General features: G+C 39.2%; 1 long non-coding RNA gene across 2 annotated transcripts; it reads left to right on the forward strand.

Moving 5' to 3' along the window:
• The first annotated feature begins 1,092 nt into the window (after positions 1-1,092).
• Positions 1,093-56,954, forward strand: LOC306643910. 2 transcript variants are annotated; one of them, XR_013759112.1, is made up of 4 exons: positions 1,093-4,018; positions 4,568-13,187; positions 37,634-37,749; positions 55,806-56,954. It is a non-coding gene; the product is annotated as an uncharacterized lncRNA (long non-coding RNA). The 2 variants fall into 2 exon arrangements; XR_013759113.1 differs by lacking the exon at positions 55,806-56,954 and adding an exon at positions 48,600-48,674.
• The last annotated feature ends 15,135 nt before the right edge of the window (positions 56,955-72,089 follow it).

Genomic DNA, 72,089 nt, shown 5'->3' on the forward strand with positions numbered 1-72,089 from the left:
ATCTCAACTCTGTTGCTACAGAGAGATTAAGTAATTGCTCTGTTTTTGTGCCTCTCTAAGATGAGGGGGAATAATAGTGCCTATTTCATAGGATTGTTGTGGAGATTAAGTTTATGTTTGTAAGCCAGATATTCCTCTTAATAGAATATAAAAACTATTAATCATTATTCTCTGCCTGATTTGGTGGGCTAGAAATGGTCTTTTATATATTAATATAAGTTGTTGGTATTTTTATAGGCTGCTAATGGAATTTGGGGTACTTTTTCACAGTGCTAGGGATAAAACCCAGGGCCTCACAGTGTTAGCTGGGCACATGCCCTATCACTGAGTTACATTCCAGGCCCTAGTGATTGGTATTTTAAAAGCACAAGCCTAATTTGATTGTTTTAACAAGATTACTATTAAGTAGACTGACAGAGATTAAAACAAAACAAAAAAGCACCTGATAGTAGGTGAAAAGACCTGATAGTGGGCTTTTGTCAGAATTAGGGTAAGAGATGATAACTTGGATAAGGTGGTAACAGTAGAGATGGTAAGGAGTCTGCACATCAACATCTAAATAATCTGTCCATTCCCTCTTTGTGGTACCCATGTTTACAACAAACGAAGTGCCTTTGTGTGTGTATGTGTGTGTGTGTGTTTCTTTGAGCTCTGTTATATTCGTTTTATCTTTGTGTTTGTTCTTTGGTGAGCACTGCATTATTTTTAATAAGGCTCTGTGATACATGTTAACATCTGAAAGAGTAGGTCCTCAGTTTTTGCTCTTCATTTTCAAGGTTAACTTGGGTATTGATGTTCTTTTATTCTGCCATATATCTTTGGGAGTAAATGTATGGTTCCTCAAATCAGAAGTTTTATTTGGAATTATACTAAGCTTAGAAATTAAATTGGAGAGAATTGTCATCTTTGCTATCACTTCTATGCATTCATATCATTTTCTTTATGTCCTATAATTAAAGTTTAAAAATATTCTCCATAAAAGTCTTATGTGTTCTTCCTTAGGTTGAATATGTTATTCTGTACTTGATTATGGCTGGAATAAATGAATATTAGTTTCTTAAAATTGATCCTTTGTCCAGAAAATTTGTTGCAGTTTCTTTTTAGAGCTCATAAGTTTATCTCTTAATTTTTTTGAGTTTTTATATTTTCTGTAATTGATTATAGTTTGGAACTGAAATTCATATTTCTTTGCCTCAAAATTGAAATTCCTATTTTAGTAAAAATGAAAAACTCAAGATCCCTACTTTTTTGTAAGGATAAACAAAACCTATAATTGCAGGAACTTAGCAAAATCACAACTAGAAACAATAAAAAAAATTTTATTCAATTAAAATCACACCAACCACACTCTCAAACACAGGGTCTTTCTTACTGGTAACAACAGTAACAATAAAAGTATTAATCTTTCAATTCACATAAATTCTTAGCATAGTAATTCAGAAATGTATATGGAGATCTCAATTACTTTATTTTTCAGTTTATTATACTGCAGGTAAATATTATTTTAATTTTTTTGTTCATAATATATACCCATCTTATTCATGTTATGTGTTTTCCATTTTGCTCATACATCACATTTATCAATTTAACACATGGCAGGAATTAGAAATACATATCAATTGTAAAATCCACCAGCTATTTCAATATTTAAGCAAAAGACTGTAAAAGGAATCTATTTTCAAGTTTGTTTATTTGCATATTCTCTTACATAAAAGGATGCAAGAATTCATCCATTTTCAGCCAATCCAGAATTATAGTTTTTCAGATTGTCAGCTACTCCAAATTAGTATATGTAGTCACATTACATTTTAGTGAGTATGAATATTCAAACTGGATAGTAATTTTAAAAATTTCTAATAGCAGGCACTATTTTTCAGATTTATAAAATACCAAGGAATATCTTTCCTTGTTGGGAATAGTCCTGTGGAAACACTGGCACACTTGTTTCTAGACTGTACATAGGATCACACAAATTCATAGTCTGTGACGGGATAGTCTTTCCTTTAGGAGTTTGAAATGTTCCAAGTGAAGGAATAAATTGTATGTCCCTTGAAAAATTAGAAGGAACATAAATGGTCAAAGCTAAGGAAATAACTACGTGCATTATGGAATGTTTACTTGATGGAATATTAGCAACCATCGAAATTTGAAAACTATACAATAAAGGAAAAAGTATCTAAGCTGTTACAGAGAAAAATCTCTATAAATACAAAGATCTTGGCTAGATCTTTTCTTTTTCTTTCTTTTTTTTTTTTTCTAAAAAACCCTTTATTTTATTTATTTATTTTTCTGTGGTGCTGAGGATCAAACCCAGTGCCTCACATATGAGAAGCAAGCACTCTACCACTGAGCTACAACCCCAACCACTCTTTGCTAGATCTTGTTCTTGGTCAAGTAAGAAAACAAATTAATAGTTACTAGGGTGGTGAGATCATGGGAAATCCTTCATCCTCCAAATTTCCTGTGGTGGTAATAGTAACAGCTGCAACAACTTCTCAAGTATCTGCTTTGTGTCAGGCATCACACACTTCATACACATTTTCTTTCTTTCCTTCTCCCCCACTCCTTTTTTTCTTTTGGTACTGGGAATTGAGCCCAGGGGTACTTTACCACTGAGCTATGTCCCCAGCCCTTTTTATTTTTTTGAGACTGAATCTCACTAAGTTGCTGAGGCTGGCCTCATCCTTGCTGTCTTCCTGCCTCAGCCTCTGGAGTAAATGGAATTACAGGCATGTGCTACTAGGCTTGGCTATACACATAATTTCTAATCTTGGGAAAAAAATCTGTATCAGTGCTTCTCAAGCTTTAGTAATACCATGAGGATTTGCTCTAAAACAGATTGCAGGGTCCTGCCTTCAGATATTCTGCTCCAGTAGGTCTGGGGTGGGATTGAGAATTATATCTAATGAATTCCTAGAGATGTCAATGGTGCTGGTCCAGGATCTACACTTTAGAACCACTAACTTACACTGTATATAATTCCTTCATTGTAAATGAGAAAATCAGAAGTCAGAGGTTAAATAACAAAGCTATTAAGTTGTAGGACCAGCATTTAACCTCAAGTTGATCTGACTCCATGGTCTGTCCTTCTATACTTCATTTGCCCATGGAGTACCCTATCACTCAACCATGAAGTGTCTTGGCAATCTGTCAGGCCTATCCCCGCAAGCTGCACCAAGGATGACCGGTCAAGAGGAGACATGTGTTTGGCACCTTAGACTCCAAAATTCAGAAATTGAGGTCTCATTGGTATTCCTGAGTTGAACTGAACTTAGGGGAGATTCCTGACATGAGCAAAGCTCGCAACCAGCTGGTAGATGAAGTCAGGATACCAACTTACGTGAGAAATAAAATTTTCATGAAAGCCAGACACGCTTATTTGACTTGACCGGGAATATGATCCCTGGAGATATGTTCTGTGCCTGAGAAACCCAATTATCAGAAGACTGCTTGGTGATCATGGAATCAAGACTAAGGGATTTAATGAAATGATTCTAAATGTCACCAGGCTCTGCTAGTCCTGCCATACTTTGCATGCCTTTACCTTCCATACCTAGTGTATACATTTCCAGAAAAGAGACTGCCATATCAGGCAATTGTTATGGGAGCTGACTAACCAAGTGCTTCACTGATCCCTGAATGAAGTTCAAAGGGACCTGACACTCCTGGATCCCAGATGCGCCCTCTCTCCTCTGTTTCTAAAATCAATCATTCCTCCTTTCTGACTGCATTTTGAGTGTCTTAATACCTTTAATCTGATAAAAGTCACAATTTGTAGGTCTGGGAACCATTTTTCTCTTCAAGGTGACCTTGCATATGTCTATGCTGTTCTATTTTAAATGTGTAATTATAGTTTAACTCTCAGTGGGCAATCATTTCTATCTGCAATGGCTTGCTTCTCGGTTTGTATTATTAAATTCATGGAGGTACTGGTTTTCTTGGCTTTATGGATGTGAGCCTGAAAGTACAGAGAAAGGGTAAAGATTATAGTCAACCTCTGGAGGAAGGGCAGGGAGCAGTCAGTCGATGTGAGGGCCCCAGAGGTAGGGAATGATCAGTTGGGCTGAGGGATCCTGGAGATGGGGCTCAGTCAGTCCCGCCAGCTGGCTGTTGTCTCAAAATGGCGGCAGCCACATGTAATCAAACCTGCAGATACTGTGACAGTGAACTTCCAGGCAACAGCAGGCAGCTGGTGCTCCACTGGCTGTCAGCGATCAGTTTGCTGACTATTGTCAGATGATTGGGAGGTGAACTTGTGTGTTGCGTGATGGATAGGTGTAAGGCAGGCGATGGACCGGCCAGAGGCAGGTAAATGGTGGGCAGGTAAATGGTGGATGATAGGCGCCTGACAGTGAGCAATCTGCACTCAAAAAAGGCGTTGATATGCTGGCAGACTGCAGGTCATCACAGCAGACAAATGGGGTAAACACCAGGGAATCGATATGCAGCAAAAACTGCCTCACCAAGAAACAGATATCCTCTGCTTGGAACTGGAGTTACAGAGCGACAAGGAAGGCAGCCTCCCTCTAGTCCGCCATCTTGGATCCTGGAGGAAGGGCAGAGAGAGCTCTCCTATGGTTGACTGGGCAAGATGTGGAAGAGAGACATAAGTGATGCTCATGAATAAAAACAGATTCAAATGAACACATTCAGTCTGTGGACACAAGTAGATGTTTGCCCTCATGGGGTTCCTGGCCAGAGTAGGCCATTCACAGTCTCCTTGTACTTTCTCTAGATGAGCAGTTCTCTAAGTCTGGCTCCCTCCAGCAGCAACCGCCACTGCTGGGAGATTGTTAGAAATGCAAATTCAAGGGCCCCCAACCCAGAACCATTGAATGGGAAACCGTGGCAGTGGGGCTCAGCAATCTGAGTTTTAGCAAGTCTTCTAGGTGATTCTGATGCTTACTACGGTTTGAGAACCACTGCCTTGCACCTTATGTCTAAGTTATTTGGAGAAGGAGCTTCATGTGTTCTAATATACTCCATGTGCCGACACACATGGACATTAATATTACATTGTCTGAATAATCCTTTCCCAACAAGATACATACATTTACATTAGTAGTCCCGTTGAAAGGTAACTAGAGCCTGTCTATGATGCTCAGGACAAAGAGCGTTATTAGGCAGATCACTCACATGGGGAGTGCCATGGGTCCAAGAACCTGAACAGTTTGCATTCAAATCACTTATGGGCTGTGTGACTTAGGGAAGTTATTAGTCTCTCTGTGCCCAGTGTCCTTATTTGTAAAATAGGGATAATAATAGTATCATCCAATAGGCCTGTGTAGAGAAATAAAGTACTCAGAATCCTGCTTGACGCATGAGTGCTATATAAGTGCATATTAATTGAAAAATAAACATTTAGAAGACTTCATAAGTCAAAGGAAAGTTTGACAGATGGTTTCAAGAGCAGCTGGGGAGTCTGGGTGGGCTGTGGAGGATCTCCTGGAGCTCATCCATGAAAGTGTTTATGCCTTTTCCACTCCATCACCTCCTAAGGCTGGCTTGCTTGCAACAGCTGATGGTCAGTGCCTACCTAGAAGTGCCCTACTGGTGAGAACCCCCCCAAAACCAACAGTGCAAAACTGTCACTTACCATTGTTTTCTATCCACATGTGTCTGTTGACCATGGGTAAGAGCCACAGATCATCATAGAATATGGTTTCTTGGTTATATAGGATCAACAAAAGCATTTGTCTCTAGGGTAGGGCATAACTGCAAGATTTTTATCTACCAATTTATAGAAATTTGTGTACATCCTACCTGTCTTTGTGCATTAAGCAGTAGTTTCCAGGGCTTATTTCTTACAGTTTCTTACAAGTATTTTTTTTTCTTTCAATGAAATCTTGCAGTATTTTCAATAACTATTTCATTAAAAGAGAACAGACATTTAGTTTGTGAGTACCTAAAGAGTGAACTTATGTCAAATTATACTCAAGTTCTTTAGGTGAAAATGTGTTTTGAATAACAAAATAGAGGATTTTCACAGAAAGAGAAAAAAGCTGCATGTCTTTAATTCAGATTTGGAGTATAAAGATTTGATTTGAGATCTAGGTCCATGCTGGTCAACCTACTGATTGAAACAGATTAGTATTTCTAAAGTCTATTTGTTTCTTTACAGATGTGAACAGAACACTTTGTACAACTTCTGCTCTTACCAACCATCCTTTAAAAGACAAATATGTATTGGGCTGGGGATGTAGCTCAATGGCATAATGTGCACCGAGCATGCTCAAGGCCCTGGATTTGATCCCCGGCACAGCAGAAACAAAGAACAACCAAAAGACAAACGTTTATCAAACACTCATGCTTCACCCAGGATTGTATTTGCTCTTGTGAGGGACACAGGCCTTTCAAGGCATGCTTTGTAATCTGAAGAAACTTTAAAAATTGAGATAAAAGGACAGGACTACCATGCTTGCAGAAATTTCAAGTACAACTATATATTAGAGGAAAATGTATGTTCCCTACCTCTGGCTTTGTTGAGAAAGAAATCTACTGAGCCCACTCCACGCTTCTCTCCCGTTTTTTCAATCCCTCCTCAAGGAAGGGGAGAGTGACCCATGTGATAGATAGAAGATTCTCCATTCTTCTTCCTTTGCTAATGACCCAACTTGTCCAACACAGCATGAAGTCTCTTCAATGTGTCTCATCTGGGCATGCGTCTTCCTCTTGCCCTGGGTCAAGGCTGCCTGAAATTGGGGGTAAATCTATCTAAATAGATGAGGGTGGGTCTTAGCATACCCTCTTGGTAATAGATTGGATATTTTCACCCCCCTATTTATTCTGTTTTAACTCTCAGTTTTTACAGCAACCAGGTTAGAAAGAGACCTGAATAGTATATGATACTAACGTTAACATCCATGGTGCACCCAGGTGGATGGTGAACGGTGGTGGAAGAACTTGTGAGGATTCACTGGGGTTGAATTTTAAAGAATGAAAATAGAAAGGAGAGGCAGTTTTTCAGTCTGGTTTGCAAATCTCTTTACCTTTTAGGCTAATGAAATGTGGAGAAACAGCACAACTATTTTCCTATGTCAGATGGCCTCATGGGAGTTGAAAAAGGATTTTCATGAATATCACAAAGGAAAAGAAGTCAAGAGGAGAATTCCAGGTTTTCATAAATTGTCAGGTTTGTGGAATAAAGCAAGATTATATTCATGAATGGTCTAATTGTGAAAAATTCTCTAAAAAAGTGTTAGTTGCCCAAACTCAGTAGTCAATCTCATCCTAGGTCCTTGGAGAAATGAAGTGAGTTGGCCAGGGGACAATGGTGTCTTCCCATCTGGCTAAGGGTAATAGAATCAGATATCAAACATGGAACGCAGCCTCTGATGACAGGTTTGAAGGCAGCTCTTCCCCACACAGCGTGACTGTAGGCAAATCATCCCCAGTGCTCTGGGGCCTACTTCGCATCTGTCAGAAGGTGGGAGGAAGTGGATGTTTCTGAAGGCCACTGACAGCTCTCAATTTCTCTTAGAAAATTTGTGTTCACTAACCTGGGAGCTCTATAAAACCATGTGGATTTGAACACACACAAAAGAATAGAAAATGTCTATTATCTCCAAATTAACCTTCCTACTGTGTTTTCAAATAGATCTCAAACCCCCATTTACATGCTGCAATGGTAAAAAGCCTCTCGAAGGTTATTTGAAATCTGAACTGATAACAAAAAGAATTGATTTTCAGCAAATGTGACAAAATGACCAAAAGGGATTCAGGACAGAGTCTTACACACTGCACTGTGATGTTTAGTAAAAGGTCATTGACTCTAGATGAGTTTAAGGCATCTTTAGCATATCACAAGCATTCCTGTGTCTTCCTCTTTCCTGTCTCTTCTTCCATATTACAAACATTCCCTAAATCTATGCTCAAACAAATTACCAAACGTTAGAAGAGGACAGTTGGGATCCTGCTGTGTTTATTTTGCTTTATTTGTTCTGGATTTGGAGGCTAACCTTCCAGTAGATGAACTATATCAAGGTTTTTTCATTTCATATTATGAAATGGGTTGTTATGCACCATTCATTCTATGAAAAACACAAAATGAGTTTAACCTAAATTAAAATGCATAGTGTGGATCCCTCATAGGGGGCTTTTGAAACCCCCAGGCACAAAATGTTGCATAGATTTCTTGCTAACTAGAAAATTATTTTAGCAAGCACCCCTTCCTGAGGCCTTGTGTAGGAGCTGGGTCGTGGTGAGCCTCCCAAGCCGTAAGGTAGGTGCTTGATATTACATGCATTTATCTCAGTTGCCAGCAACACCATATTGCCATCTGTCTCAAGCTTTGCCAGAAGCTACCTGTGGTTTAAAGGCCAGATAGGTCTGGACAACAGGGGGGCTTAGGGAAATAATGTGGAAATAAAATATTGCAATTTTTTTGGGTTAACTTTCTGCTTGACACACCGTATGGGGTATTCAACTCTTTCTCAGGTTTCATGCTGTGAGGATACTTTCATGATGTTATTTAAAAAAGACAAAACCAACTTCCTATGGTGGACCCAGTCATAACATGGTGTCCAGAAATACAATTATCAGCCCTTACATTTGAGCTACTTGCTAGAGCTCTGGATGAAGACGTGAACTGCTGGGTGAAGTGCTTTCCTTCTGGACAGGCTGAATGTTCACTGAAGTTCGGACCCTCTATAGTGAAAGGAAATGACTAAAGTAAAGCAGTGGTCAAGAAGAGGTCAGAAGAATTCTCTTTCAGGCTGCATTTCCAGTAATTGTCTCAGTGCATTGGAGTTAATACTGACATCTGTCTCTTCTGCCTTCTGCACCTGTATTCTGGAAATCAGATTTTAAAACTGTGGCTATTCAATGAACTGTAGACCATGAAGGTATGAGGAGGGGAAATGGAAGTTGTCTAGGTAAATGAAAATGTCATAGTAAATATGTTGTAGTTTTTACTTCGGGCTCAAAAATCAAAGCCTAACTCATGCAATATGAATTTGAAAAAAATAAGTAGGTGAGTCTAAATGATAATTAGCCAGCAACTCTGAAGGATAAAGCAGCTACCTCATTACTTGCTTTGTTCCTTTGACCAAGGTCAAGTAATTATCTTGTGTCCTTTATCAGTAATTGCTTGTAAAGCATCCAGTTAGTTAGGAGTAGAGTTGGCTTTAGGATCTTTGGAAGAGCTGGGCACTAGAAAATGGGGAGATGAGGTTATGAGGAGCCTGTCTATCTTTGGCCTGCTCTGCTTCCTTGGGCAGCCTCAAGTCAGTAAATTAGTGTTAAAAGTACTTTTCTTTCTTTCTTTGTTCTTAAAAGTACTTTTCAAGGATAAACATCTCTTCCTCCTCCTTTTGTATTTTTCTTCTGGCTGATGATGGAGACAGAACGAGTCCAGGTCCTTGAAGGGCTTTCGGCTTTCAGCTTGGTGAAAGAATAGTCCATAAGTCCTCAACAGGCAACTGCATGAGTCAGAGGTCTCAGTGTTACCAGTGTCCTAGGTCAGAGGTCTGACTATAGGGTGTTCCAACAAACCAGGTCTGGCCACTCACAGCAGGAACCAAATAGAGAAGGTAACAGTGAAAAACAGGAAAGCAACTTTAACCAATATGGCCATATTGGAAAGGTAAAGTGAGATCCAGCATCTCAGCCCTGTCTTTGGGGTGAATCAGGCTTAAATAGAGGAAGAATTGGGATCGGGGCAGAAGGTATGCGTAAATAAACAGACTTGTTCAGACTGTGGTCTGGTTCATCTTTATCTCAATTCTGGTTCTGTAAGCTGGCTCTGGAAAAGTCCTGATCACTCGAGGGGGCAATCTCCATTTGCTGCTCAGGAAGTTGGTCTATCAGAGCTGTGATCCTGGAAGGGGAAACTCAGTTTCCATGAGTGATTGCTCCTACAGAGAGGGGAAATTTCATCCTAGGGTGATCTCTGCCAGGCTCCATTGTTACTGGAAGGCGGAGGGCAATGACTAAGAACCTCATACACCTCTCCAGGGGTCTGAAATAGGATGCTGTAATGACCTGGCAAATCTGGCTTCAGTATTAATGGGGGAATGAGATAGATTAGGTACATTTAAGGCTTATAAACCTGTATTACCTGCTTTTAGATGTATATTCCTTAAATGATTAAGGTGCTCTGTCAGAGGTTAGCAGGTTACAAAGTTTAAGGAGATAGATACAAAATGAAGGCAGAGATACTAAGTTTTATCCTGCTTTCAGGTACCCATTGGGCACCTGCCAACCTAAGAGGTAAAGACAGCCTCTCTAAGTCCCTGTTATACCAGGGCCCATTATGGTGGATCATGAATGAAGGTAGCCTAAGAAGAGCAGAAAGTGTAGAGAACACGGTCGTCCTTTGTTCTAAACTCTTCTAATCATATTTACATTCAAACTCATAAAAATGGCATCTGTAGCTGGATTCAATCTCAAATTGCCAGTTGACAGACTCTAGTGTGGGCAGCAGGTGGAACTCAGGTAAGCTGAGAGAGGTGCTTACTGGTGTCCTCTAGATGTTCTTTTCAGGGTTAGGGGTTGGGCCCCAATATGAATTGTAGCTTTTTTTTTTTTTTCCCCTTTTTTGAAAAGCTTCAGCCTCATTAGAGCATATCCTGGAAAATCAGCAGAATTTTAACTGCCTCAATTTCTTTGAGTCAGCAATGGATACTGATGTGCTCTCAGTCACACCTTTGGTTTGTTTTGCAATTCAGAATTTGGTTTCCCTGCTGTGGCGGATGCCTTTGGCTTTGGTTATAGTGCAATAAATTCAAATAAACATTTATGAGGGTAAGTAATCATATTTTATGCAAACAAATTATTCTTCCTTAAAAAGTCACTTTTTAAAAATGCATGCTATTTCTTTTCTCAGTCAGCACATCAAGCTAATAAAAGTCATTGTACCATCAAAATTTCCTTCGTGACTGTTGATTGTTTCATTTATGTTAAATTTAGAAGGTTGGTCTCTATTTTGTCTCTCCCCTCCCCCTACTAAAATTTTAATGCCCTTATTACTAATACAAGAAATCATGATTGTTTTACATATTGCATAATTATGGCAAAAATAAATTAGAGGTGGTTACTCCTGAGAGAGGACAATGTTTATTAAAAAATGTGTATGGGTTCCAAAGCCAAGGAAACCCACAGATTACTGATTACTAGCTCATTAGCACTTGAGACTTGTAATGCAAAGTGTCTTCTTGGCCAAAGTATTACACTCTTCTGCCCATGTTAGGTATACAATTTGCTTCCTTATCAAAGAGTGCCTGGGCTGCTGCTGACGTTATGCAGGATGTGATGGAGAGAACCATCCTCCACTCTCTCTCTTGAGAGTGAAGAATGCAGTGAAACAGATGGGTTCCCCTCATGCACTCATTGGAGCATGTGCACTGGGATGCAGGAAGGTGCCTCTAGGGAAGAGAGTGGGAAATGCTTTCAATGCTAAAGGAAATGATGGGAAGGAGGGATTATGGAAATGATGTGGGTCATTGTCAGGTGCAACCCTTCTATAGCATCCTGTTGGAAAAGACCCAGGCAAACAGCATTTGTTAACTGTCTTTAGTGGGTGGCCCACTCTATGCTACATACAAAAGTCTCTTAGGAGCTTGCAGTCTGCTGGGGCAGGAGGACATCTCAAATCATCTGAATTCATGGGCTAAACCAGGTTTTTTTTTTTTTTTTTTTTCTCTCTCTCTCCAAAAAGAAGCCCTCTGAAACTTGCATGGGTTTATGTTACATTCTGTGTGAGTACACTACCTGGTTACTTCTTAGCATGATAGCACAACTCTCTAGTAGTCTTTGCTTCTGCATTCTCTGGCGGATTCTAAAGATGACAACATTTGAATGGACAAAGCCAGAATGAGCACTTGCAAGTCATCCCTCTAAAACGAGAGGAGAAAATGTGGAAACAGAATTAATACACACCCGTTCTAGCACAGCCAGGTCTCAAAACTGGTTTGGCCACTTACTGTGTGTTTTTGGAGAAATTACTTGATCTTTCTGCTATAGTTTGGATCTTGAATGTCCCCCAAAGGTCCATGTGCTCTTGGAATTTTTGGACCAGGGTGGTGCTATTGGGAGGGGGTGAAACCTTTGAGTTGGGGCCTTTTAGGGGTCTTGAGGTCATTGGGGATGTACCCTCAAAGGGGATTGTGGGAACTTTGCCTTTTTTTCTGGCTTCCTGGCCAAGAGGTGACTAGTTTTGCTCTACCATGCTGTGCTGCTTCACCAGAGGCCCAAAGCAACAGACCAATTGATCAAGGACTGGAACCTCTAAAACCACAGTCAAGATAAACCTTTTCTCTTTATAAGCTGATTATCTCAGGTATTTGATGGAAGCTGATCAACAGTTTTCTCATCTACACAATAGGGTTAATAGTTGCTACTTCTTGGGATTATTGTGAGCATTAAGTAAGAGAACACATATAAAATATCCATCATAGTGCTTGGAATAAAATAGGTACTCAAAAAAATAGTAGCTTTATTATTTTTATTATGGTGATTTCCCTCCATAGTAACTCTAACATAAAACAGTTAAGCTGATTTGCATGTACTACTTAGAAATGCAGTTCACTCTGGTTATTTAAATCCATTTTTATTTCATATTCAGTTTGAAGTATAGTTCATGTCATGAATATTACTTCCAGTCTTTAAATGAGAAACACTCAGAAAACTATTGCTGGCAATGTATAATAATTATAATATTTTTGACATCATTAAAAAAACAGTCATACTTATAAATATCTAAGTATAATATTTTCTTTTCAACTGAAGGGAAGTATTTTTCATTTGTTGCAGTTCTACCTCTGAAAATAAACACCACAGCATAAACATACCAGCAAGGCTGTCTTGAGCTTAAAAATCAGTGAAAATAAATTTAACTTCAGGGAATGAATGCACACTTACCTCTATTTGAGAAGATGAATGAAATAGGGGAAAAGGTGCTGAAAAGTTACTAGCCCAAATGGGGTGCTGCCTCAAATTCTGGCTAAAAACATTGTTATCATCATCTTTATCCTCATCATCAAGCTTACCTGACTTATCTGACTTAATGAATTATAAATTTGTTGTTGATTTCCATAGAAATAAGGTTCCACCCTGCAAAAATATTATGGGGTCTTCAATTCACAAGTGGATGTTCTGGCTCAAGGGACAGCTGCTGTTTGGTTGAGAGGTGCCTCAATACCTGTAAGAAGATGCATCCCTTACCTGGAGAACCCACAGTCTGGTACCGGGTAAGTACCACTTTATCTGTATGGTTTCTACCTCTTTCCTCCCCAGCCGATTTCAGTTTTGGGGCCCCTCTTCTGGTGGTGACTTCCATCAACCTCCTGTCCTTCTCTGTGTCGCCATCTGCCTCCAAGAATGACCCTCTTTATGATGGCAGCCTCATTCATATGTCTATGTCTTCGTGTTGCCTGACTGCACTTTCCCATCTTGCAGTTCTCTGTCCCTCCCAGGCCACTGTGTTCCTTGCATCCATTCCCAGAGGCCACTGTGGTCACATTCTGTGCTGCCTGTCCTCTGGGCCTTGGCTTGCTATGTCTTGGGCTGGGTTTTTAGTGAGTCTTTTTACCTGAAAGTAACTCCTGCAGATCAGCTGGTCCCCATATGAACTGATGCTCTATTTTGAGCCTCACCACAGCTGAGTGAGTCCAAGCTGCTCATTGAAACCTGTGAAAAAGGTGGCAGCATTTATTTTTTTCCTCTCTCTCTTTCTTGAATTTCTCATTAGATTCAGAAACCTGCCTGGTGGGTCAGATGACATCTCAGGGTGTGTGTGTGTGTGTGTGTGTGTGTGTGTGTGTGTGTGTGTGTGTGTGAGAGAGAGAGAGAGAGAGAGAGAGAGAGAGAGAGAGAGAGAATGTGTAAGATCAATCTCTCTACCTATAGTGGGAATAAGATTTTGTCATTTTAAATGCTGGTTGCTTTAAGAGTGTGTGCATGAGCTACAGTTTGAGATCCATTAGTGGGTCTTTAAATCAATGTAGTAATAAGTTGCAGCCAGTTGGATTTTTTTCTTTAAAAAATTAAGCAGAATAAAAACAATCGGAGCATTTTAGTAAGGGTAATTCATCTCTATTTCTCTATTTACTTATCTGCTATCATGGTTGGATATGTGTATATTCTGGGTTTGTAATATAAATGCATTTCTTACTGTACTCGGAAAGTTTGAAAGCACCATCCTAGCAGAATTAGAGTAGAATTCCACCCAGCAAGTACATTTTTCTCTTGTTTAAAAAAATTCAAATACTTCCTAGGAGTGGTTTTAAATGCATTGCTATTCCCTGCTATTTGTACAGGATCTGCTTAGGGTAGGGTGCTCGAAAGAAAAAAAAAAATGACTTGCATAATAGAGTTATCATCATCACTACCAGTATCCATCCTCCTTTCTGCAGGCCAGAAAGCCCAGCGTATGGGGCTCAGGAAGTAACCAAGAGAAAAACATGGAAAAGGTTGCTGGAGGTTAGAGTTTGGGAGTTCAGAGGACAGAGGTATAGATGGATAGAAAGACAGACAAACACATAAACAAAGCTGGAACCCAGATGGTGGAAAATTCTTTAAGAGGTGGAGGATGGAGAGGAGGGTGGCAGCAGAGGGGAGGCGTGAGGGAGTCCTTGAGAACCGTTGGCACGTGGATGTATAGTACTTTTAAATTATTTGTTCTATGCTGTACTCCAAAATTTCCAAATCCTCACACAAATACTTATTTTACTCACAACACCATGTTTATGGTTCTAGGACTTTGAAGGTGGGTCTGAGAGAACTGGTTGGGATCTAGAGATTAGCTATGAAGCAAGACTGACACCGGCATTGAAATTAGAGAGATCTCTTTCCCTAAAATATGACAGGGGACGCAACACTGGAAAAAATAGGAAGAATAAATTCTGGTATTTGTGGTGTCAATGTCCTCTAGCCAAAGACCACCAGGAACACACATGTGGCTGAAAAGGTTGGGCAGTTTTACGGAGGGTGAACTTCAGGGCTTCTCAGGGAGAGGGTATGGAAAGGACGTATAAGGATGTATCTTGGATGATTTTGGAGGGTTTTAAGAAAGCAAAGCTCGGTTCCGATTGGATGCTATCAGGCAGTAGGGGTAATGCTATGATTGAATATCTTAACAATCTTATCTGGAGGGAGGGCCCTTTACAGCAAGACGGAAGCTGTAGTTGGTCACGAAGCAGCAATTCCCCACATATACCAGGAGAGGGCGATGTTTCCTACTTTGTGGGTTGAACAACCGTTCATGTTTTGTTTATGCTCACACATAGAATGGTCTTGTTTTTGTCTTGATTCATCATGGCTACCCAGCAGCCTTGACTGATGTTGATGTTTCATAAAGATGTTTATGTTCTAGAGAAAAGTATCAAGGCCTTGCTGTGTGTGTCAGGCCCACTTCTTACCACTTCTGGTAAGTCCTGGCTGATAGTCCCTGGCCAGCTCTCAGGTATTCAGGGGCTGCTTGTTTCTTAGCAGTATGATGTTCTGAATCATTATACTTGAATATTAAAAGACAAGATGAACCTAGGGAAATATGAGACTGGGGACATCAAGGTAACAAAACCCATTTGTATGATTACATATATGATACAGTTTATGTGTCCATAAAAATTGTTTAGAGAGTTACTTAATAATATATAGTGACATATATGTTTTAAGTTCCCTCTTTAAATTAATTGATGGAACTTTCACAATCTCTCTTGTGAATTCCAGTTATTACCCTCAACCTTGCAAATTAACAAATTAAGAAACTGGGAACCTGAGTTAAAATTTTGTAGTATCATTTGAGTAACAAGGTAAGATGTCTTTAGTAAGGATGGAACTGATTACCTCTATAACTTCAGATGGCATCTTGTGGGTATGGAGTTGCAACCTACCTTCTTTGTGTGCTAAAAATCAGAAGCTCTGTGGGATGGTCTGAAACAGGTGGTTCCTGTGAGGTAGCTGGCAGGGCTGAGGAATGATGTTGGCAAAATAACATTTGTGTGGCTAAATTTTCCTAAGCTCTATTTGAAAGACGGCCAGCTGGGCTTCAAAGGAAAGCTTAAGAACTATATGAATCATTGCACATCAGAGTGGGTTAATATCATATCACTAAGAAATCATTTACAACAATGGTGAATCATACAACACAACAATATGCAGACTTTAATTCCAGTGCCATATGGCCTTGGGTTTACTTTTATGCCTTTGGGTGTTGGGTTGGGGTAGTTTTTGACTTTTTGCATAGAGAGTATTATAAAAACATAATACTACTTTATTAGAAGAATAGGAATCTCAGTAAAATAGAAACCTAGGACTGAAAATGGAGATGGAAGGGGATATAACAAATGTAGAATAGCTTTTAGTGTGTATTCAGTGAGAGCTGTGGGGTATTTATGACTTCTTTTTGTGTCTCTTGAGGCAATAGGTGACTTCAAATGCTCCGCCTCTGCTCCGGGGCTGAAGCATTCAGTGCAAACCTATTTCTGGGTATTTGGATTAGGGTTGGCATGGATTGCTTAAATCTGAGTCGATAAACTGGTTAGGTCAAAGACTGAGTTGAGTGGTGATCTTTCTAGTAATATATTTTTAAGCACTTGTGTGTCAGGTTCCAGGGTAAGGATGATCAGATATTATCTGAATTAATCCTTACAACAAACTGTGAAGTAGATACCACTAACACTCCCATGTTATGAGTGGGTACACTGAAGCTTCACGAAGTTAAGTCACTTGTCCAAGAAAACACAGCCACTAAATACAAGCCTTAGATGGATGTATATTAGTGTTTGGAATACCCAAAATGTGTCGTAGGAGGAACATCCGTTTAGATTTCTAAGTATAATTAAGGCAGCAAGTACTCACTGAGCACTCACCTTGTAAGGCACAATGCCATGCACTGGATCTGCACTCTCCTGTGAACAAGTCACTTACACAAGTGACAGCACAGAGGGCCCTGGAGGGGTGGCCCATGACATGGAAGGACATGGAGGTGTGTCACAGTAGTGATTGCTATGGGGAAAATGAACCTGTAGAACACAGAGCATTTCTTTTACATGCATCTTATCATTTCAGATGCTGCTGGCACATCCCTGTGAAGAAGGTTGTTTCTCACTTTTCAGAAAAGAACTCTAAGGCAGAGAGGCCTCACTTGACTTCCTTAAAGTACACAGGGGTAAAAGTTGTGTCTTCTCAGTGTGGAACTCATTGCATATGGCCTCTGGGCAGCTGTCACTGCATACAGAGAAGCAATTTTACCAGAATCTTTCTTCCCTAGTTTAGTCAAATGTTCACACAGGTGTCACCTGTGAACCCTGGGCTGGCCAGGTTCTAGGATTGATGCCCCTAAAAGTCCTGCAGTTGGCAAGACTACACAGTCAGGTACCAGGCTAGTGACTCTGCTAGATTCTTGGCCTGAGAGGTCCTTGTTCTTGCTGTCTACCTTCCTGAGCTCAGGTCTGTGCTACCCTCTGACCTGGACACCTGTGCATGCATTTAACCCTGCCTGCCTCCTGGCCCCAGATCCTGTTCTTCATTCTCAGATGCTCCATCCCATCTTGAATTTGCCACACATACAGGACCCTGTGATTTTTTATGCCTTTTAGCTCTGTAGATCTGAGCGACTCTGTTAGTAGTTCATAATATAAATATGACTTTTTATTATTTAGATACAAACATTAAAATGTTGAATATGCTTTTTTTAAAAAGGGGTTTTCCTGCCATAGATCTTGAGACACCCTTGATAATTTCTCAGACATGCTTCTCTGAGATTTTACTTTGGAATTATTATTATCCTCTAGCATACTGATTCTGAACCCTGAACACCCATTAGAATTCCCTGGGGAGTTTTAAAGAATGTCTGGGCCCCACTCCAGAGATTGATTTAGTTCTCTAAAGGGTGGGCCCAGGCAATCACAAGTAACCCTAGTATGTAGACAGGATTAGGAACCACTGAACTGCACCATCAGCATTTTAAATGTTAGGTGAGGCATTAAGATTTGCCTTTAAGTCGGGCTGCCAGATTTAGCAAATAAAAATGCAAGAGGCTAAATTGAATTTGAATTTCAAATAAACAACGAATAATTTTTTTAGTATAAGTATTTCCCATGCAATATTCAGGACATATATTTAGTAAAATTCATTTGTTGCTTATCTGAAATTCAAATTTAACTGGGAATTTTATACTTTATTTGGCAAACTTGCTTCTAGGGAGAATCCCTATACTTTAGAGAATATTGTTTTTTACTTGTGCCTGTGTTTTTAACTGGCTTATGAATACTTGAATGATATTGTTCTTTGTGCTCATACTTCATAGAAAAAGAACCTGAAATTAGGTTTGTGTGCTTAAACACCACCCCCACCTCAAAATTGTGGTGGAGAAAGCATCATATGTCCAAAGAAGTAAATGTTTCAGCTACCTCTGGGTTTCTAACTGGCAAATTCCTTATTTTTGAATGGTCTGTTTTGCGGTTTATCAAGGCAAATTTATAATCATATCATTGTGTTACTTTCTTCTTTTAAATAAGTTGGCCTATAAGGCACTCTTCATGGTCTAGAACAAGAGAAGCTTCCAAGTAGCTCTTTGCAAGAAACCTGGGAGGCTCATGGTCAAAGCATCCTCACATAAGGTAGAGGAGCTTATCCTGGGATGCAGAGAAAGCATGCTATGTTGACTTTGTTAAATGGGAGCAAAGTGATAAGGAACCAAAATTTCATCAATAATGCATTATTATTTTAAAGACATTAGAGGTAACTAAGCATTTACAAGGTTTATGACAGTTCTGACATTTTAATGGGCCCTTAAAGGGAGTGAATTATTAAAAAGCATACTTCAGATGAGGTCATGGACTCTTTGAGTTTAGGGATCAATAGAAATAGCCTGTGTGTGCCAGTGTGGAGAAAGCTATGCCAGTAATGTGTGCTGTTGGGTTATTATATTAACATGGGCAATGAGAACCAGCCTTCTCCTCCCTATTGCTCATCTCCCTCAACAAACATCAGGAAAAACAGATACAGAGCATGGATGCAATCTCATCTTTTCCAGTTTTCAAGTGGAAAATATACATAAATGTTGATCATTCATTAATTATTATGCTAAAAATAACAAGAAGAGAAAAGAAGGTATAGTATCTTCTGTCTTCTTTGACTTTCCCTTAATGATCTCATTATTTTGCCTCAATTTTTGTGTTGGAAATTTTATTTATTTATCTGACTGCAAACATCTGGATGACTCAAAACACTAAGAGAGTCAACTTCAAACTTAAAAAAAATATTTCCTTCAAATCGGATATTCTGTGCAGACAAATGCAGAAATTTTCTTTTGAATAGGGGGCTAGAACCTAATTTTACATGGTCAATATCACCCACCTTTACTTGAAGTATTTCTGTAGAACTCTTACAATTCTGTGGAACTCATGTTGAAAAATCACTGTGGTAGACCAATCATCTGATGTATTTGTACTTTTCATTTAGCCTTAAGTTGTTATAAAATTTGTAATTGTTATTGAGATGGTTGTTATGAGGGCCAGCCCTTGTTCCTCTGTGCAATCTGTTGAACGTGCAGCTTAGGACCCTTGCTATCAAAAATCTTGTTAGCAGAGTGTTCAGTTTTCACTGCATTCTTGCCAGTAAGGAGGCCATCTAGAGAACTGCATTTAATGGCAGTGGAAAATGGTGCTACCATTCACTGCAACTCGTCCTCCTGAGAGTTGTAGATTCTAAGTACTGGGGTAGCTGTGTGTTGTAACGGAACAAGAAGGCCAAGAGTCCTGAGCACAAAGGCAATTGAAATGTGGGAGAAACACAGAATTTGCAAGAGTCTTGAGGGCAGTAAAATCTAGTCTCCTGCTAACAGCAGGGTTCATAGAATACAGGCTCTGGGTTTTGACCTCTTGCAAATTAGGAACCAGGGGCTAACCCTATATTATAATTTCACAATGATGAGAGAAATTAATGAGCAATGGGACAAATATCAAAGGAATTTTAAAATTTAGGATACAGAAAAAGATATTTAAAAAGGCTTAGGTCTGGGGGTATAGCTAAGTGGTAGAGCACTGGCCTGGGTGAGGCCTGTTAGAGGTTGATCACCAGCAGTGCAAAACAAAACAAAACAAAACAAAACAAAACAAAACAAAACAAAACAACAGAATGGCTTAATAATAGGGAACCTAATTTTACATGGTCAATATGTATATATATATATATATATACACATACACACAGAAAAATACACACACATTTTTCTCCACCCAGAAATGTTCTAAGGGTAATTCAAGAGTTGGTTTGTTATGGTTTGAATATAAAGTGTCTGCTCAAAACTCCTGTGTTAATGCAGTAATGTTCAGAGACAAAATGATTTGATTGTGAGAGAGTGGTAACCTAATCCGTCCATCCTAGTTTGAAGGAACTAACTGGGTGGTGACTATAGGCAGGCGGAGTTTCACTAGACGAGGTGGGTCACTGGGAGCATGTCCTGGAAGGGTTCATCTTCCCTGGGACCCCCTCCTCTTTCCCTGTCTTTGCTTCCTGGCTGTCATGAGGTGAGCAGTTTTCTTCTTCTATGCCCTTCTATTATGATGTTCAGCCTCATCTTGGGCCTTGTGATCAATGAATTGATCTATGGACTGAGACTTCTGAACCATGGACCAAAGTAAACTTTTCCTCCTCTAAGTTGTTCTTGCTGGATATTTTTGTCATGGCAACGAAAAGCTGACAAAACCACAGTTAATGCTGTAGCTCAATAGCATCATCTAGAATCCAAGTCTTGGTCTTTTGCTCCACCATATTTGGCATTTGTGCTCTGATTTGTTGGTTTAGTTTTAAGGTGCCAGGCATGTTCCAGGTATCACATGCAGGTGGCAATTTGGCTGGAAGAGAGATCTTTCTTTATGCAGGTATCCTTCTGTTCAGGGAGAAAAAAATATCCCCAGAGGTCCCTCCCTAGCACTTTCCCCCTCATGTAGTGTGGGCCACCCTGGTGAGAAAAATCCAAACTTAAACCAATCATAGAAAAAGGAAGTGTTTGGCTTGAGGAAACCCTAATTCACCCTTTAGGGCTTAGAGAGGACTATAGTCTCCTAGAACTATTAATTTCTTCTGTTAGTATGAAAAAATTAGGGAAGAAGTCTCAATTTATAGTATTTACCATGGTCTCAGATATGTCCTTTGCCATTGTTTTGGTGACACTTCTGTTATCTCTAGTAAGCCCTAGAAATATTGTAATAATTTAAAATTCAAATTCCTATGAACTATTTTTTAATAAAAATGAACAAGCTAAAGAACGCTTTTGAATAAAAGTCTTTAGTTTACAACACACACCAAAATAAGCTTCAGAAGTGTTCAAGTTAAATATAAATGAAAAATAACTCCTCATATATTCTAGAAAAGCTGGGAGAATAAAGTAGTTTTTATCAGAGGAAGAATGTGAACTGTTAGCAGCAATAGAAAAAAAAGCAGTGGAAATAGTAACATAAAAGTATTGATTTATATGAACATAAAAATGAATTTTTGTATAATGAAAAAAAGAAACTAATATAAATGGACACTGACTGGAAAACAGTTTAATCAAAGGTTAATATTTCTAATCTGTGATTTTACATTCAAATTTGTAAGATAAATTACACCTTTAAACTTGGGTATTCCAAACAATGAGACATAATTCACAAACATGGAAACAAATTAAAAAAACATACAACCTCACTTGGAATCAAAGAAATTCAGGTTAAAGCAAACTTGACTTGCAACTTTGTACCTTCTATCACAATTTAAGAGATTATAATTATTGTGGGGTATAACTGGTGCACTTCTTCATTGATAAAGATCCATTATCTTTTTAAAAGTAAATATGACTAAATATGAGAGCCACAAAAATGTTGGAAGTCAAATATACAAAGTTTACCCTAGCCAAATAAATCAAGAGAAGTAAAAAGCCATATATTCAAAGATATTTACTGTTGTAAACACTTTGGTAGAGAAAAACCAAGAATCACTGTTTTATATTGTGGAAATGGTTCAGAAAACCTGGGGTATATCCACTTGATCAAATATTGTTTGACCATTAAAAATTATTAACTCTGAAGGCATAACAACAAGGGAAATGCTTATGATAAGAAAAATGACAGAAATGAGAGTTGCACTTATGATAACAGTTGCATAAAACATTTCCAGATAGAATATGCAAAAATGGAAACCTTAGTAGGATGATGGGTTATTAGTGATATCTTCATTGTATAAATATTTCTTTTATGTAACTGATGTAGTTATCTATTTGTGGGTAACAAATTATCCTCAAACTTAGCAGTTTGTGTGCATTAGAAATTTGGGAGCAGCCTAGTCAGAGGGTACTGGTTCAAAGTCCCCCATTAGGTTGTAGTCAGTCATCTGAGACTTGACTGAGGCACAAGCTGCTGCTTCAGAGTTCACCTTCATGACTTGGCAGGAGGCCTCAGTTTCTTATATTATGTGAGTCTCTCTACAGACGTTTTGAATGTTCTTGTGACATGACAGCTAGCTTCTCCCAGAACAAGTGATGAGGGGTGGGGTGGAGAGTTCACAGCATCTTTTATGAGCCAATCTCCCCATCACACACCATCTTCAACATTTCATTCTATTTGTCATGAGTTAGTAAGTTTAGCCCACATTTAAAAGGAAAGGAATCAGGCTTCATCTTTTCAAAGAAATCTACCAAAGCATTGTGAACATATTTAAAACCACCACAGTAGCACAAATTTCTTTTCATGAAAAATATGCTGGAATAGGCTGGGTGTGGTGGTGCACGTCTATAATCCTGAGGCAGGAGGATCTCAAGTTCGAGGCCAGGGAGACCCTGTCTCAAAATTAAAAATACAAAGGGCTGGGAGTGTAGCTTAGTGGTAGAGTGCCCCTGGGTTCAATCCCTGTGCCACACACACACAAAAGTGCTGAAACAGAAAAGTGAATAATCCATTTAATATGTATGAGCTTTGACTCTTGATTGAGGGAAGTATGAAAACAAGAACAACAACCACAGTGAGACAAAGTGGTCTATAGTGACCAAATTAAAATTCCTCCTCCTGAAACAAAACAAAACAACAAAAAACTTAGATGGTATTCCCAGGTGATGGTAATTATCTCTGTCATTCTGATGGCTAGCGCATTGGTACTGATGGCTTGCCCTTCACGTGGGTCCAGAGGGAAGAGTGGCATCTTGCTGGCAGATGGCAAGAAATTTCCTCTTTCTAACAACACTGCACAGGCTGAGCATAACATTTTCTCAGCTATCTCTGAGGGGCCCTACCTGCTTGAAAGGTCTGGTTGTTAGATGTACATTTCGTCTGAATGAACAATTACCTTTGAGCCACTGCAATACATTTGGAACTCAATTTTAAAAAGTACTTACAGAACATGAGCTGTGGTCTGTGGTCTGTAAATACTAAGCAGGTCTTGAAAAATAAAAAGCAAATGCCAGCTGGTACTAGAACTACAAGCAGGTGTACCAGAACACCTTGTTTGAACTAGGAAATATTTTCCTTAGTTATATTTAGCTTTTGGTTTCCCTTGGTGGGTGTGGACTGGTCACCCAGTTTGGCTGTTCTTCATGTTCTTTTGTCCTTGTTCCTACATTTTGGTTACTTTAAATGTTTCAGGTCCTTTATTAGAGGGCAAGTGAGAAATGTCATAATGACGATGAGGATGACAACAGTAAAACTGCCATTTCTCTGAGGTGGGAGGCTGGAGAGTTTCCTGTGGATGAAAAGTAATGTTTTGTTCCCTGTCATCCACATCCATATTACATAGGGAACTGAGCATGGACTTTGGAATTGGAAAGACCTGAATTTCTTTCTTTCTTTCTTTGGTGGTGCTGTAGATTGAACCCAGGACCTTGTGCATGTGAGGCAAGCACTCTACCAACTGACCTATATCCCAAGCCCAAGACCTGAATTTGGTTTCTTGCTTTATCACTTCACTTATTCAGTAAATGCTTCTTATACCAAACACTGTGATAGATGCCTAGTGCACAGGGATGAAGAATGCATGCATCACCTTCCCAAAGTTTGGTTCAGTTTGGGGAATATAGACCAAAAAAAAAAAAAAAAAATGCAGGTGAGTCTAAGATGCTGAAAGAACCAATAGAAGGGTGCTTATCTGCTCCTGTTGGCAGGAAGTATGTGAGTCTGGAAAGATATCAAAGAAGCAGAAATATTGCATTGAGTTAAAGCGAGAAGAAGGAAGAACCTGTGCAAGGATCTGGAAATAAGAGCAAGCATTGCCATTTTATGGATGTGACCTTGGCTCCGGATGGACGAGTGATAGACAGTGCTGACTGGAAGGGTTTCCATCTTCTTTTTCCTTCCCCACCTTCCATCACAGAGGCTTCTCCTGCAGCTAATGACAGTCATGTGACACAGTTCCGGACCATGAGATATGAGCATGGTTTGGAAGAGGGATTCTGGGAAAGTTTTTGTTTTAATGACTAAGGAAGTGACTGTTGAGTACCAGGTACCATGTTAGGTCAGGACAGAATCGACGTTTGCCCTCATGAATTTAACCTTCTAGTGGAAGGAGACAAAAACTAGCAAAGAAATGGGGAAATTAGAGAATTTCAGCTGTGATTGACTTGGTGTTTAGGTTCTGTGATACGTTGGTAATAGTCACTTCTTGGAAGTGGATCTCTCAGAGGCAGGGAGAAGAGTTCCCAATGAACTCTTCCAAAAGTTCCAAAAATACCAAGGAAAGTGCAAGTGGTAAAATGAATGTTATTTGATGATATAGAGTGTAGTTGGGGAAGAGGGAAGGATGTAGAGGGAGAAAAGGAGACCGTGAGCAGCTCTCTCATTGGATTTTTTAAAGTCCCATAGTGAGGTTCCTTTCTGTCCTGAATACAGACCATGGCCCATTGGCAATTCTGGGCTAAAGAGTTCAGTGGTACATTAACCTGCAGGAAGCAGCCTAGATGAGCTCAAGCACTTCGTAGGAAAACAGGGATAGTTTTAAGGGAGTAGAGTATGAGGTCTGGAAGCAGATTACCTAAGTTCAAATGGACACCCACTCCTTTATAGCTGTGTAACCTTTGGAAATACTACCCCCCACCCCCACCAAGTCCTGTTGTATTGTTTAGCAGTGGATTGCCCAACATGCAACATAATTACACATATTTGGTTGTGCAAAACAGGAGTTAGTGCTCACTTACCGACCCTTTTGTTTCAACTAAATATTCAGATACAACTTAGATCCTTAAAGCATCCGGATTCTAGGTCTGCATAGCAGAGTCACCCAACCATGGACTCACAATGATGTAATAATTTCCATAATTCAGTGCACGGAATGGTGTGCCAATGGTTGGACATACTTACCGTGAGTTCCTTTTCTAGAGCATTCTCCAGGCCTCTGTAGAGGTATGATCTGGTCAGGACAAAGATGATTGGAATTTCTTGAGGGTCAAGGGTCTGGAACAGTTAAGTATTCTACATGATTCTCTTGGTTCTCAACCTTAGGAAATACTTAACCCTGCTGTCTAAATTTCCTAAGTGGTACAATTTGGAACAGTAATAGTAATATGACTGAGGTCCTTTTGAGGACTGAGTAAACTAATCCATGTAAAGTGCCAATGCATAATAGCTGCTCAAAAATATCAGTCACATTTGTTGTTGTCAATATCCTTAGTGGTAGAATCTTAACTGTCATCTCACTTATCAGACTCAACTATTGCTTTTAGAAATTTCACAATCTCTTTTTCTCTCTTTTTAGAAGAATATGAATGATTTTTAAAAGGAACATTTAATTTAATTTTTGTAGTACTGGGAATTGAACCCAGGGTATCCTACATGCTGGGCAAGTACTGTACCACTGAGCTACACCCCCAGACCAATTTTTAACATGAATGATTTTGTCCACTTGGATCTTATGAGGAATTTCTATAACTGGCAGTGGCTTGGTGCTCTCAAAAGAAATTTTCCTAAGTATGCTGGGATGTAAGTCATTTAATCCAGGAAGTCTGGATTTATAAAACAAGTAGGCTTCCATTGGTTCATCAGAACCCAAGTTATTATGATATGTGTGAACAGTCATTTCCATTTGCCCATGTTTCTTCTGTATAAGCTGAAATGTGACTGATGTCACATTGCAAAAGCCAGGGCCTTCCTGTCCCTTCAAATTCAGGAAGTGTGCATTCACTGAACCCCTATTTACCAAGCACCCACTATTTGCTGGTGATATGTTTTTCAGAACACATGGCACTTAACTTCTAGTACCTCTCTCAGAGAGGCTGTAGGGTGTATGTGGCCACTTGATAGTTGGCACTTTTCTACAGTTGATATAAAGACTAACTATAACTAGATGAATGGCTTGTTTGGTAACAATGAGCGATCCTGGGTCCTGGGTGGTTGACCAGCTGAATTTTGCCAATCACTGCCTTTAATTTTGGTAGGCAAACTTTTCTTCCCTTTGTAGGTGAATAACTCCTGTACAAAGTTTCCCTCTGTGACATGATGCTTTTAAGATCTTCCTTTTCCTCATTGGCCATTCTGTTCATCTTTGCTTTAATTGAGAATAACTGACAGTTCTGGGAAGTGAGGGTAAAACACGCTTACCATCTCTTTAGAGGTTGGTCCTTTACTAGAACATGTTTTGGTCAACCTGTTATAAATTCAAACTTTAAAGTTGAGAAGATAATGAATTATAAATGAAATTCCAAATAATCCCAAATTATAAATGGGATTTAAAGGGAACCCCAAATAATAAATCTCAAATAAGTTATCAAGACATTTCAGTATTGGTGTTCCTCAAGAGAAATTTCACTATTCTGTACTCTTTTTTTAAAGACATAGATGATAAACAAATATTTTAATCCAGGAATGATTTGTACTATGAATCATGGAAAACCGGTTATAGGTTTATTTTTCTCATGTAACAAGCTGACATTATTAGGTCAGTGGCTCAATGATATTGGACCTGGCAGGCATCTCTAAGATTCTCTTGACTTTTTTTTTTTCCCCTCATAGTAGCCAAATGTCCCAGTTGACATCACATAGGTGTTCAAGGTAGGAAGAAATGGGGAAGAAAGGATAGAGCCAAAAATGTCTCCTGTATTTATTAGGAAAGTAAAACTTTCCTTGAAGCTCCCTGTCTGACTTCCCTTGACAGGTCATTACCAGAACTGGGTCTCATGGTGTGTTAGTCAACTTTCTGTCACTGCAACAATTACCTGAGGTAAATCAACTTATAAAGAGAAAAGGTTTGTTTTGGCTTGCGGTTTCAGAGATTTCAGTTGATGGTTGGTGGGGCCCATTGTTTCTGGGTTTATGGTGAGTCGGAACATCATGGTGGGAGTGTTTGTCAGAGAAAGTGCATTTCCCTCATGGCCAGAAGTAAAGGAGAAAGATAAAGAGAGTGTTGTCCTGTTAGCTCCTTCAACGGCACATTTCCAATAACCTAAAACCTTCCACTAGGCTCCCTGTCTCAAAGGTTCCACCACCTCCCTGGGGCACATAGGTCTTTGGGGGACATTCAAGATCTGAACTGTAGCACAATGTTAACCCTCAACAGAAAAATGTCTGCAAAAGGGGTCAACAGGGTGGTCATGATTGGTAAAGACCATCAAAACTCATTCCCTGGGATGGGTCCTATTTTTCCCTGAATCAAAATTAAGATTTTATTAGCAAAATAAAGAAGAAGAGGTATTATTTAAGTCAACTAACAACTACCATAGTTTATTCTCCCTGTCATTTTTGCTGCTGGGAACCTAATGGAATGGGCTCCTCCCTGAAGGCACTGGAGAAGATCACTGTTTTTAACTGGATTCCCACTGTGATCAGAGTTCAGCAGACACCAGACACCCACGTGGTCAGTGGGGGAAAGTTCTCATATTGTGGTCTGTCCTTTCAAGGTCACTGCCTCCTCCTCCACTCACTTATCCCCCCTTTTTTATTGGTGCATTATAATCATACATATTGATGGGATTTTTTGTTACGTATTTGTACATGCATACAATACAACAATATAATTTCGCCAATATAACTCCCTGCCTCTACTCACTTCTTAAGGTTGTTGCAGACCAACGAACTTAATCTTATTCCCCAACCTCCCTCTGAGCTCCCTTCTCAAACCTTTTGGTACCTGCAGAGTGAATAGCTGAACTTTTCTGCTGGTCACAGATACACACACACACACACACACACACACACACACACCATAAATTTTTGGGCTGAAACTAGAGGAAACAGTGGAGTGTTGGTTATAGGTGACTATTTTAGCCAATAGGGACTCTTTGTGTTTAAAATTAAAAAAAGAAGTCTCTAAACCCTAAACATGATAGATCCAGAGATAACGCATGATGAAAAAATTTAAAGTTGGTATCACAGCTCTACTCAATAAAAAGGAGATGCAGTTTTTATCCATTTGTGGCAGATATAGTCTATGCATTGTCTTTTTATTCCAGCCTTGTCTTATATTAATGTCCTTTTGCCCCATAGTGTTTCCTTCCTACTCCACTAGTAGTAGGTTAGATTAGTAGTTCTATTTCGGGGCACGGATGTCAGAGGTAGTTGGGATGAGGGTAGGGTTAGACAGAGAAAAGCCTATCAAAGACACATTTTGTCACTGTGTCCTTTGGAGGGGGTCCTCTTCACTGTACCTTGCCTACATCAGTGCAGCAGAGAGTACCCATCTGCTGAGTGCTACACATTGTTGCTGTTTGACAGTGTGAAGCTTGTTGAGTTAGTGTCTGCATTACCTTCCCAGAGCAGAGGTGGGCCAACCGTTCAGTATTAAGAGAAGCCTTCTCAGGATTAAGGAAGGACTGCTAATTTTGACACTTCCCATATTGGGATTTTTCCCTCTTCCTTTGAGAACAGGTGTGTTGGACTCAACTTGAAGGAGTTCTGTGTAAGAAGGTCCTCCCTTTATTTTTCTATCTAGGGGATAAAGAATTTTATTGGCCTTTAAACGAAAGTTTGCAATTATGTTCCAGATCCTGAAGTGACTACATTACTGATGTTGTCCTTTGAGGAGGACAGACAGTTTGATTGTGCTGCTTTCCCTAGAGTCAACTGGGGGGCCAATTGTTCAGAATTAGTGGGAAACATTAGATAAAGCCGAGGCAGGACACTTCTTTTGGGATAGAGGCACATTCATCTAAATTGAAATCTAAGGTGAGCCTTATACTCAACGACAAAGACCCAGACCCTAGAATTAAATCACAAACAAATGAAGGATTTGGGAAAACCCCTCAGACTCTTGCTACTGGTTCATTCTTGTGTGTAAACGTATAAAGGAAGTTGGACTAGCAGTGTAGTTCGGTGGTGGGGCACTTGTCTTGCATTTTGTTGCCTGGGTTCGATCCACACAATACACACACACACACACACACACACACACACACAGCATGAGGAAGTTTTCTTTAACCAACTCACACGCAAGTGAGTGAAAATGCAAACTCAGAGTTTTTAGTAAGGAAGCTTTGATTATCATTATATCCTTTATGCATTTAATAGAAAACATTAAGAAACATAGGACTTATGCATTGCTTTTGGCTGCAGGTAATTTTAAATGAAAAATGAAGCCGGTGCTGTTTCCTTCCTTTCTTCATAATACGCTTATAGGTTTAAGAGTTTTCAATTTACAGTGTGGAAAATAATTGAAACAAAATATTTTAAGTGATTTGAGCCAATAGTTCTGTATTGATTCAGCTTATTTTAGAGGCTGGAGGAAAGGAAGAGATAGAGTAACTTTGGACGGTTAAAATTTGGCAAGCATTGTTTGCAGAGTATGCACTTTTTTTGTAAGTGAAACGAGAATCTGTAACTAGAAGAAGACTGTTCACTTCTAAATCATTATCATGGATTTATAAAACAAGTAGGCTTCCATTGGTTCATCAGAACCCAACTTATCATGATATGTGTGAACAGTCATTTCCATTTGCCCATGTTTCTTCTGTATAAGCTGAAATATGACCGATGTCACATTGCAGAAATCCAGGGCCTTTCTGTCCCTTCAAATTCAGGAAGTGTGCATTCGCTAAACCCTTATTTACCAAGCACCCACTATTTGCTGGTGATATGTTTTTCAGAACCCAGGACACGGGACATACCCATGTACAGTTCTTGTGAGGCTAGTGAGTGCTCTTTAAATTTTTAAAAATCAAGTTTTAAATATTAAAAAAATTTTTTTTTTCAAAAACTTGGAAAGTCTTAGAGTTTTCCATAAATTCTAAAGATGGCACAGTAAAATCACACATGGCCTTCATCCAGCTCCCCTGGTGTTGATCCTCTAATGCACATCTGTCAAACACCCACAAGTTAACCCTGGACCTTTCAGCATCTCTGTGCTCAGACGGCTTCTCCACAGAGGTGGAGTGCCATTTCACCCTGTCATGTCGGGGTACAATCCGTCAGCATGACCTAACACTGGTGATACCTCTCAGAGAGACCTTTCCAAGCTACCCTCATCCAAGGAGGTGCTTCCAGTTATTTTCATTTCAGTGCTTTTGTTTTTTCTGCAGAGTTCTTATCACAGGTGGTGATGATTGTGTTTGACTGTAACTAAACTGGAGGCGCTGAGACTGAAGAAGCGTGTCTGTCTTGTTCACCTCCGTGTTCCAGCACCTAGCACAGTGCCTGGCACTCAAAAATGTTTCCTTCATAAAGAATACACTATTGTTTTCTTAGTAAACATGTAAGCATTCTTGTGAAGTTCAAGAGTACTTATTTCTCCATCTGTCATCTGGTGGATTCTGAGAACTATGTCCTCATCTCACTTTTCTTTTCCTTCAGACTTTGCCCACAGCACTTGAATAACTGAAATACAAAATCAAGAAGCAGACAATTAACAATTCTGGAATCTTCTTGACTTTCATTTCCCACAATCCCTTTGGCTCAGTTTTTCCATATCTGCCTTACAGGTGAAAGCTGTAGAATGGGAAAAGGGAGAAATCCTCTTTCTATAGGGGAAGTAAGTGCTTTCAGCCCTGATGGAACTGATTTGTTTTCCGTGAGCCTCTGTGTTCCTGGTTCTGGTGGGGAGAGTTTATCTCCCTAATGTGCTGCTAGAACTGCCTCAGGGAGCCCAGGCCTGCTCAGATGTCACGGGAAAATCCGCTAGGGGCTTTGCGGGGAAGGATGTTGTGGGTGGAAGTTGTCAGTTTTAACCTTTCTAGACTCAATTATCTTATTTCTATTGTATGTTATTTCCTGAAATGAGCTTTTACAAGTGTGGTTTCCAGAATCATTTTAACATGACCTTTTCATGGATAATCAGGTTCTCAGGAACCAGCTATGGGAAGTCCTTTAGCTGTAGTGTGGTTATGTCTGTCCTTATGGAATCCCAATCCCAGTTCACAGGTGAAGAAATGGAGGCGGTCCTTGTGAGGGGATTTATCCAGGATGTAAGAGTTTGTGCGTGATGAGACTTGTTGTATGTTTTAGTCAGTTTTTTCACTGCTGGGACTAAAAGATTTGACCAGAACAATTTTAGGGGAGGAAAAGTTTACTAGAGGACTTGTGGTTTCAGAGGTCTCAGTCCATAGACAGCTGGCTCCATTTCTTGGGGCTCAAGGTGAGGCAGGACATCATGGTAGAAGAGTGTGTGCTAGAGGGCAGCAGCTCACATGGTGATCAGGAAGCAGAGAGAGATCCCCACTTGCCAGATACAAAATACATATCCAAAGTCATGCCCCCAATGTCCCACCTCCTCCAGCCATACCCTACCAGCCTTCAGTTACCACTCAGTTAATCCCATCAGGGATTAATTCACTGATTAGGTTAAGGCTATATCACAATCATTTCTCCTCCAAACCTTCTTGCCTTGTCTCACATGTGAGCTTTTGGGGGACACCACATCTAAACCATAACACCATCCATGTCTCTTGTGCTTCATGTTGTTAGCACTGTGCCTGATGTGGCCATGAATAATACTATTTTGCTGGGGATCTTTTTATTACCCTGATTTAGGAGAAATATAAAAAAAAATTTTTTTTCTTTCATCCTATAAAGTAGGGATATTGTTACTGTTGGGGAAATGTAAGAAAAAACAAAATCAACCCCAAATTCCTCTCTACAAAGGAGGTAGAGAAAGTCTTCTCACTGAATAAGCATTAAACCAGAACGTGATATACATCACAGGCCATCCGCGATGAGATTGCAAAACAGAATCTCACCCTTTTCTGTAACCAAGCAGTACAGCCCATTACAGAGAGGTTTTCAAGATAAACGATAACTAGCAGTGGAGTAAGAGGGCTCCACAGCATCATTAGACATGCGAAGTCGTCCTGACTTTACCTGGTAACTGGGATTTCCACCTGTGTTAGCTTACTGGCTGTAACCAGAACAAACAGCTTTCATATCTTAAAAAACGGGAGATAGTTTTTTAACCTGGAGCCCAGCCCTCACTGAGGTTAGGATCCTTCTTTCCCACAAACCAGGCAACAGGGGTCCTGCATCCCTGAAGCTTGCATTTTAAGACACCGGCTCCTCGCTGTTTGAAAAAGACATTCTCAAGTCATAAAGCGGACGAAAAGCCTATATGCTTTTCAAAAGAATTTAGATGAATTTCAAAGAGAGGAGAAAGCAGTTACAATGATAAGTTTTCTAAAGTAAATGTTCTAAGTAAAAGGAGGCGGGAGAAATCTCTTATTTTTAGCAGGCAGATTTAAACTGCTTATTTTAAATTTTTATTTGTCCTTACATTACTGCTGGCTCCAGTGAAACATCCCAGCAGGCACTAACCATGGGACAGCCTCTACCAGAAGAGGCCATGCTTTCTAAGCTTTAGTATACAGAAGAATTGTTGGAGAAACTTATTTCAACTGCAGATTCCCGACTCTCACCCCCAGCACCAACCCTAGAGATTTTAATTCATTCAGTCTGTAAAAGGACTCAGGAATCTGAGTTTTTAGCAATAATTAAAGTGAGTTTAATACCGATGGTTCTGTGGCAAGGTAGCCTGAGCTCTGGAATCAGATCCATGTAGCTTTGGGTCATTTTGAACTTCTGGGTCTTAGGAAAGTGACTTTTCATAGCATTAAGTCCCATTTACTTGTCAGGGCTGGGTGACAATGACAAAAACAGATATAAACATTTGCAAATAGTGCAAGTGGCATTTACTCAATAAATAGTAGCTGCCATTCTGATTATCATTGTGCAAGCCATCAACCATGATTATATAAATGCTTCCTACTGGATCTCCAGTGTAAAGTTGAAAGGTTACAAGACCGAGGTATCTGTATGATTTAAAGGGTGAATCTGACCTCATGAATGCATTAGATCACACTTTTTAAAGAATTGCAAATAATAGAAATGAACTTGAGCTAGTATAAACAAGACAGAAGAAAATGAGACACATTTATTATGAGGACACTGGGTGGCCAGGAATGCATATTTGGGAGCTTGGGAGGCTGAGCACCTGTCCTGTGTGTTCTTCCTTTTGTCTCAGCATGTCTCTGAGAAGCTGCTTTATTTTCTTTCCTCTCTGCAGACAACATCCTGCCTTGAATGTGAACTTGAGGCTGGGGATGGGGTGGACAGCCTGCCACCTCTTGTTGACAACCATGAAGTGACAAGAATAAAAGCCTAGGAACTAAGGGTAGAGGAGGGATCCTGCCTACCTGGTGGCATCGAGGAGACCCCCCCACCCCATCAGCCTGGACTGTCCCGCTGGACTTCCAGTTATTCGGGGCAAATGAACCTCTCTGTTTTTAAGCCACTAAAGTCCACTTTTCTGCTACTTAAGGCTGAGCACTTTCCTTACTGGAGTGGGAACCTGGGGAGCTACAGCCAGGTGGCAGTCATTCTACAACTGCACAGGGGATGTTTGTCTGTCTGTTCCTCTGGCTGCATGTCTGGGGAGATCGTGCCAATTCTGACTTGATCTGCTTGTATGGTTTGAACCTCCCCTCCTCGGGCAGTGTGCAGTCTGACCTGTTCAGTGAGCGTGGGTGGGGGACAGTCTACCTCCCTGAGACCCCTGCCTTGTCTAGTTTTGGTGAGGAGTGATACCCCTTGGGGAACCATGTCTGTCATGTACTGCTGTTTTCTTCTGTTTTGTACTCTGGTGGCACATGTGTCAAGCCAAGGACACCTATGTTCGTATCCTGTATGGAAGATGTCCTGGGGAGATTGTAGCAGGTTCAGCTACCCCACTGTTCTGTTTGTACCGCTGGCTAAACACACATTATTTCCACCCCAGCTTGATGTTTTGCAGGGCAGTTTTTTGAATAGACAACTGCACTTACCTACTCACTGATGTTCGTGTCACCAGCTGTCCTCTTTCGAAGCCATCTTTTTCACACTGTAACTAGGGTTTTCTTTCTGAAGGTCTCTGGCAGAGGAGCGTGCAAGCTCCCAGACATGAATTGATGCACCTTATAAATATGCAGGACCATGTCTCCTCTGTCCTGTGTCATGTCTCAGGTGATGAGCTGAGTCAGAGCCTGCCTTCCCAGTCCAGGCTCTGCCCCTTGTGCTCCCTCTTCTTCTGAGCTACTCTGCAGGACTGTCATTATCCTTAGCACCTGCTCAGCTGACAGAGGCCCGGAGAGGTCCAGCCTGTGTTAAGCCTAAACTGTGTACTTCAATCAGTTTAATAAAGAGCCCTGCAATGAATGGGATGAGGGGCACAAACCCAACACATCATCCAAAAACAGACCACACTTTCCATCTTCTTCTGTCCCACAGTTTGTCTCTCTACAGAACATCACAGGGAAGAGACTCCAACACAGGATTCATATATCTTGAATCCTCTCATCTAACAGCACTTTATACTCCAAAGCCCTCAAACCCATTAAAATGTTGTCATCTTGTTTTAGCCTCGGTTCTCTTTGTCTAGAACAGTGTCTATGTATTCATGCTTCCAATCTTTGTAAGTCTGGCAGGTATTAACATATAAGCAAAGTAGGCTGTGAGTAATCCCAGGTCCCTTGACCATCCCTTGCATTCTCATCTGTGATAGAGACATGGTTACAGAGAAACATTTCTCTCTACTACACGGAAAACAAGGTCAAGCCAGATGGGTCTAGTGGAAGACTGTAGGGAATGGTGGAGACTGTGGCAAGCTAGAGAGTGCACAACCTGTGTGAGGAAGGCAGCTGCTGCTCAGACCTTGCTGATGAAGTCCAGGCAGGAGTATAGACCCAATGCTGCTGGAAAGTCCCGAGATGGGGGGAGACTCCTGAGATTTAAATAGTAGTTTAATTTTTAAAACAAACAACACCGTGGGTCACTTAAAACGCCTAGGAGTCATTTAATGACAACCTTTGGCTCAAAGGATGAAGTTGGAGCTCCTTAGCTCAACATAAACTCCTTCACGATTCCACCATCACTGCCCGGTGTCTTGTTTCTCACTTCTCTTCAAACACTGCATAGCTGCTGAACTTTGAACTTCTCGATGTACCTCCCATGACTCTCTGCTCTTGCACATGCTCTTCCTTTCCGGATGATTAAACTTTGTAAGTAATTCATTCTTAAAAGTTCATACTACAGTTGTCTCCTATTTCAAGATGTTCACAACCCCTCTCTCACCTTCCGATTGGTGGAAATATAGTGTCTCAATTTCCTGGTCATTTTGAGCAAGGTGCCCAAAATGCAGAACTCATTGGAGTCTGTGGTACTCACTGGATGCATGCCCATCTCCTCAGCTCATCCTGAGGTTGCCTACAGCTCCCAGCACTAAGCGCAGTGTTTGCTCTTGAGTCCAGGCTCAGTAACTAATGTTTAAATAAATAAATAAAATTCACTATGTGTTGCACACATTAAATTTAGTTTTCTTGCACGATTCCTTCGTGTCTGTTGTGGATAAAATATTTGGGTAAGGGTGACATTAGGCATCGCTTATGGTGGTACACCTGAAACATAACTATGCAGTGTCTGATGCATGTACATGTTGCTGATCTCTCAGGACAATACCATTCTTTTCCAGAGAAGGTCATCTGAAGCAACACCCTTCCTCCTAAGAGCATTAACATTTAATGCTCTTGGTTCTGAGCCTTGTTGAGGGCTTATCTAATCAGGCAGGGGTAAGAAAGGGGAGGGGGAATTATATGGAACTTACTTTGTACCATTCTTTTCCAGTGCTATAGCAGGATTAATAGGGGCATTAAAACAAGGATGAACACATACGCTGTTTCCATTGGCAAAGAGGTAAAGGGTAGTTAGCTGTGAAATTTCATTTGTATTTAAGTTTACTATTCTAAGTACACTTTCAACCCCTCCCTCTGGCCACCCATGCCACTTGACATTTTTCTCATCTGACAGCGTGGAGAAGGGAATTTTGTAAATGTCTCTCTTGGGGTTAGTTTTAAAAGAAAAGGAAAGTGTGCTAAGTGCAACGGCTAAATTATAAATTTAGACCAACCTATAATTTAAATAAATCCCTAATAATAACAGACTGAGAGCTTGTCAGGCTGTGTTGGGTCTGGTTTGTTTTACATGGATTATGACAATGGAACGGGAAGCCTAGCCCTTTAAGTGCTTTTATCCATTAGCTTCATCAAGTAATTGCAGGCTTGGAGGCATCAATAACAACAAAGGTTGACACCTTGGGAAGGAGAAGTGAATCTTTCCCTTTACAGTTCTGGCAGGAAAGAAAAGTGCCTTGATGAATGTTCTGTGGGCGTATGGATGTTCAGAGCCCAGAGAAAGGAAGCAAGAAGGGTGCCCGCAGAGTCTCTTTGATTTGCTTAAATGAATGCGCCCTTTCATTTCTACTTGTTCCTCTTGGCTCGTTCAGTGTACAATGGTATCTCTGTGGGCTCAATGCTGTCATCTCAGCATGCATATTCTTCAGAAAATGCTATTTCTCAAAAATGTAAATTTTAAAAAAGTAGTAATGAGCATGCGGAAGCAAATAACAAGAAATATCTTCCTAACTGTAGTGCAAACATGAAGCAGTGAGCAAGCACAGGAGAAAAAAATCTCACTTACCTGAAACCGGAAATTCTTTCCCCCAAATCATTAATTGTGAAAAAGTTTGCATTCTTGGTTGGCATTCATCTTAGAAAGGTCACAGCTTCCTTGGGTTGGAAATATCTATTTGGGTCTCTGGAATGAACAACAAGGAAATCTGTTGCTGAAAGACCAGTTTCAGGTCACTTCAAACAGTTAAATATGTGTCTAGATTGATTTCACATTTCAAAAAAATGAGGACTTCAGAGATTAAATCACCAGATACTGTTTTCCTTAGGTGAAACAAATTGTTAGGCGCTTTCTCAGTGTTTTAAAAAATGTACATTTTTGCTGTCAGTTCAAAAGTCACTTAGGAAACTCACAAGAGTTTGAGTCACATCTTAAAATCAGACTGTTTTGGAGGGCTCACATTTTGGAGAAGAGGCCATAGTTAAATCTGTTTTTAATAGTTCTTCTTACCTTAGCTACACGTATTATCCCTCAAGGTTGTGAAGGTTCTGCACTGGCTGCCTATGAGAATTACCTGGGGGGCTCTAACACATCTTGATGCTCAGGTTTCCCCCAGACACTAAAACTTAACTTACAGTGGTGGAATGGAAGAGGCATTGTTTTTTGTTTTTATTTTTAATATTTCCTCAAGTGATTATAATGTGTATTCAGATTTAAGCATTATTGGAATCATGAAGATGGAGTGACTTGGGTTGTGTCCTCTCAAGAGATATGTTTAAGCCGAAATCCAATTTACCTATTTGTCTTACTAGTGTGTTTGGGCTGCTATAACAAAGTGCCATATACTGGGTGACTTTCTAACGACAGAAATGTGTTTCTTACAGCTCTGGAAGTTGGAAGTTCCAAAGGAGGTTGCCAACGTGTTGGAGCTCTGGTGAAGGCTGTCTTCTGGGTTGCAGACTGTCAGCTTCTCATTGTATCTTCACATGACTGACGGAAGGTAAGAGAGCTCCTTGGGGTCCCTTTCACAAGGGCACTAGTTCCATTCATGAGGACTCTACCCTTATAATCCTTCCAAAGCCCTTGCTTTCTAGTAAAACCCATTACATTACGGATTAGGATTTCAAAATACAAATTTCAGGAGGACATTTGTCACACATGGTTCATCCTAATATTACCTGGTGATTGGGGTTTCCATCTGCTTATAAGAAGAGGAAAGTCACAGAGAGATACAGACACATAAGGAAGAAGCCATGTAAAGATGGAGGGAGGATTAGAGTAAGGCTGGGATACCAAGGGTTGCTGGTAACCACCAGCAGTTACAAGAGGCAAAAAGAATTATCCTCATGAGACTTTGGAGGGAATATGACCCTGCTGAGACCTTGACTTCCAATCTTGCCTCCACAAATGTGTGTGGACACATTTCTGTATTTTTAAACCATTCAGTTTGTGGTAATTTGTTACGATGGTCATACAAATAAATATACCTGCTGTTCTTCATCATTTAGAAGTATGGTTTGAACTCTTAAGAAATAATAAAAGAAGATTCATCTAATAAGATTCATTAGCTCATGAAAGAGTTTCCAGAGAGATTTTAGACTCTTGCTAACTATTAAAATAGTGTGGCCAAACACACCGGTGTGGCCAAACACACCGGTGTGCCCAGGACGGATTAGGTTCTGGAGATCAGTTGTGTTATACTTGAGTTTCCTTGTGTCTCTTCACCATGGCAAAGCTTGTAAGAATGTACTAGATTGGAACTCTGATTCTTCTTTTTTTTTTTTTCCATTTTTTTATTAAAAATCATAAATTCACATAGGGCAATGTTGTTTGATTCATTGTTATTTTTTCCCTTCCCCCCACCCCTCCCACCCCTCTGTTCCCTCTATACAGTCCTTCCTTCCTCCATTCTTACCACCCTCCTTATCTCTAACCCTAAACCTAACCCTAGCCCTAACGCCCTCCTACCCCCCATTATATGTCCTCATCTGCTTATCAGCGAGATCATTCGTCCTTTAGTTTTTTGAGATTGGCTTATCTCACTTAGCATGATATTCTCCAATTTCATCCATTTGCCTGCAAATGCCATAATTTTATCATTCTTCATGGCGCAGTAATATTCCATTGTATGTATATGCCACAGTTTCTTTATTCATTCATCAACTGAAGGGCGTCTAGGTTGGTTCCACAATCTGGCTATTGTGAATTGAGCAGCTATGAACATTGATGTGGCTGTATCTCTGTAGTATGCTGATTTTAAGTCCTTTGGGTATAGGCCAAGGAGTGGGGTAGCTGGGTCAAATGGTGGTTCCATTCCAAGCTTTCTGAGGAATCTCCATACTGCTTTCCAGAGTGGCTGCACTAATTTGCAGCCCCACCAGCAATGTATGAGTGTACCTTTTTCCCCACATCCTCGCCAACACCTATTATTGCTTATGTTCTTGATAATCGCTATTCTAATTGGGGTGAGATGAAATCTTAGGGTAGTTTTGATTTGCATTTCTCTTATTACTAGAGATGTTGAACATTTTTTCATATATCTGTTGATTGCTTGTACATCTTCTTCTGTGAAGTGTCTGTTCATTTCCTTAGCCCATTTGTTGATTGGATTATTTTTGTTCTTGGTGTAGAGTTTTTTGAGTTCTTTATATATTCTGGAAATTAGTGCTCTATCTGAAGTATGAGTGGCAAAGATATTCTCCCACTCTGTAGGCTCTCTCTTCACATTACTGATAGTTTTCTTTGCTGAGAGAAAGCTTTTTAGTTTGAATCTATCCCAGTTGTTGATTCTTGCTTTTATTTCTTGTGCTATGGGAGTCCTGTTAAGGAAGTGTGCTCCTAAGCCAACAAGTTGAAGGTTTGGACCTACTTTTTCTTCTATAATCTGCAGGGTCTCTGGTCTGATTCCGAGGTCCTTGATCCATTGTGAGTTGAGTTTTGTGCAGGGTGAGAGATAGGGGTTTAATTTCATTCTGTTGCATATGGTTTTCCAGTTTTCCCAGCACCATTTGTTGAAGAGGCTATCTTTTCTCCATTGCATATTTTTGGCACCTTTGTCTAGTATGAGAAAATTGTATTTATTTGGGTTTGTGTCCGTGTCCTCTATTCTGTACCATTGTTCTACCTGTCTATTTTGGTATCAATACCATGCCGTATTTGTTACTATTGCTTTGTAATAGAGTTGAAGATCTGGTATTGCGATACCCCCTGCTTCGCTCTTTCTACTGAGGATTGCATTAGCTATTCTGGGTTTCTTATTCTTCCAGATGAATTTCACAATTGCTTGCTCTATTTCTGTAAGGTACGTCATTGGGATTTTAATTGGAATTGCATTGAATCTATATAGCACTTTTGGTAGTATGGCCATTTTGACAATATTAATTCTGCCTATCCAAGAACATGGGAGATCTTTCCATCTTCTAAGGTTTTCTTTAATTTCTTTCTTTAGTGTTCTGTAGTTCTCATTGTAGAGGTCTTTTACCTCTTTTGTGAGATTGATTCCCAAGTATTTTATTTTTTTTGATGCTATTGTGAATGGGGTAGTTTTCCTAATTTCTCTTTCTGAAGATTCATCACTTATGTATAAAAATGCATTGGATTTATGAGCATTGATCTTGTAACCTGCTACTTTACTGAATTCACTTATGAGTTCTAATAGTTTTCTGGTGGAATTTCCAGGTTCCTCTAAATATATAATCATGTCATCAGCAAACAGGGATAGTTTGAGTTCCTCTTTTCCAATTCATATCCCTTTAATTTCTTTGGTCTGTCTAATTGCTCTGGCTAGAGTCTCAAGAATGATGTTGAATAGAAGTGGTGAAAGAGGGCATCCCTGCCTTGTTCCAGTTTTTAGGGGGAATGCTTTCAGTTTTTCACCATTTAGAATGATATTGGCCATGGGCTTAATGTAGATGGCCTTCACAATGTTAAGGAATGATCCCACTACCCCAATTTTTTCTAGTGTTTTGAGCATGAAGGGATGCTGTATTTTATCGAATGCTTTTTCTGCATCTATTGAAATAATCATGTGATTTTTAACTTTTAGTCTGTTGATATGGTGAATGACATTTATTGATTTCTGGATGTTGAACCAACCTTGCATCCCTGGGATAAAACCCACTTGATCATGGTGCACTATCTTTTTAATATGTTTTTGTATGTGATTTGCTAAAATTTTGTTGAGAATTTTTGCGTCGATGTTCATTAAGGATATTGGTCTGAAATTTTCTTTCCTTGATGTGTCTCTGTCTGGTTTAGGTATCAGTGTGATATTGGCTTCATAGAATGAGTTTGGGAGGGTTCCCTCCTCTTCTATTTTATGGAATACTTTGAGAAGTACTGGAATGAGCTCTTCTTTAAAGGTTTTGTAGAACTCGGCTGAGAACCCATCTGGTCCCGGACTTTTCTTTGTTGGTAGGCTTTTGATGACCTCTTCTATTTCATTGCTTGAAATTGATTTATTTAAGTTGTGTATGTCCTCCTCGTTCAGTTTAGGCAATTCATATGTCTCTAGAAACTTGTTGATGTCTTCACGGTTTTCTGTTTTGTTGGACTATAGGTTTTCAAAATAGCTTCTAATTATGTTTTGTATTTCACTCGTGTCTGTTGTGATATTTCCTTGTTCATTCCGAATTTTAGTAATTTGAGTTTTCTCCCTCTTTCTCTTTGTTAGTGTGGCTAAGGGTTTATCAATTTTGTTTATTTTCTCAAAGAACCAACTATTTATTTTGTTAATTTTTCCGATTGTTTCTTTTGTTTCAATTTCGTTGATTTGGGCTCTGATGTTAACTATTTCCTGTCTTCTACTACTTTTGGTGTTGGTCTGCTCTCCTTTTTCTAGGGCTTTGAGCTGTAATGTCAAGTCATTTATTTGTTGATTTCTACTTCTTTTGTTGAATGCGCCTCATGAAATAAATCTTCCTTTAAGTACTGCTTTCATAGTGTCCCAGAAGTTTTGATATGATGTGTCTTTGTTCTCATTTACTTGTAAGAATTTTTTAATTTCCCTCCTGATGTCTTCTGTTATTCATTCATCATATAATAGTGTATTATTTAATCTCCAAGTATTGGAGAAGTTTTTTTTTTTTTTTCTGTCATTTATTTCTAATTTCTGTCCATTATGATCTGATAGAGTACAAGGTAGTATCTCTATCTTCTTGTATTTGCTAACATTAGCTTTGTGGCATAAAACATGGTCTATTTTAGAGAAGGATCCATGTGCTGCTGAGAAGAAAGTGTATTCGTTCTTTGTTGGATGGTATATTCTATATAAGTCGTTTAAGTCTAAATTGTTGATTGTGTTATTGAGACCTATGGTTTCTTTATTCAATTTTTGTTTGGATGATCTATCCAGCGGTGAGAGAGGTGTGTTAAAATCGCCTTGTATTATTGTGTTATGGTCTATTTGATTTCTGGAATTGAGAAGGATTTGTTTGACGTACATGAGCCAATGTTCGGGGCATAGATATTTATGATTGTTATGTCTTGCTGATTTTTGCTTCCCTTAAGCAGTATGTAATGTCCTTCTTTATCCCTTCTGACTAGTTTTGGCTTGAAGTCCACATTATCTGAAATGAGGATGGATACTCCAGTTTTTTTGCTGTGTCCATGTGCATGGTATGTTTTTTCCCATCATTTCACCTTTAGTCTACAGTGTTGGGGGCTGTGCCATGTTGGTGGTGCCAGGATGGCGCCTGATCACATCGGCAGCGAGGAGGTTAATTGACATAAGCACACTCAGGTGATTTTCTCGTCCACGCACACAATGTATGCGCATGTGTTCTCGAGCACTAATTGCCTGCTAGAGCGTCTCGCCTAATCTTTGCGTAAGAGGCGTGGCCCTGCTCTCTGCCTCCTGGAGGTGATATAAGCGTAGGCGGAGTGAGACAGAGAGGCAGCAGCCATTACCAGAAAAGCTAGTAGAAGAAGACACACGCGGGGCAGCAGCCAGAGGGGAAAACACGGATAGCAGTCCTTAGAAGCAGCCAGAGGAAGAGACACGCGGCGCAGCAGTAGCCAGAGAAGAAGACACGCCACACCAGCCATTAGAAGCAGCCAGAGGGAAAACACAGCAGCGAGTAGGGGCAGCTGCGGAAGGCAGATTGCGGAACGGAGAACTGAGACGCATCACTAGGGCACCTTTGGTAGACACACCCTTAGTTCACAGGATGCAGGACTTTAAGGCGTGGCAGGCCTCTCTCCTTCTAACCTCTAAGAAAAGCCTGTCTTTCAAAGTTTCTCTCTTAAGCAAAGTTTGTTTCTCTCTGATAAGCGGGGTCTCTCTCTCTCTCCTCTCAAAGCAAGTAAACCTCATTTCCTCTATCCTCTATAAATGAACAAACAAGAAAGAAAGTCTCTCTCTCTCTCCTCTCAAAGCAAGTAAACCCCATTTCCTCTATCCTCTATGAACAAGCAAGAAAGCAGTGCACTAAAGAGAAAGATAGAAGTGCCTCAGTTTCCACTCCACCACCCATAAGACCCGTGCAAGTTGTTGCTGCAGGTGGTGACAAATATCCACGGATTTTGGAACCACAAAGAGCCAGCGACACTATGGGTATCTCTTTCTATGAGATGAGTCCCTTTCAGGCAGCATATTGTTGGATTTTTCTTTTTAATCCAATCTGCCAGTCTATGTCTTTTGATTGATGAGTTCAGGCCATTAACAATCATGGTTATTATTGTGATATGATTTGTATTCTAGTCATTGGACTCATTTTTGTTTTTTGACATGATTTGGTTTCTCCTTTATTTGGCTATTCCTTTAGGCTAGTTCCTCCTGTTGCTGGTTTACATCGTTGTTTTTCTTCTCTTCCTCATGGAATATTTTGCTGAGAATGTTTTGTAATGCCGGCTTTCTTTTTGTAAATTCCTTTAGCTTTTGTTTATCATGGAAGGATCTTATCTCATCGTCAAATCTGAAAGTAAGTTTTGCTGGGTATAAAATTCTTGGTTGGCATCCATTTTCTTTCAGGACTTGGTAAATGTTGTTCCAGGCCCTTCTAGCTTTTATGGTCTGGTTTGAAAAATCTGCTGATATCCTTATTGGTTTCCCCCCTGAATGTAATCTGATTCTTTTCTCTCGCGGCCTTTAAAATTCTGTCTTTATTTTGTATGTTAGGTTTTTTCATAATAATGTGCCTTGGTGTAGGTCTGTTGTAATTTTGTGTATTTGGAGTCCTATAAGCCTCTTGTACATGGATTTCCATTTCATTCTTCAGATTTGGGAAATTTTCGGATATTATTTCATTGAATAGATTGTTCATTCCTTTGGTTTGTTTCTCTAAGCCTTCCTCAATCCCAATAATTCTTATATTTGGCCTTTTCATGATATCCCATAATTCTTGTAGATTCTGTTCATGATTTCTTACTATTTTCTCTGTTTGGTCAACTTTGTTTTCAAGATTAAATATTTTATCTTCAATATCTGAGGTTCTGTCTTCCAGGTGATCTATCCTATTGGTTATGCTTTCTATGGAGTTTTTAACATGGTTTATTGTTTCCTTCATTTCAAGGATTTCTGGTTTTTTTTTTTTTTCAGTATCTCTAAGTCTTTATTGAAATGATCTTTTGCTTGCTGTATTTGCTCTTTTAACTGTTGATTGGTGCGATCATTTAATGCCTGCATTTGCTCTTTCATCTCCTCGTTTGCTTCCCTGATTGTTTTAATTATGTACATTCTGAACTCCCTTTCTGACATTTCTTCTGCTGTGCTGTCATTGGGTTTTATTGATATAGTATCTAGGTTTGTTTGGGACATTTTCTTCCCTTGTTTTCTCATATTGGTCAGATGTCAATGGGACTCTGTGATATTGTAGATTTCCTCTATTTGCTTATAGTGTCCCTGTAGATTTCCAGTGTATCATCTACCAGCCTTCAGTAGCCTGAAGTCTTGGATTAACTTGATAATGTAGTGCTTCTAAAGAACGCTGCCCTTAGCCTGCTACGGGTTCCAGGGAGAGAGACCTGGAGAGGTCTCTAGCTGCCCAGCCCTGGTCCCAGAGGCTGCTTGCAGGTCGGAGGTCTCCGCTGACTTGGGGACTTGTGGCTGGTTCTGCGTCGAAAGGCTCTCACTGGGCGGTCTGCCCCGAGAAGCTAGCCTAGAAAGGTGCTTCCCGCCGGAGGGGGGCTGGGCTGCTTGGGGAAGTCCCTGGCTGCCCTGTGCTGGTCTCTGAAGCAACCTGCAGGGCGGGCCGGAGCTGGCAGCGGGCGGGCCGGAGCTGGCCGCGCGCTGCTTCTGTGCAGAAAGGCTCTCACTGGGGGACCTGCTCCACGAGGCTGGAGAGTCTGGCCCTGTGGGAGGAGCCCACCGCCAGAGTGCTCAGAGCTGCCTGGGGGAGACTGTATCTGCCCTGTCCTACTCTAATAAGCCGCTTGAATCCGGGCCTGCCCCCCAGCTGAGCTTCACTGGGTGGGGGAGACTCACTCCGTGGTTCTATTTTAGTCCGAGTCTCTCAATGCCTCCCCTTCTTGAATCATGGGTTCTGGAGCGACTGGAGATGCAGTCACCCTCTAGTCCGCCATCTTGGATCTGGAACTCTGATTCTTGAAAGAAAACAAATATGTTTGTGTTATCTGTGGGGGAAAAGAATACTGCTTCGAAACAATAGGCCATTCATTCTCTTTGATAGAAAGTTCAGTTTTCTTTAGTTGGAAATTATTTCTAATAGCAAGAGACCCATGTATTCAGGAAGAATTTCTAGTTAAATATCTAGTCCACCTGCATTATTACCAAGAGGTAATAACAAGATTAACTATGTAGCAGTTGTAGGAATAACTGGGGGTGGGGTGCCAGGAAGCACAAAATCCATATTATTTAATGTCCCACATTCTCTGGGGTTTTTTTTGATCTAAAATGATACTTATTTGATTATATCATCTTGTAGAGCTATCATAGGACATTACACAAAGTCTTTTTAGAAACACATTCTTTTTTATTGTTAAAAATGCTAAATTTGATGTGAACTGGGGGCAGTTATTCTGGATGGCCAATAGGTATCTTTATTCTCTTTATGTCCTTTCTGCAGCTGTCCCTTCCCCTCCTCAAATAGAACAAGAGCAATCACATTGACTCAGGTTCTGGGGAATATTCTGTAGACTAACTGGTAGTCATAGAGCACTTTTCAAATGAAAAACAAAAAGCGTTATTAGTGCAGAATACTATCATGAACTGGTAGCTCATAACTTCGAGGCACTAAGTCATATCTACCTCATTTAATAGATGAGACTCTTATTGCCCTTAAATTGGGTTAGAAGCTGCACTGATTTGTGTCCACTGTTCCCATTTTGTAACACATGATTCTAGATTACCTCTGATTCTTCTCATGAAAAGATATCTCTTAGTTTTTGGCTGTAGTGGTAAATAGGGGAGGGGTAGACTGATCATAGCCTCATGGGCAGCATTCATTATTCTCTATACCATCACAGACGTCTATTTCTTAGGATACTGACGCTATGTCAAAAGGTCATGTGATGTTCTTCGAACCCTTTTGTGGGCATGGGAGGGGACAATATTCATATATCCAATCTCTCTGATTTCTCTTATAGCCAAAGCTTCCAAAGTTACTAAGTTTTAGATTCCATCTGAACTTGGCTTTGTGCAATGCAAAAACACTCCACGTTTAAAAACTACTGCCACAAAGTAATAGATAAGTCCAAGGTAGATAATCCTCCCCTAGCACACAACTTAATAAATAAGCCATGCAACTCTCTGAATACTCATACTGATTTTTCCTAAGAAATCTATTCTATTCAGTCTTTTAATTTCCCCAGTGTTCACAGCTATGCTGGCATTTTCAAGAGATAAGCCCACACACTTTTTCCTTAGGAAAAAAAAAAAAAAAGCTTTGACTAAAGCAGAATGTGTTCTGTGGTAAAGCATTATTTTCATGCAGTACCTTTTGCTTCCTTGTTTTTCATATTATCAAAGGGATGAATCTTAATCCTGTAAAGAACATGGCTGCTGATCACACCAAAATTGGAGTCATCTCAAGTGAACAACTGTCCTCCTCCTAAGGCCAGTGCCAGCTATTGAATGATACCCAAGGGGATTTCGAAAATCCTAAGTCTCCAAAGCAGAAACAAAGGGAAAGACTTGTCCAAGATTACATTAGTAACAAGCACTTAATTATAATATCAATTTGCATAATGACTTCTCTTTTAGCAGTGATTTCACTGCTAAAATCAAATGGTATTATGAAAAAAAAAAGAAGTTTCCAGCTGCCTAAGCTCAGATGGTATCCCAGGAATTGAAGCTCTTGCAAGAAGGAGTTGACATTTCTTTATAGGCAGAGCCTCTGCAGGCCTGTCTGGAAAGTTAACACTTCTTTCGAGGATACCCTTCCTTTCTTTAGGCAGGATCCCTTACGCCCCTTCAGTTTTTGGGACTGAGTTCTTAAAATTGCTCCTGCCAATGACAACCAAAGTCACCTGCCCAGAGCAAAAAGAAATAAAAGAAAAAATAAAATCTTAACTTATGCATTGTCTCCCTTAGGATGGGCATTTGTGAAAGAAATTGGAGAAGGTGGAAGTGTTCATATTAAAAAGATAGTTCAGCAATGTCTTGTAAAGTTAAACCCTAGGTCTATTCTGTGACTCCATAACTCTAGTAGGCATTTACCTGCGAGAAACAGAGCATATATATTTACACAAAGATTTGCATAAGAATTTTCAGAGCAGCCTTATTTATCATGATTTCAAACTGGAAAAAAACTCAAATGTACATTACCAGGAAGGTAGGAAACAAACTGTCTATATGCATATAGTAAGTGAAGTTACTACAGATACAACACAGATGAGCCTTAAAAACATTATATCAAGTAAAAGAAGTCAGGTACAAAAGAGTACATATGTGTGATTCCATTTGTGTGAGGAATTCTAGAACAGGCAAGCCTACTTATAGTGATAGAAGTTAGACCAGAGACGGCCTCGGGATGGTGGTGAGTGGACTGGAAGGGGCGTGAAGGAACTTTGGGTGACAATGGAAATGTTTTATATTGGGAACAGCATTATGGATATGTGAACATACACATTTGTCAAAAATCCTCAAATATGCACTTAAAGCCTATGTACTGAATTATTTGTAAATGTTCTCAATCAAAAAAAAAAAAAATAGAAATTCCAGCAAATTTACCACAACACAGATGTGCCATGGAAAATGGGCTTTGCCATCATGGTCATTAAGGGTGAGGGTGGAGATATGCTCATGTGGTATTAGGAAAGCAGACGTCGGCCTACTGACAGGGCTGGAGAACTCGCAGAGGATGAGATGGAACATGTTTTCACTATTATGCAGAATTCACACCTATACAGATCTCAGACTGGTTCCTGGATAGGCAGAAGCATATAAAGGATGGGAATATAGTCAGGTTCTGGACAATGGTCTAGACAATAAGCTCAGTGAGGACCGGAACAACTGAAGGTGAGGGTTCATAGTGGGCCATACCCCTTCTGGGGTCTTTATGTCTGAGGCCTTCATCATGACCACAGGCAGCCATGGCTATACCATGATTGTATCCAAGACTAAACAGATCTGTAGGCCTTTGCTGTTAATAAATGGTTTATATATCTAAAACACAAACAAACAAACAAAAAGCAAAAAGACATAAATATTAACGAAAATTGTTCTGATTTTCTACTGTGCAAGTCCCCTGGCTGACGGACATGTGGCAGCAGTCAGTGCATTAGTGGATCATGGCAGTGTGGGAAAACTTTGTTCTCAAACTAATGGTTCAGTTAACCGTGTTCCCCCAGGAACTGATAATTCATCAAAAACAGATTTTAAGACCCTAATGATTAGTTCTATTACCATGAAAGGACAGACAGACACAATTCATCTTTTTTTTTTTTTTACAGAACTCACAGATGTATTTTGATAAGCCCAAGAGCCATCAGTTCAAGTAATCAGTCATTCAACCAAGTAGTGTTGTGTGAGTGGCATCTTCTAATTTGTTGAGAGCTGATAGGCTGACAGTTGCATGATCTTTTTTTTTTTTTTTTTTTTTTTTTTCACTCTGTATCAGCACGACTTCTCTATCTAAAGTCATGGAGGAGATAGATGTGTCTCCAATAGGCTGTGTGCTTTGCCTCCGAAGGCCATGCTTGAAAACTCTACTACAGGTGTGTTGGCTGAAGGGACCTGCACGGGGCATGTATTCCCTCCTCCAGCAGATGTGGCCAGTCAGTGGTCCTCTTAGAGCCATCAGAGTTAAAGAAATTCAGAAATATAAAACCAGAGTTGCGAGCAAGCTCCAGCTGTGTTTAGGTTCCAGGTTTCTGAGTCTAGGAATCTCAGGATCCTAAGAGGAGGCCCGAGGTGAGCGGCAGAGATGAGCTGTGACAAATGAGAGCATTTTGTCTTCAACTCTTAAACATGTTTCAATTCCTTATTTAATATTTGGCATGTTTGTCACTAAAAAAAAAAAAAAAAAAAAAAAAAAAAAAGGCATGTATTTGGAGACTATTGGGCTCTGGAAGGTTTTCTAGTTTATTTTCTTTCCCGTTTATTTTATAAAGGCATTTGTGAGTCTGTTCAGGAGTTTCATTGGGATCTGCAGGTGTGAGTGGAAAACCAAACATCAACTACCTCCCAGCATATGCACAACTGACCCCTTACAGATGGAAAATGCATATTTTCAGCTAACTTACTCCTTAGGTGACAAGATGTGGTGCAGCATATGTGCTGGAAACTATATAAACACCACCTTTCTTCCCCTAAAGCTCCAAAATTATAACCAAATGGCTTTGTTGGGATTGGATAGCAGAGAAAGAAGATGGGGATGGAAAGGCTTGAAGGAAAGGTTGTGGAACGTGTGTGGGGCTCTTGGGAACCCTGCCTGGGGTGGGAGGAGAGAAGTGAAACCAGAGGTGGTGACGTTGACTGGGGCACACAGGGGAAAGTCTGTGAGACAGCAGAGGCCACGCCAGAGCCCCACAGACCTCAGCAGTACTGCAGTATTTATAAGATGGTACCGCTGTAGTGGTGGTTACATGACACACTTACGATTTCAGGTCGTTCACATTTTTTAAACAATAAGTAAGAGTTAAAGACCAACAGTACTTCAAGGACACTAAAGGAATGATGATTAGAAAAGCCATATTTTAAAAACTTGTGTATAAGTAATTCCTAAAACTGAAATGCAATTGAAAACATGACATCTATTTAGTGGTTCACATCAAGTTAAAAAGAGGTTATGGTTTTCCTGAGTAGAATTAGTCCGCATTTAGGTATACACATACTTATTTTTATTAAAAGGCCTAGAAAAAAATAGAGATGCCTGTCAGAACGTTAACACAACTAAAGGAGTGCAAATAATGTAATATAGTGAATTCAACTAATGTATAGCTTATTTTATCAAAGTGTAATTTTATTTAAAACTGACTCAGCATTCAATATTATAAGTAGGAAGGTGGGGAATTAGTGTGTGTTTGTCTTAAACATTTTTTTAAAAAAACAAAATATTTAGTGGAGTGGAAAGGATTTACCACATTTTTGAAGAACAGAAGGTTCCTATGTTATTGAAGAATGTTTCCTTGTAAAGATAAATATAAAAGAGATTTATACACAGGAAAATGCACCAATCTGAAGTATATGATTTGATGAAGTTTTTCATATATATATTCTTGTATATTTGTCCCTCCAGAAAGGTCCCTCATGTACCTTGACAACCAAACCCATTTATAGTAAAAGTTACCTCTCTTCTGTTTCCTGTCACTGTAAATCAATTTGCCTGTATATGAACCTCTTAAGAATGGAATCATTCAATTTACACTGTTTGGAGTCTGACAAGTTCAATATGATTGTTTTTGAAATTCATCCATGTTCTTGTAGATCTTGGTGATCTGTTCTTTATATTGCTGTGAGTGATTTAACTCTACCAGTTTGTTATTGGTTCTCCTGTTGTTGAGAGTTAGTAGTTTTCAGTTTGGGGCTCTGAGGAATGGAGCTGTATGAACACAAAGGTGCAAATCCTTGGGCCACATGCACTCCACCCTAGGAATGTTGAGGGGTGGCTGTGAGTCTTTCTTCTCTCTCCCTCCCCTGACTCTTGTTATTGGTCACATTTGGGAACTTCTGTCCAAGATGGCAGATGCCAAACAGTGAATATCACTCAGGGCCTTACAATCTCAAATCCACATAAAACTTGATTTTGCAAGCTGAGAAACTTTATTTTATTTCATTTTAATGACCACTAATGAATGGATAACTGTTGGGCCAGTTTTCCTCTGACAGAATTCATCTTGCCCTCTTCTGTATATTTTGAAGTCCTAATAGAGATTCTGAAAATTTAGTGAGAAAGAGAGACTCACTGTACTTCTGCTGGTAATGGGAGTGTCTCATAAAACACCTTATGTGTCTGCTTTTCCACACATAATCTTCGGGCTTTGTTAATTAACCCTTTTTGAGGTAGCTACATACTTGGGAAACTTTTGTTCCTCCTGAGGCTGCTAAAATCTTTGGATAGTATTTGTTTTCTCAAGAAGTGGCCTCCTAAGCTAGGAGTTCTCAAGGTCCTCATTTCCCTGTCCTGTGAGTAAAATTTCAGGCCTTAACTTTGGTGCATTTCCAGGGAATTTTCTAATGCTATGGATCTTTTATCACCAAGATTCCTTCCAGAACTGGGCTGGCCAGTGCTTGGCAAAGTTTGCTGCTACGCTCAAATCAAGCCACATTCTGAAATCAAGCTGACATATCACTTCGCTTAGGAAAGAATCTCTCCTGCTATCTCTAAGAGGAATGACGTTGCAATTTTCTTCTTAATTCAAAAAACTTTAACGGATCCATCAAACCATAAAGATGTATATTTATAAGGAGCCATGTAATGTTTCGATACAAGTATACAATAAGTAATGTTAATGTTTAAGTCTGGGTAGACATAGGGATCTCCTCAAACATCTATCACCTCTTTACAGTGAAAAAACTAAATCCTTTTTTCTAGCCTTTTGAGGTATACAGAACTTTGTTGTTATCTACAGTCACTGTACTGTGCGATAGTACAACAGCACTCATTCCTGCTAGGTAACTATCACTTAGTACTCATTGATCATCCTCCCCACCCCCAGCTGCCACTCTCCCTAGGTGCTGGCAACCGCTGTTCAATGTGACCATCTGGACACAGGCACTTTCCAGTTTCCCACACCTCTGATAAAACCCAACTCTTGACAGCAGTGTTTTCTTTCTCCTTGTTCCAAGAACCCACTTTGTGTATCTCAGAATGTGTTTCATCATCACTTGCACCTTTTTGGTTATAGATAACATTTTTTTCTGCTTCCATTAAAGAAATACACAGACTTTTCTAGGTTTTTCCAATGCTATTTTTCTCTACTCAGTGTTCTGAGGGGTTATAATTATCTTTTATTTTGATGAAACAGTAAAATTCCTCTGAAGATATTTCTCCCACTGAGTATGATTTTTGAATAAATTGATGTATTCCATTTCCTCTTGCCTAGATGCTCACAGTCAAAACTGCAATGTCATTCCTCTTAAAGATGAGATCATAGGTTCTCTCTGAAGTGAGGTACTTCTGTAATGTACCGTGATCCTTCTCAATCAATTGAATCAGTGGCTGCAGCGTGAAGCCTGACCTAGTGAAATTATTAAGTGACTGATGTCCATTGCTTTTTGATTCAATGTGTATTTTTCCTCCTTGAAAAGGTAGCGCATGCTCACAAAAAGATCCGACACTTATTAAGTTGCAAGTGACTGAGAACATTAACACACAGTCCTCTTGAAGCATTTTGTATCTTAACCTCCATCCTAGCAGGGGGATGAGTGGTGGTGGAGGGTTGCCAGCAAGCATCGAGTATCCTCAGGACAATGGAGCTCGATGCCCTAAGATGCATGGCTATCAGAGCAGTAGGCCTCCTGAGGTCTCAGGAAAGCTTGCTCATCCCAGGTGTTCTGGATTTCAAAGTCTCTGGGGCATCATTCAGAGTCAGTGGTTTTAGAGTCAGTAGTTTTCCTCAAAATTTAGTATTCAGATCTTGCAGGTAACTGACAGATACAATATTTTTCCAGGCAGGGAACAAAGTCCAGTCCGAGCTCTCTAATGGATCCAAGTAGATAAGTGAGTAAAGAGAGTGCGATTCTTGCCAGACTTAGATTTTAGTCCTCAGTCCTTAGTTGGGAAGATGGCAGTTGTAATGGAGGGATGAGGACAAGATAATATCTTGAGGAGCAAATTCTTGTTTCATTTTGTGCTCGGTTGCTCTCCATAATTCTCTACTGCCAGAAGCAAGTGCCTCCCTGCCTCCCACACCAGAGCTTCATTCTGTTTACCATTTCTACCGAATCTTTCTCTTCCAGGAGCTTTACATCTCTTAGTTCATACCTCAGGTAGTGCTGTAGAAAAGTCATTAGTATCCCTGAATTGCTGATGCAGAATCTAAGTAATTCTATTTTGTGGTCCTTTCACAGTGTGTTTCTTCTTAAAATTAAGGAAGAAGTTTGTTATTATTATTGCTGTTGGTGGTTAACACTAGATAGTACTTTAAACTTACCAGATCACTTCCATATTTTTTTTTTTTTTTTTTTTTTTTTTTTTTTTTTTTTTTATCCTACTAGGGATTGAACCCATGGGCACTTAACCACTGAGCCACATCCTCAGCCCTTTTTGTATTTTATTTTGATACAGGTTCTCACTATGTTCCTTAGGACCTTGCTAAGTTGCTGAGGTTGACCTTGAACTTGGGATCCTCCTGCCTCAGCCTCCTGAGCCAGAGCCACGTTGTCTTTTTATCCCTCCAGAAGAAGGAAGATGAGTCTACATGATGTTAAATATTTAGCCCAAGGCAACACAGATTATATGATAGGGTCACTCTCAAACTCAGGTCTTCTCATTGGCACCTACCTTTTTATTAGAGACCAGCAAGTCTTTTCTATAGTGATCCAGGCCCTTTGAAAGTTCCTCATGAGTTTGTATAACAAGCATAGTGTCAGAAGAGATCTTCTGGGTGTTGAAGAAAATAAAACAAGGAAAAGAGAGGATGGGCTGAGAGTGTTCAGAGGCCATTGACTATAGTGAAATGAACACTGTGCTGAGGCTAAGTATCAGCGAAAGGAGCTATTTTGTATCGAGTGGTTTTTATATGCAAGTACAGCGAGGAGTCCCGTGTGGGCTCTTTCCATTAATCTTAATAATGGCCCTATGATGAAGATCCTGTCATTGTCCCTGTTTAGTGGACAAGGGAACTAAGGCTCAGAGAAGTTAAGTAAGTTGTCCAAGGTTACACAGGTAATAAGTACCAGAGCCAGGTGCTTAAACATCATGCTGTACTGCTCATTATTCAAATCCTATAAAAAAGTTCATTTGATCTCAGTTCATGTTTACCATGCAGAAACAAGTCTAGCTAGAGTTTATGGGTATCACTTCCTTGAAACACTTATATTTGTCATTGCAAATTAAAAACTCACTCTTCTGATTTAATGAAAAATGACAGTAAACTTTTGTTGAGTGCTTATGAGGTGCCAGTCTTTGTTCCAAACACTTTACCTGCATTAATCATCACAACAGTCTTTGATGACGTTAGTATCTATTTTTTTACATTATTAATTTATTTTTAAAATAGCATTCTAAATAACCTCATCTCTATTCTAGAAATAGCACAACTTTGTTTTTTTATTACAAAGCAGTTTCTGTTTAATTTATCTTATCAAAGGCAGAATTCATCCATACAAATACACAAAAAAACACTTCAATATTGTTAAAAACTCAAATCCTTTCTCCCAAGGCTCAATGACATGATGTTCGTTATCTATTAATATTTGCGTTTTACAAAGAAAGAAAGTCCAAATAGGCTCTGTACTTGGCTCACAGTCACATAGTCAGCGAGTATTGAAATTAGTGTCTGAATCCAGGCACTCTGCTCCTCATTGAAACTCATCATCGTTCTCCGGTTCTGTCTCCAAGCAAGCAGATCTTAGGAGCCTGGTTAATGTAAGTCCTTCCAGGAAACAGCCTACTCATGGTGGGTGGTACATTTGGTGTCTGAGCCTGCAAATCCAGGAGATAATTCCTGGACCAGGAACTACTTCTTAATGAGTGTCACCCTGTAAGGTTTCTTAGGAGATAGGCTGCTGGTTTCCCTGGAGATACTCTGGGCTCACACTTGGCCATATTTAAAAATATTACAGAGTCTCTCTGGAATATAATGAAGTGACATTATGTGCCACAGGTATGACCAGAGGGAGGTCAGGAAGATAAACAATGGCTTCAAATAGGCAGAGGTCTTTGAATAAAAAGAGAAGGGAGGGCGTGTGAGGGGAGGATGGGAGGCCAAGCTGGGAAGGAGTTGGGGAGATGGGTATGAACAGAGAGGTCACCTCGAAGCAGAGGTCTCTGATTGGGAGCAGTGAGAACAGGGAGCAGATAAGAAGTTAGGTCATGGAGAGAAGGAGGGGTCACAGGTAATGTGGGAGATAAGGGGCTAACATCAGGACAAGAGGGGTGTTCAAGGAGATGCTTCCGCAAGGAGTCTGGAGGTGAGTTGCTGGAGGGCCAGTCATTGGCTTGAAGGGGTGTTCAGTAGAGTGAGTTGAGAAACTCGAGAATTGAAAGTGAGAGGTTGAAATACTGACCATGTCTTCCTCTCATTTTGTTTTCTTTTTGTCACATGGGTTTGTGGTTAATCCAGAGAGAAGAAGAGAGGCCCCAAACAGAAATAGTTGTGCCTGAATGTCAAGGGAGGGAGGAGCCACTTTCCACCTTCCTTTGATCATCTCACTGGGTTCCTGTGCCCAGCCATTGGAGGAGGGGACAATGTCATTCTGATGCTGGAACTGGTCTCAGGAACAAAGATGGTGTGCCTGTCACTCGTCTCAGCCTCCGTTGCTGGATGCCAAGGTGCGGACCTGAGGCCTGCTCCTCTCGGCTCCCCTGGGCTCCTTTTGGGCTCATCATCCTAGGCTCAGAATTTTTCTGGAAAGGAACACATGAACTGGTTAGAATGGCTTCTAATTTTATGGTGTCCTTTTACTTCTCTGACTGTTCCTTGGGAGTCTTCTTCCTTTTCTGGCACTTCTAGTTCTGTCCACTCTTTAAATGCTGGCATTTTTCTGTGCAGGGTTCCAGCCTCAGCCCTCTCTCCCTGCACTCCTGCACTCAGCTCAAGCCCCTTTTGAGCCATGCCTCCAACGCCATCCATGTGCCCATGGCTTGGGTGGCTGGATCTCTTGAGCAGACTGCATCCCTAAAGCGTGGCAGAAGATTGGGAGTCAGGAAAGCTGCTTTCAAACCACCACAGGAACCGGTAACGTTTGTCCTTTCTAGAGTCAAAGACTGCAGCTCCATCGTTGTCTGATCACCATAAAATAGATGGCCATGGTTATCGAGGTGGGAGGAAGATAAGCACACAGAGGTGAATCAGTGCAACTCCATCTCCAGCACGGGAAAGACAACAGTTATTCATGTCCCACTGGTTACAAAGAAGGCACCTGGATTATGCTCATGCAGGACATGTTTGATGGTTTCCATTGATATGCCCCTACATAGAAAGCAGGTCAGCAGACCATCTTGCTGAATCTGTCTCTCCTTAAATGACAACCACTTGACATATGCCAATCAACAAAATGTTAATGCAGAGATTCTTCAATAAGAATTTAATGTCCCACAACATTTGCCACAGTAAATTGTTTATGAAGTAGAACACAGACACAAGTATATTATGTATAGACATAAATATGTATATATGCATATGTATTTATGTTATATTCTTATAACCCTTATTTACATTTCTCTCAAATAAAACACCCTTGCAACCATCATATAGGGAAAAGTAATAGAACCTTACCATCACCTTTTTGCTCTCTCCCAGTTGTTACCCTATTCCATTTTTATATACAACTTCTACCAGAGGAATCAAACAGCCAGCATCCTATTGTGTCTGGCTTCTTTCTTTCAACATTATGTTTTTTAAATTCATACTTGTGAATAGCTGCAGTTCACGACAAGTAGAAGTTCAAGAACAAGTGCATTCAGAATACACCACAATTTATCCTATTTGTTCTTGATAGACATTTGTACTGTTTTTATTTACTGTCACAAGTAATGTGCAATAAACATTCTTGCATGTGTCTTTATTTCTTGTAAACATGTATTTTTGTTAACTATATAACTTGGAGTGGGCATGCTAGGTCAATCTGTGCCTTCAGATTTAGTAGATACTGATAAATTGTTTCTTAAAGTGGTTGAACCAATTTGTATCGATGCCAGCGGTTAGAGTTCTGATTAATTTACATCCTCATCATATTTGTTATAGTATGTTTTGAGATAAAAAAAATAGTTGATATGATTGTGTTTTGTGACATTGTATTATGGTTTTAAAGTGGATTTTTCTAATTACTAATGATGCTGAACAGTATTCTGTAAATTTATTTGTTATTTGTATTTCTTCTCTTTAGAGTCTCTTACCCATTATTTAAAACTCACTGCTGATTTTTCTTATTGATTTACCATGACTTTTTATATATTCAGGATAGAAGTACTTTGTCAAATATATGTGTTTCAAATGTCTTCTATTTTTCGCTCTCCTAAAGTTGTCCTTTGATGAACAAAAGATATCTTTTGATAAATATAATAATATATTCTATTTTAAATCTTTTCCTTTATGTTTGTCCTTTTTGGGTTTTGTTTAAAAAGGGTTGTAACAACATGGTCTCATGTTATCATCTGTTCTGCCTTCCAAACTTGAATCTAATCTGTCTGAAATGGATGCGTGTGTGTGTGTGTGTGTGTGTGTGTGTGTGTGTGTGTGTGTGTGTGTACATATGATCTGGGGACTAAAATTCATTTTTATAATAGGAATATCTCATTTCTCAAAAACCATCACTTTAGTCTCTGCCTCCATAAGCACACTGCCTTATTTTACCCTTCTGTCTCAACATTTCCTCTGTTTCTCTGTTGTAAGGATACACACAATGGCATTCTGGTCCACCTGTGTAATCCAGGATTAACTCCTTCATTTAAGCTCATTACCTTAATCACATCTTTTACTTTGTAAAGTTCACTCTTTTGCCATAGTGGATGATATTCCCAAACTCTGGGGATGAGGACACAGACATGGCTTTTGTGGGTGTGTGTGTGGGGAGGGCACAATTCAGCTCACTACAGTCTAAAGTTTTGTGTTTTTTTTTCCTTCAAAGAACTAACTTTAGATTTCATAGTTTTTTTCATATTATTTTTCCCATTTCATTTATATCTAATATAATCTTTATTATTTGCTTTCTTTTGCTTGATTTAGGTTTAGTTTGTTCTTTTTATTCAAATGTCTTAAGTTGGAAGCTGAGTTTATAGATTTAAGACTTTGCTTCTTTTCCAACACAGGCATTTGAATCTATAAATTTGACTCTAAGCATTATTTTAATCCTGAGTCCCATAAATTTGATAAGTTGTTTGTATTTGCTTTGAATTATTTTCTAATTCATTTTGTGATTTTATTGGTCCATAGGTTATTTAGAAGTCTGTTGTTTAATTTTCAAATATTTGGGGATTTCTTATGTAAATGTACGGTGATCAGAAAGCACTCTATGATTTCATTCATTTGAAGTTTATTGAACCTTGGTTTATGGCCTAGCATAAGATAGACCCTGGAGAATTATTTTATATATGCTTGAAAAGAATGCATATTCTGCAGTCATTGGGTAGAGCCTGCTATATGTCAGTTAGCTAAAGTTTGTAGATAGTATTGTCTGAGTCTTCTCTATACTTGGTGAATTTACATTTATTCTATCAGCTGTAGAGACCGGGATATTATAATCTCTGATCGTTATTGTTGAATTGCTTCTTTAAATTCAGTTTTTTGGCTCATGTATTTTTAAAAAAATTTATTGGTGCATAATAATTATACATAACAGCGGTTTCATCGTGGCATATTTGTACATGCATACAACATAATTCGATCAATTTCATTGCCCCACACCTCCCCTTGCCCTCTCTTTCTCCTTCCCCCTAATTCCTTTCCTCTACCCTATTGGTCTCCCTTATATTTTCTGAGGTCTCCTTTCCCCCTTTTTCCTCTCTAGCTCCCACATGAGAGAAAACATTCAACCCTTGATTTTATGAGTCTGACTTATTTTGCTTAACATGATGCTCTCCAGTTCCATCCTTTTTCCTGCAAGTGACATAATTTCATTTTTCTTTATGGCTGGGTAAAACTCCATTGTGTATATATACCACATTTTCTTTATTCATTCATCCGTTGATGGACACCTAGGCTGGTTTCATAACTTGGCTACTGTGTATTGTGCTGCTATAAACATGGGTATGCATGTATCTCTCTAGTATGCTAACTTTAGTTCTTTTTGAGTAAATACTGAGCAGTGGTAGACCTGGAACATATGGGGGTTCCTTTCCTAGTCTTTTTTTTTTCCAGGTATTGAATTCAGGGCCACTTAACCACGGAGCCACATCCCCAACCCTCTTTTGTATTTTATTTAGAGACAGGGTCTTACTGAGTTGCTTAGTGCCTCCCCATTGCTGAGGTTGGCTTTGAACTCTCCATCCTTCTATCTCAGCCTCCTGAGCCTCTGGGATTGCAGGTATGCCCAGCTTCCCTAGTCTTTTGAATAATCTTCATGCTGATTTCCTGTACTAATTTACATTCTCACCAATAGTGTATAAGAATTTTTTTTCCCTATATCCTTATGAGCATTTGTTGTTATTTGTATTCTTGATGATTACCACTCTGAAGTAAGATGAAATCTCAGTATTTTTTAAAAAAAATTTATTTTAGTTGTAGATGGATGTAATACCCCCAATTTATTTATTTATTTTTATGTGGTGCTGAGGATCAAACCCAGTGACTCACACATGCTAGGTAAGCGCTCAACCACTGTGCTACAACCCTGGTGCCTCAGTGTGGTTTTGATTTGTATTTTCCTGATAGATAAAGATGTTGAACAAATTTTCATATACTTGTTGCCCTTTGTATTTGTCTTGAGAAGTGTCTGTTTACTTCATTTGCCCATTTACTGATTGTGTTATTTGTGTGTGTGTATGTTTGTATTTTTGAGTTCTTTACATATTCTGAATATTAATCCTGTTAGAAGAGTACTTGGCAAAGATTTTATCCTCTTCTATAGGTTCTTTCTTCACACTGTTGTTTCCTTTTTTTGTGAAGAAGCTTTTAAATTTGATTCTATCCTATTTATTGATTTTTGGTATTATTTCCTGGTTTATAGGAGTCGTATTGAGGAAATTGTTGCCTGCACCTATATGTTGGAGTGTTTCCTCTGTGTTTTCTTTTAGCAACTACAAAGTTTCTAATCTTATTTACAGGCCTTTAACCCATTTGAGTTGACTTTTTGTGCAGGGTGAGAAGTAGGGATCTAGTTTCCTTCTCCTACATATTGTTATTGGAGGTTGCATTGTGTTCTTGCAAGAGATTTCAAGCAAGACATGAGGCATTGTAAAAGGATAGCAAAATTTATTAGAAGAGAAAGAAGTGGAGAAAACCACCCTCAAGGGAGATGGTGAATCATCTCAGGTGGGAGATTGACAACTTACTTCTTTGTCTCAGCTTTTATTAGTGTTAAGGGGCAGGTGAGAATCCTGCCCAAGTACCACTCCTAGCTCTTAACTGACAGTTGGATTATGTCAGATTCCTAAATCCCTACTGCACACATGACTACCCCTAAGTGCTTAAGTGAAACACACTGGTGGGGGGGATAATTTACAATTTCAATAAGATTAAAATGCCATGTCAAAGACCTACTGGAACTTGTTTTCTCAGAACTTGAGGCTGTTGAGCTTTCTATTTCTATTTCATTTTCTAGTTCTGTAATTTCTTTTCTTTTTTTCTTTTTTTCTTTTGAGACAGAATCTCACTGAGTTGCTTAGGGCCTTGCTAAGTTGCTGAGGCTGGCTTTGAACTTGTAATCCTTCTGCCTCAGCTTTCTGAGTTTTTGGGATTATAGGCATGTACCACTGCTTTTGGCTCTAGGTCTGTAATTTTGTTGCAGAGATCTCTCACCTCTTTGGTTAGATTAATTCTCTAGGGTTTTTTTTTTTTTTTAAAGGTTATTATGAATATAATTGTTTTCTTACTTAGTGGGTTCATTGTTTTCTATAGAAAGCTACCGATATTTTACCTACTTTGCTGATTTTCTTTTTTCCCCCCTGTATTCGGGATTGAACCCAAGGGCAATCAACCACTGAGCCGCATCACCAGTCCTTTTTTATATTTTATTTGTAGACAGGGTTTTGCTGAGTTGCTTAGGGCCTCACTAAGTTGCTGAGGCTGACTTTGAACTTGTGGTCTTCCTGTCTCAGCCTCCTGAGTCACTGGGATTATAGGCATGTGCCACCACACCCAACCTGCTTTTCTTACAAGTCCTTTGGTAAAGCTGTTAGGGTCTTCTAAGTAGAGGACCATATCATCTGTGAATAAAGATAATTTGACTTCTTCCTTTCCTATTTGCATCCCTTTTGTTTCTGTCTTTGTCCTTATTGCTCTGGTTAAAATTTAGAATACTATATTAAATAGGAGTGATCAGAGTGGACATCCTTTTCTTGTTTATGATTTTTACAGGAATTGCTGTTTTAGTAAGTTTTTTTGTCACTATAACTGAAATACCTGACAAGGAAAACTTAGAGGAGCAAAATTTTATTTTGGCTTACAGTTTCCGAGTTTTAGTCCCTGACTGGCCAACTCCATTGCTGTGGCCCCAAAGTGAGGCAGAACATCATGGTGGAAGGGTGTGGTGGTGGAGTACTGCTCCATTCATGGTGACCAGAAAGTAGACTGTTGGGAAAGGGAGGCGGGGCTCAGAGGGGAGGGAGGAAGATGAACCCTTCCAGGACATACCCCCAGTGACCAATCTCCTCTAGCCACACCCCACTTCCTGCAGTTAAGAACCAGTTAGTCCATTCAAACTAAATGAACTGAGTGGGTTTCAGTTCTCACAACCCAATCATTTTGCCTCTGACCACTACCGCTTTGACACAGGAACTTTGGGGGATACCTCCTCTCCAAACCACAATATTCTTCCCCTGGCCTCCAAATGCTCTTGTCCATTTCATAATGAAAAATACATTTAGCCCATTTCCAAGAGTCTCCATAGTCTTAACAGTTCCAACATTGCCCAGAAGTCCAAGTCCCAAGTCTCATCTGAGATTCAAGGCAAATTTTTGGCTGTGAATCCCTGTAAAATTCAAAATAAACATTCCTATTCCAAAAGGGAGAAGTAGAGACACAGAACAAAGGAATGGGGCCAAAACAAGTCCAAAACCTACTTGGGCAAACTGGTTTGGTAAGTGCGTACAGCCACCTAGAACACATGGTAGGGAGTATGTTGTCCAAAGGGCTTGGCAGACTTGCCCCTTTGGCTTTGCCAGTTGTAGTGCACATGGCTTCTCTCTTAGTCTGGCTCTCTCTGCAGCCAGCAGCTTTTCTCAGCAGACAGTCCGTATTACTGGCATCTCTTAATTCCTGAGATTCCATTCCAATTTTGGCTTCCCTTTCATAGCTTCACTTATTACCCTCTCAGGGGCAGCTCACAGGGCCTCCAATTCTGCTCCACCTTGCTTGGCTTCCTAGGTCTTTCTTTGAAATCTTGGTAGAAGACCTCATGACCCACTAGCTCTGGCAGCCTGCATTCCTGCAGAACCAGCACTACATGGACAATGCCGAGGTATGCCACCAGCTCGAGCAGTAGGGGTTGTCTTGGACCAAGCCTATGATGGCCTCTGTGTGCCTGAGTGTTTCAGTATGGTAAAATAAATCCTGGGGAAACAATTTTCTAGGCACCCCTGTGTGAACAGGGTACCCCCAAAATCTTTTAAAGGAGTTTTTACTTTTTTTTACAGCTCTGTAAATCCTTTTTATTTGCATTTTTCTGAACACTAACTTTTATCATTTTTTGTACTCTTACAAGTTTGCCATTTTTGTTGATTTCAGAATTTTTTTCATATTTATTTTTCCATATTTTTGTTGGTACAAAAATTATAGTTGCATATAATAGTGGAAATTATTATATATTCATGCTTGCACATAATATAACAACATAATCTGAGTTAGCCATTTTTAAGTTGTTTGTAGTTTTCTTACTGATTTTAAGAAGTCACATATGTTGTAATAATCACTTTCTGCTCATATCTAATGCAAATATTAGTCTTTATCTTGTGTTAGTGAAAATGTTTAATCTTTATGTAGTCAAGTCTGTCAATCATTTTTTAATGGCTGATAGGTTTTATATTACATAGGAAGACCCACCCACCTCCAATATCATAAAATTATTCTCTAAATATTCTTCTATTACTTTTATGGTTGTATTTTTGTATTTAAATATATAATGCATCTGGAATCATTTGTGTCTGTGTGTGGTGTGAGGTAGGAATTCAACTTTCTTTTTCCAAATAGATAGTTGTTACAACACCAGTTATTAAATTTCTCCTACTAATTTGAAATGCCATCTCTACCATATATTAAATTAAAATATATTTAAATACACTTGTGGATTCTCAGTGCAGGCCCATTCATCTATTTGTCTCTTCTGCTTTCGTACCATACTGTTTGTATTGTAGTTTCATAATATATCTTATTCTTATTTTGAAAAATATTTTTTAGATGTTGATAGACCTTTATTTTACTCATTTATTTATATGTTGTGCTGAGAATCAAATCCAGAGCCTCACACATGTAGGCAAGTGCTCTAACACCGAATCACAACCCCGGTCCCTATGTTTTATTCTTTTGTAGCTCAATTAAAGAGGGGCAGAGAATTGAGTTTTTAGTTTTCACCCTTGAACCTGTAATGGGTATGGTCTTGAAAATTCCTGAGATGCCCTCAAGCCTTCTTTTGTATTGTTTCTGTGCAAAGTATTTAGTATCGGTTTAGTGGATAATCTCTTTAACTACCACATCTTACTTGACTTCAATTTTACATGCACTTTTCTGGCCAAACTGAGTTTTTCCAATCCCTTAACTATGCTTTCTGATCCTGATTCTCACAGTAAACTTGGTTAAAAACTGCTAGCAAAATCCACGCTACTGCCTGAATGTTGTACTGCTTTTAAATCTCTTCTACTAGATTAGTTCATCACTTTCAAGTTTAGTCTCAGGACATGGGCAAACTGTAGACAAGTTCTGTGTCGGAATGTGACATGAATGACTTCTACTCTAAGTTCCAGTAGAGTCCTTGTTTCCCTCTGAAACCTCATGAATATAGTCTTTACTGTCTGCTATTGATGTTCTGGTCTTCTGAGTTCCCACCAGAATCACCCATTAAGCTTCAATTGCAAATTTCTATGCCTTCTTCATCCTGCATCTCCAAGCTTTTCCAAACTCCTGCAAACCGTTTCCAAAAGCCTTTAACCACATGGTCAGGTTAGTTACAGCAATGAGCTTACTTCTTGGTACCAATTTCTGTGTTGGTTTTTTTTGTTGCTGTGACCACAATACCTGACAAAGACAAGGGAGAGGAGGAGGGCTAGAGCTGTGGCTCAGTGGTAGAGGGCTTGCCTAGCAAGTGTGAGGCACTGGGTTCAATTCTCAGCATGACATAGAAAAATAAATAAATAAAATGAAGTTATTAGGTCCAACTACAACTAAAAATATTAAAAAAAAAAGGTAGAGGAGGAAAAATTTATTTTGGTTCATGTTTTCAGAGGTTCAGTTCATGGTGGGTTGATTCCATTGCTTGGGTCTAAGATGAGGCAGAACATTAGAGTGGAAGGGTATGGTGGGGGAGTGCTGCCCTGTCGATGGTGACCTGGAAGCAGAGAGAGAGAGTTAGAGGTCACAGGAGAAGATGAATCCTTCCAGGGAACCTCCTCCAGCCATGCCCCATGTCCTTCAGTTCCCACACAGTTTTATCCTTGCAAACTAGGATGGACAGATTAGATTGCAGCTCTCACAATTCAATAATAATTTCACATCTGAATATTACCGTATTAACACAGAAGCTTTTGGGGGACACCTCACATACAAACCATGATAAATTTTTTTAGTTTCCCCCCATTCAGTATGACAGTGGCTTTGGGTTTGTCATACATAACCTTTATTATGTTGAAGTACATTCCTTTCATTCCTGGTTCCTTCATTGTTTTTATAACAAAGGGGTGCTGAATTTTGTCAAAGGCTTTTTCTGCACCTATGATCATGAGGTTTTTGTCCTTGATTCTATTTATGTGGTGTATTACATTTATTGATTTGCAAATGTTGAATTATTCTTGCATCCCTGAGATAAAACCAACTTGACCATGATGTATGATCTTTTTGATGTGTTGCTGAATTCTATTTGTAAGTACTTTTTAAAAAGAATCTTTACATCTATGTTCATTAGAGATATTGATCTGTAATTTTCTTTTCTTCATGTGCCCTTATCTGGTTTTGGTGTTAAGGTGATATTGACTTTATAGAATGAATTTGGGAGTGTTCTCCATCTTTGTATTTCATGGGATAATTTGAGGACCATTCAAATTATTTCTTCTTTAAAGATCTGGTAGAATTCAGCTGTCAATTCTATCTGGGTTTTTCTTTGTTGGAAAGCATTTCATTACTTTTATTGCTTATTATTGATTTATTTAGGTTTTCTATATCCTCTTGGTTCAATTTTGATAGATTGTGTATGTCTAGAAACTTACCCATTTCTTCTAGATTTTTCAGTTTGTTAAAATACAGATTTTCAAAATAGTCCCTAAGGATTCTGGATTTCAGTGGTGACTGTTGTAATCATCCTTTCTTTTGGCTCTAATCTTATTAATTTGGGTCTTCTCTCTCTTTTAGTTATTTTGGCTAAGGATTTATCAATCTTGTTTATCTTTTCAAAGAACCAACTCTTTGTTTTATTGATCCTTTGTATTTTTAAATTCTCTACTTAATTCATTTAGGTTCTGACCTTTGTTAGTTCTTTCCTTTTATTGGTTTTGGGATGAGTTTGTTCCTGTTTTTCAATGATCTTGAGATGCATCATTAGGTTGTTTATTTGGGATATTTCTAATTTTTTTAAATGTAGGTACTCATAGATATAAACTTTCTTCTTAGAAATGCCTTCATTGCATCTTACATATTCTGTTATATTGTATCTCTATTTTCATTTGATTCTGAAATTTAAAAATTTCTCCCTGATTTACTCATCATTTGAAAAGATATTATTTAATCTTCATGTGTTTGTGTAGTACTATAATTTTCTTGTGTTTTACTTCTAATTTCATTTCATTGTGATCTGATAAGATGAGAGGGATTAGTTCAACATTTTTGTATTTGCTATGACTTGTTTTATGGCCTAAAATATGTTTGTTTGGGAGAAAGTTCCAGAGCTGGTTGAAAAGAAAGTGTATTCAGCTATTGTTGAATGAAATATTTTATAGATGTCTACTAAATTCACTTGATATAGAGTAAGTTTTAACTTTGTAGCTCTTGGTTGATTTTATATCTGTATGACCTATTAGTGAGAGATATTTATTGAAATTATCAGTATAATTATATTGGGATCTAGCTGAGTCTTTATATCAATTAGTATTTGTTTTGTGTAATTAAGTATGCCAATGTTCAGGGCATAAATATTTACAATCATTACCTCTTTTGTTGCAATATTTCCTTTACCAATATATAGTGACCTTTTTTGTCTCTTCTGACCAATTTTCGCTTGAGGCCTGTTTTGTTCGATGTAAGAATAACTACTCCTGCTTGCAGGGAATATTGCTATCCATCTTTTTGCTTTCAGTCTGTGGATATTTTTGCCAATAAACTATGTTTCTTGCAAGTGGTATAGAGTTGGAACTTGCTTTTAAAATTGAGTCTGCCTGAATCTTTTAATTGGAGAATTTTGGCTCACATATTTTGAGATTCTGTTGTTATATATGTAAACATTTTTAATTGTTATACTTATTTGATGATTTGACTTATTATCACTATAAAATGTTTTTTATTTAAAAAAATATTTTGTCTGAAGAGAAAGGACTACAAATACGAAAGGGAAGTCAAATGACCCTATTTGTAGATGATATGATTCTATATTTAGAAAACCCTTAAAACTCCACCCGAAGACTCAGAACTGATAAAAAAAATTCAGCAAAATATTAGGATACAAAATAAAAATACAAAAATCAGTAGTGTTTCTACACATGAAATAATAAACTTGCTAAAAAAGAAATCAGGAAAACAATTTCATTCATAATAGATTTTCAAAAAATAAAATTCCTAGAAGTAAACCTAACCAAGAAAGTAAAAGACCTTTACAATAAAAATTATAAAACACTTAAGAAAGAAATGAAAGAAGACTCTAGAAGATGGATTAGGACAATTAATATTGTTATAATGGCCATACTACCAAGGTGATTCAGTGCAATTGTCATCAAAATACCAATGTCATTCTTTATAGAAGTAGAAAAAGTAACAGTCCTGAAATTTGTATGGAAGCACAAAAGACCTGGAATAGCCAAAACAACCCTTAGCAAAAAAGCAATGCTGGAGGTGTCATAGTACCTGATTTCAAATTATACTACAGAGCCCTAGTAACAAAAACAGCATGGCATTGGCATAAAAACCAGCACATAGACCAATGGAGCAGAATAAGGTCCCAGAAATAAACCCAAGCATCTATAATCATCTGATTCTCAACAAAGGTGCCAAAAAAGGTACATTGAAGAAAAGACAGCCTCTGCAACAAATGATGCCAAGAAAACTGGGTAACCACATGTTGAAGATTAAAATTGGACCCCTATTTCTCACCCTGTTCAAAAATCAATTCAAAATGAATCAAAATCCTTAATGTAAGGCCTGAGATTTTGGAACTACTAGAGAATAACTTGGGGAAAACACTACAAGATATTTGCACAAGCAGTGGTTTCCTGAACAGGATTCAAGTAGCTCAAGAAACAAAAACAAGAATTGAAAATGGGATTACATCACATTGAAAAGCTTTACAGCAAAGGAAACAATCTGAGTAGAAGACAAAACCTATAGAATGGGAGGAAACCTTTGCTAGCTATTCATCTGACAGAAGCTTAATATGCAAAATATGTAAAGAGCTAAAAAAAAAAAAAAAAACAAATGACCAAATAATTTAATCAAACAGGGCAAATGATCTGAACAGACATGTCTCAAAAGAAGTTCAAATGGTCAAAAACATATGAAAAAGTGCGCAACATCCTTAGCCTTCAGAGAAGTGCAAATCAAGACTATCCTACAATAGGTACAATCAGAAAAATGAGAAATTACACTTCATTTATGTATGAGCTATCAAAATGTATAAATGCATTCTACTGTCACATACAACTAATTAGAACAAATTGAAAAACTTAAAAAAAATTTAAAAAAAGAAAAAAAAATGACCCTGGGAATCCATCTCACCCCAGTCAGAATGGCTATAATTCAAAAACAAACGAACAAACAAACAAACAAAAATAACAAACGATGGTAAGGATGTGGAAAAAAAGGAATCCTTAAATACTGTTGGTGGGAATGTGAATCAGTATAGTCACCATGAAAAACAGTATGGAGGGTCTTCAAAAATCTAAAAATAGAATTACCATATGATCTATTTATACTGGTCCTGGCTATATATCCAAAGGAAATGAAGCCTTTAAATTTTTTTTTTTTAATTTGTTCTTTTTAGTTATACATGATGGTAGAATGTATTTGAGTATAACTTCCCATTCTTGTGGTTGTGCATGATGTGGAGTTACACTGGTCATGTATTCATATGTGAACATAGAAAAGTTATGTTTGATTCATTCTACTGTCTTTCCTATTCCTATCTTCCCTCCCTTCCCTTCATTCCCCTTTCTCTAACCCAAAGTGCTTCTGTTCTCTCCCCTCCTTATTGTGTATTAGCATCCACATATCAGAGAAAACATTTGACCTTTGGCTTTTTGGTATTGGCTTATTTCACTGATCATGATAGTCTCCATTTCCATCCATTCCTTTATCAGCAAATGCCATAATTTAATTCTTCTTTAGGGCTAGGTAATATTCCATTGTGTATATATATATCACTTTTCTTTATCTATTCATCTGTTGAAGGGAACCTACATTGGTTCCATAGCTTAGCTACTGTGAATTGAGCTGCTATAAACATTGATGTGACTGTGTCACTGTAGTATGCTGATTTTAAGTGCTTTGGGTATATGACAAGGAGTGGGATAGCTGGACAAATGGTGGTTCCATTCCAAGTTTTCTGAGGAATCTCTATCCTGCTTTCTAGAGTGGTTACACCAGTTTGCAGTCCTGCCAGCAGTGTAAGAGTAAAACTTTTTCCCCACATTCTGACCAACATTTATTGTTGCCTTGTATTCTTTATAATTGCCATTCTGACTGGAGTGAGATGAAATCTCAGTGTAGTTTTAGTTTGCAAGAAAATGAAAATGAATTCTTCATTCAAAAAGATACCTACATACCCACCCAAATTTATTTTTGCACTATTCACAATAACAAGGATATTGCTAAAGAGCACATTCTCGAGTGTGCAAAAGAGCACAAAGTTAAGGCTGTTATATGTCTGCACAGTCATTTTGCAATCACTTGTGCAGCCTCAGGATTGGCTAGGAATGTGATACTGGCTGGACTTTCTCTGATGGTTGCTGTACATGTGCACAACCTTAGTTAGTGATATGTTTGCTCTAAGTACAAATCCACTTTAGCCAGTAGAACTGTTGGCCCTCTGAGCCTGTCTGCCGCCAACACTGTAACTTCCTCTGCCACTGCCACTGGAGATTGGCATCCCCCACGACTCCTCTTTGATGCTGCTGCTTGTCCTCAAAGCCAACCCCACCTTGGCAGAATCTCCTTGCTGACTGAGTTGTAATGGGCCTGAGAGCAGCCCCAGGAATGAACATCCTGGTCCCCCACTGTTTGAATCAAAAGGTCAATAGTTTTTTAAGTATAAATGCTTCTTATTTATTGTATACCTTGGGCTACCTTTTAGAGTAGTAAAAAGTTTGTTTTGGTCAATTTTGTTGAGGTTTATAGTTGATTTGTTGGAGTTGACTTGGTGGAGATAATTTATGGTGATATCCATAAATGGAGGTCTTATCTCCTGACTCCAAGTATTTTGCTTAAAGGACTGTGGACTTAATACATGTGTAGGAGAGGGGAAAACAAATTTGTCTTTGAGGTATGTTGCCAGACTCAGAAAATAAAAATAAAGTTGAATTTGAATTTCAGACAAACAATGAAAAAAAACTTTTTTTTGTAAGTGTGTTCCAAATATTGCATGGGGAAAACATTAAAAAAAGTTTTTTGAAATCTGAAATTTAAATTTTCTGAATGTCATGTATTTTATCTGGCAGTTCTACTTTGGGGAGTTTCAAGGCTTATCACAGAGAAAGTAAAATGTTAGCTGAAACTTAACAAATGCGCAGGTGGTGACCAAGGATGAGTCACCATAATGTTTTGGAAAAGCCAGGTCCAGTACAACCCAATGGAAAGAGCCATTTCATTTTATGGAGTATAGAGACTGGGGACTGGTAGCTACAAAACTTCAGGTTTCTTTCTGAAGCCTGAAGCAATGTAGCAATTATGAACTTAAAGGAACATCATTTTACAGAGAGGCTAAGAATTACATTTAGGTTGGGAAAAAAGAAAAACCCAGATATCTTTGGACTGCCCAGTTTTTCATTTCATCTGAGCCTAGTAAATTCTTTTTGGGCTCCTGGAACAGGAGAGTCAAATAACTACGTTCTTATTTGAAGTCGTAGGATTAAATTCCCCACTTTGCAAAGGCCTTAGGAAAGAATCCACAAATTAATTGAATGAATAAATGAATGTGTGAAGCAATAAATGAGTTTCTTTTATAGGATAGTTGCTTGATTCCTAAGCAACTGTTTCTTTGCTGTTTTCTTTGTATTCCAATAAGAATTCTTAACCAGGGTCTAGGAATTCCCTTAGAGCCTATAGATGGACTTCGGAGTGACTGGGACCGCCAAAATTATATTCAGACTGTTCTGTATATGGGCATACATGAAATTTGGCTGGTTAGAATTGTGCGATGCAATACTGTACTCAGAAGCTATGTGTGCTATTGAAATGTGCCTAACCAGAAATGAAATGGAAATCAAGATTGAAAGATATACTAAAAAAGGAAATAAAACTCTCTCAAATAATATTTAATATTGATTACATGTTGAAATGATAATTTAGTCATGTGAAAAATATTAAAATCAACTTTATTTTAAAAATTTGGATTCTAGAAAATTCAGCCTACTGTATGTGGCTCACGTTATATTTCTATGCTGTCTTTGTTTGTACTGTTACAACAAAATACCAAAGACTAGGTAGTTTATGAGTAATATAAATGTATTTCTCACAGTTCTTGAGACTGGAAGTCCAAGATTAAGGTTCTGGTAGACATGGTGTCTGGTGAGGGCCCCATCTTTATTTCCAAGATGGTGCCTCAAATACCATGCTGTGTCCTCACATGGCAGAAGGGCAAAAAGGGCAGACATTTCTCTCACATCTCTTTATTAATAAGGTCATAGTCCCATTCGTGAGCGATCCACTCTCACAACTTAATCACCCCTAAATGTCTTGCCTCTTTGTAGTACCTCGTTGGTGATTAACTGTCAACACACAGATTTTAGAGGGGGTACTCTGGCCGCTGTGCTAGTCAGGTTATCCCTTTCTTGAATCTCAAAGGAATATGTGACCAGATATGGTTAAGAGTTCTTCTGGGGGTTTAAGACTGACATTGGATCAAGTCCCATCACTAGATGTTCATGTAATAGAACCAAATTATCTTGACCAGGGGAATTATTTCACCATGGGAAACTACTTGTCATAATACTGTTGAGGACATTGCCCATTTATCTATTCATTCAGTAAATGTGTCAGATACTGTTAAAGGCCTTGGGATACAGTGAACAAAATAGAGGAAAGTTTTGATCTCACAGATCTTGTATTCTAGCTTGTGAGGGAGTGAACAAAATAAATATGGTATATGGTATTTTAGCAGATGGTAAGTGCTATGCAGAAATATAAGCCAGAAAACAAAGGGAGTGGTGGCGAGTGCAGGGGTGAGATTGGAAGTTGGCAGCTTGGAGTGGGGTTGGGGGAAAGGCTTCACTGAGACAATGAGCCAAACCCAGAAGCAGTGAGGACCGAGTCCTGGGAAGGATGGGACCCAGGGCAGGGGCAGACCTGCCAGGCTGTGTTAACTGCCAGGCAGGGCGCTCCTCTGTAAAAGCGCACACGAGAATGTTGGTTTAACGCTGATGCTGGCTTAGAATTTCTGAAGGATTGGGATGTTTTATTCTCTCTGGTAACACACGCATTGCTGAGCCGTTGACTTTGACTCTCAAGAAACTTGGAAGCAACTTGACAGGCCCTTGTGAACTGTAGACAATGGATTTGCCGTTTCGCCATCACCTGACTTTGTCTTTCTGCTTTAGTTTTTATTTCCCTAGAATTCCA

Source organism: Sciurus vulgaris, assembly GCF_902686455.1.
Source record: "Sciurus vulgaris genome assembly, chromosome: 14".
NCBI classification, from domain to species: Eukaryota; Metazoa; Chordata; class Mammalia; order Rodentia; family Sciuridae; genus Sciurus; species Sciurus vulgaris.